The following is a 72,089-nucleotide window of genomic DNA, read 5'->3' on the forward strand; positions in this document are numbered from 1 at the left end:
TTGTTTTTATAACTCTTATACTGTGAGTTAAAACTCCAAGCATATTGAATATTCATGGAATATAGAATTAAAGTTAGCATTTAGAATATTCATATTGTTCCCTAGATGAAAACAACAAACACTGACCAACCAATAAAATGGTTATTTCAGCCAAGGGTACACACCACCTCAGCAACTCAACTATATTAGTCAGAAATCTATATTAATAATTCCCAATATGCTATTGTGTGTGTCTGTCTGTTAACTTGCATAAATACTATGCGTGTCCGCACTTTTTGGTCGATTTCATCCACACTCCACACGAGTATGATCGATCCATGCCTTCCGCCAAGTTGCTAAAAATATTTAGCCTTAAAAGCTCTGTCTGGTCCCAAACATCTGGCCTTCAGCATCCCCCTGCAGACTCTCCGATTGAAAATGAAGGAAATCGCGAACATCACCAGATTCACTACTAGTTACATCTAGTTACTAGTTACATATAGTTACTAGTTACATCTAGTTACTAGTTACATCTAGTTACTAGTTACATATAGTTACTAGTTACATCTAGTTACTAGTTACATCTAGTTACTAGTTACATCTAGTTACTAGTTACATATAGTTACTAGTTACATCTAGTTACTAGTTACATCTAGTTACTAGTTACATCTAGTTACTAGTTACATCTAGTTACTAGTTACATCTAGTTACTAGTTACATCTAGTTACTAGTTACATCTAGTTACTAGTTACATCTAGTTACTAGTTACATCTAGTTACTAGTTACATCTAGTTACTAGTTACATATAGTTGCTAGTTACATCTAGTTACTAGTTACATCTAGTTACCAGTTACACGTACTTTCAAGAGTATTATCTCATGAAAACATTCAATGCTCCTGTTCAACACAAGATTGTACCTTATTTGATTGGTTTTTTGAGTCTGGCATAATTGGTCAGATACTGAATTGACCGAAAGGAAAAATTCTGAAGTGTTGAAGAATATTCTACTAAACATTCCATGTGAAAATATCATGAATCCAATTTTATTAAATTCGTATGCAAATTTTTATCATAACAGCTGAGCAATGAGTAATAAATAATATGTCATACAATTATCATGTGAGAAAAAATGATAGGCTGTGTGGCTATAGCATTCATAAATACTAACTCAATAGATGTAGATGAGCCCGCAAGAAATGGCTATTTACTCCGTGTGACAAAGGCAGCAGGCATGAAAACTTGAAACTCTGTCAGCGGCAGGACTGAAATGACTCCAGACTAGGACTAGCCGCTTGACCACTGTAAAAGTCAGGGTCTTCAAGTTACGGTCACGTTTTATCCAGCATGTTGTTGTCGATACAGGAAGGTGGAATGAGACGGAGGGAGATGTCAGATGTCCCCATCGGTCCACGGCGTCTACGGTTGAGCTTGTGTTTTCCACGTGGCTCCAGTTCCTCCTGTGGGAGATTAGCAAAAACATGAGCGAATCGGTTGCCTAGTATTCAGCAATTACCCAATCAAAAAGTTATACTCATAGCACTAGTATTTATAACATTGTTGTCACCCACAAATGTATCATTCAATTTACACATAGCGCATTTGTAAGAGATAGTGTTTCCAAAAGATTTATTTATCAATAATCATATCTTGAAAACAAGTCTGCTAAAAGGATAAATAAATTGAGAAACTAATCTTGTGTTTTGAGATAATGAGATTTAGTCTACCTGAGGATCGTCTGTATCGATGGAGCCGGCTCGAGCACTGAGCATTCTCTATAATGACATGAAGTGCATTATTTCGTGTACATACATGTGTATTATGCATTATTGTGTATTATATTATGTACATACATGTACATAATGTTTTGTACATACATGTTCAATTGTTTTTATGTACATACATGTACATAAAACACAATATATCAATGAATGTGCTAAAAAACAAGCAAGCAAATGACAAATAAAAGCCGGTCAATCGCAAAAAAGGGTAAAATTGATTAATACTGCTGATGTATGGCCTACTTAATGGGACATGACAGCTTGAAGAATGTCACTGCCGGTGTCATGCTAAAAAAAACTTTTTTGCACTATCTTGTGGTGTGCGCTGGTTATCTGGCAAGTGTCAGAACAGGCATACCACTGGCGAGTCATTCCAGTTGAGTAGAGAACAGCGGTGCATACTGTAGCCTTTTAGGATAAGAAACACATATTTTTCAAAAATGCCATTAGTGATTGGAATCCTTATATTTCTGATTGTCAAAAAACCAGTAAAAGCAGTAATGCTTCATTATTGTGACAGCAAACAAGATAAGGCATGTCGACATGAAATACCTATATACCAAAAGTAGCTTTCTGGCATAATTGAAGAGTGGCCAGTACCATGTAGGCTTTTCTAAATTAGTGGTACAGCAGGGAGCTTGCTAGTTGGCACTCTCTGAGCATTTTATATAATTATGGGCAACAGTGTATTTCAGCACAAGTAAATTATAGTTGTTTTAAAGCAAGAAAAAAAAACTCTGATGCCCTCCCTGTAGCTCTGGCTGCGGTTAAACTTATCTTTACCAAACCTTGACCTTTTCATTTTGTGTCCAAGATAAAAAGAAATGCGGTGGAGTCATTAGAAGGATTTCACCTGTAGATTGGAGGAAAGCCTAGTTCTTGTAGAATTGTCCTGTTGGCTGCAGACATAACAAGCGTAGACTAGCGAGTCATCGGTGGATTGAGCAAGGGCTCCGCATCTTTCCAGACACGAGTCATGAAATAGGTGACCACACCTGCGACATGAAGCATTGAATGTGTGACAACACCTGCCTGACCATTGAATATGTGAGCAGACTTGCCATATGAAGCATTGAATATGATGCTTGCTTGTTTGTAACATAAGCAACGGATTACAGGGAGCACATCTGCAGAGTTAGTAGTGAAACTGTTGAGCATGTATGTATTTGTCTAGTGAGCTATTGACTTGTGAGCCTGTTTGAAAAAAACCTGAAGTGTCGCATGATGGATCGCAACTGCAATAATGGCTGAGCTCTTTATCAGAAAACCAGAGGTAGATACCATTAAAAAAACATGATATCGACAAATGGGGATGATTAGTAGCGTTACGCAAAATAAGTGCAATGATATTTAAGAAAATAGACAAACAGATCTAAATTGAATAGAGCCCTTGATATTGCAGACAATAAGACAGCTGTGACAGTCGTCATTGATGATATAAAATGGCAAATGTGACAGGCTCAGCAGATGGAATAAATGTAACTGGTACTCAAGGCTGGCCGTCTACTCAGTGTATCACATTTGTAAGTTACAGCAGTAGCAATTGACCTAAATCTCTCAGAACTAATCGCCCACCTGAAAACTCTGAGCTGCGAGGTGACACTGCTTGAGAGCACCTGCCTATTACAGTAAGAGCATCTGTCTCGACTGGGCACAAAAGCTTTACTTTGCATTGCTTTCTGCTCCCTCATTTGATTGAGCAAATCTCCGTGCATCATGTTACTGAGCGTGCTGCGCAATGTCTGTCAAGACACAAACACATGTGTAGAATATGATGCGTGAATATGTGATGTTAAGCTGGAAGTTACTAAGCTGGAAGTAACTATAAATGCAAAGGTACAAAATCTGTTTTGAAAAATCATAAAAAAGAACCTCTTTTTACTAATTGTCATATAATTTACTGAACAATAGTAATAATAGAAATGATAAACCAGGTCAGCAAAAAATTCAGCAAACTTGAAGCTACTAGTGTTCTCAAGTTGGAGTTTAACCACCATAAACATCGAAATAAAATTTATAGTGTAAAAGCATGACCAGCCAAAAAAGAACTGAGTATAGGTTTTGGTGCCTGGAGATGTTCATTTACAAATCGAACCTTCTCATAGTTGTAGGTGTGGATCATGCCTAGTACAAGATCTTTAACATCTCCAAACCTTCCTTCACCAAAAGTGAACTCTTTTACAATCTTCGACATGATGGCTGGCAGTTCTATATACTCCATCATACTGTTCAGCACTTGGCGGCTGGCATCCTTGAACAGGCTGAGGTGAGGGTTGTCCACAGGAAGCTTTTGGTGGGGCTCCATAACAGAGTCGAGAAGAGGAAACCAGAGAGCCTGATCAAAAGATATTTTCATTGCACAACAGTTTTCGGGTTCTCGCTGATGGCCTTAAGCGCAAATAAAAAAGCTTTCACAAGGGTTCGAGCTCAAAAAGTGGAAGATGAAAAACTTCAAATGAGTTTTTACGGGTGCGAGATAATAATTTGTTATTATTTAGATAAATTCCCTGCTTCAACTCCAAGTGAAAAAGCAGATTCAGCAATCAATGATTTCTAGCAGCTTTTTCAGCAATCAATGATTTCAGCGGATTCTAGCAATCAATGGAAGAAGTAATTGAGGGGCTTCCTGACACGAACTGTAGTTTGCGTGGTACTTGATAGGAACCGGCTGAGTGCATGAACCGAAGTCAGAACCGCAAGCCAGATGTCTAATGACTCACATATAGATAATTGCTAGTAAAGTTAGCTATTGAGACTCTTAATGACCAGTTGTCACAGTATTTGCTAACACCTGATGATAATAAAACTTGATCGCCCTGAAACTATTTAAATCTAGATTATTATTATTATTATTCATAACAACTGTAGAAGGACGAAAACTGCTTTCTCTTATCCATACAATATCCCCAAAATATGGAGCTGCCTTGCTCGCTGGTACCTACTCTGCCGTAACATAGAAACTCTAAGTTGAATGTCTGATGTAAACATAACAGGCGGTTAAGTCTATTTTATTGTCTTTCAACTGGTCAAAATTATAACCTTATTATTGTAGCCGGTGGTAAAGATATCATTAATCAACAACCGAACTTGATTATGAAGCCGAGTTCTCTAAATCAAAGTGAAACAAAATAATTTTTGCTTCGCATGGAATTTAAAATAATGTTCTTTTACTGCGGTGGAAGCTTTGCTGAATATAAAAACTTACTTAAGAAATACCCATTGCATAGTCATCAAAACTATGGTTAGTTTCTGCTAAAACTTGGCCTTTTGTTGAAAGTTAGAAAAATTTAGGAGACGATATTTATTTCAGATAATACTTTTCTGTGTCCAAACAGTCTAAAATATAAATCCATTATGTGCTGCAGTTTACGTTAAAGCAACATTTCTAAACAAAACATGTTTTGTTCACCAAATAGAGCAATTGTCATATTTGCTTCCATATAAGATAGGTTTATTTGCTGTTTGCTCTAGAAATTAGAAATTTTGGAATAAGAAAAAGTTCAAAGAGCATCTTTGAAAACTGCCAAGTTAATATAAATGTAAAAGACTCACCTTGCATTGTGTCTCCGTAAGTTTGCTGCCGTTTCTCTGACAAAGTCCAATCAGCTTAATGAGTAAACTTTCCAGCTGCTGGCTGAGTATCAGGGTATCTGTCAGTACACATAGCTCTATTGACTAGTAATAGAGGTAAACATATATCTATTGACTAGTAATAGAGGTACACATAGCTCTATTGACTAGTAATAGAGGTACACATAGCTCTATTGACTAGTAATAGAGGTACACATATATCTATTGACTAATAATAGAGGTACACATATCTCTATTGACTAGTAACAGAGGTATACATATCTCTCTTGACTAGTAATAAAGGTACACATATATCTATTGACTAGTAATAGAGATACACATATATTTATTGACTAATAATAGAGTTATGCATATATCAATTGACTAGTAATAGAGGTAGACATATATCTATTGACTAGTAATAGAGGTTATCTAGACACAGAGCACTTTTGATTCTAAATGCCTGAAGTTAATGTACTGGGAGTTCATACTGGAAGTTATAATCTTTACAATAATAAGAACCGTGCCTGTCTATCTGAAGCCACGGCTGGATGTGGGGAAAAGATTGCATCAGACAGGATTTGAACCTACAATATTCGACGTTTTCGCCCGGTGCACTACCACCTGCAGTACCAACCAGTAGGCTACCTGCGCTGCCACCTGCACTATCACCCGGTAGGCTACCACCTGCCCTACCACCCGGTATGCTACCACCCGGTACGCTACCACCCGGTACGCTACCACCTGGTATGCTACCACCCGGTACGCTACCGCCCGGTACGCTACCACCCGGTACGCTGCCACCTGCACTACCACCTAGTACGCTACCACCTGCACTACCACCTGGTACGCTACCACCTGCACTACCACCCGGTACGCTATCACCTGCACTACCAACCGTACGCTATCACCCAGTGCCCTACCACCTGCACTAATTGTTCACTTTCATCGATGTTAGAGTTATTGCGCACATACTGTACTTATTCACTGCGGTTCATTAGCACTCATGACAATCTCTTGCAGCACACTAGCCTGCCAGGGTACTGGTTATATAAAACAATACATATATAGAATAGACAAGTATTTATTGGCAGTAAACAACATATACCGGTAAATTCATCCGCTCATAAACATATACACCAGAGACATGGTAACTTACTATTTGTGTTCTTGGAAGCCCGTGGATCTGTTACTAGCTCTAAGAACAGCTCTATCTTCTCCTTGAATGTCTAATGAGTAAAAATGCAACATAGTGTGAACTTACAAAACAGCAGACTAAGTCAACTAGTCGTAGGGTCAAATGAGCTAAACTTACTTTCATCATCATATCGAAGGCCTCCTGTATTCGACCCATCTTCTCCAGCAGGTATGACATGGAGTCATATTGGTGATATTTCTGACAAATCTGTAGACAAAAACTGACTTGATGATATATCATGAGAAGTTGTAAGCCAAGAAAATCTGTTCACTAAACACATTAGTTAAACAGGTCATTTATTAGATATTCATAGACATAGATATTTGAGCGGATTTTCGATTCTCTAGCAAACATGACATTCCTTCAGTCTTTGATAATAATTACTTTTATCAAAATTTGAAATACGAGGGGAATTCCGAGGAAATTTTTGCCTTCAGATGCGAGACAAATTTGAGATAAGAGCATACGAGATGATTTCCGATGCAGCCGCTAGGTAGATGAGTATGTGAGAGGCTTACAAAAACAGCATCGCTTCATTTTTCTCATCGAATAGAAAAAGGATTTACAAAGGCTGGCTAAAAGTGAAGACGAAAGCAAGCCTAAAGATGAGGCAAGAGCCAAACCGGAAAAAATTAATAAAAATAAAAGCAAACTAGAATTAAGTTTAGTGTGAGATTAAAATTTATTTTAAAATGTGCGCATAATAAGCTAAATTCATTTAAGTTGAACGTAGATTTTATGTCATGTGACGTAGTGTCACAAAGGTGTCATGTATCAAACGTGTCTCTGTCAAGTGTCTCGCACACCGCTGTTAGCTGCTACCGTCTGTCTCAAAGATAAGAACATCATACATAACTGTACATAATAATGTCACCTTTTATTGCTGATCATAACCATTACATAGGTATTTGTTATTTTGTCAGCATAGATTTTCAAGTAAAACAATTAAAAACCTGTTTTTATTGTAATATCCTGTTTTTAGGGGTGTTTTTTCCAAAGTTGGGAATCGATCAATTTGTATTTAGTTATTTTATATAAAAAAGATGATTTGAGATACACATGAATTGACATACAGGCATATGGTCAAGTTGTATGTCAAGGTATTATTGTAATTATCTTACTTTAATGCAAAACCAATTCCTATGACCAAATGCCAACGATTGTTAAACTATGCAGTGCGAAAAAATTTGAAACGATTCAAAGAGACACCACATTGCTACTTGAAAGAGACTCTGTACTACAAACAAACATATACTCCTTAATTAAAATTCTTACTAGGCGAGCAAGAACATGCTGTACACACCTCGTACACAGACCCGGCAGTGTAGCCATCAGTTGTTTTAAGATAGAGCTCGACAGAGCCGCTGTCAAATTTACACATCCTCTCTATGTAGATATCATGCAAGTTAGCATCTAGTGAGGGCATCTCGCTGTCCCTAAATATCAGTCAACGCCGATTAGTGGCCATAGATTCAATCAATGCAAAACTTGAAACAAAAAATCACACAATCTATAGCTAAGCCTAAGATGTTTTTACAGGGAAAGATGACAGCCATTGAAAACGATCTGTACCTTTCAACCAAAAGTGCTTTAAGCAAAGAATATTGTGTCCTCTCTTCGCTATCTAGTGTACGTATGACTTTTAGCCAGTCAACTCTGACAATATTTGTGAGCAGTGAAACTGTCTGAGACGCGTCACATTCGACGAGAGCCTGCAAATGAGAAACTCAGTTGTTCAAGCGATTTTTGCTAGCCTTTCCATGACTAGGTGAAAAATCTAGAGAAATTATCTCGCTAACAATTTCATTAAGTTAGGCAAACAGAAGCCTGAGCCTTACAACCTCGTCATGCTATGACGAACCAGTTAATACTAGATTACCTAAAGGGTGCATAATATGTATGACAGTAATCACGCATATACAATACAATATAGAGGTTCCCTACCAGCGGTCACAAAACAGCCTCCTATTAGCCTTCTGTCCTAGCTTTTGGTGTTCATAATGACATGCAATGGCAATATATAATATAGCTATATGTCCTAAGTCTATGTCTAAGTATATATATATACACACCTAGACAGACTAAGGTATATATAACTAGACATATGTATTACTGTTGTTTCATGAGTTAGACATGGGTAGTATGCCCACTGCCATAAAACCTTCAGAAAAAAATGGAACAGCTAGAAGCTAGAGAGCGGGCTTCAGGAAAGACTAAAGACAGCAGTTTAAATGCCTGCTAGACATAACTGAATAGCCTGGGTGTGTGATGACAACTTTTAAACTCAAGTTGGGTTGCTTTTTATTTAGCGTTTAGAAAAAATTACCTTCAATCATTTGGATATTAAACTAACATCCAGCCTCTTCCTTAATTTCACCGGCCACGCCATTAAAATTACAAAAACAATATAACCAACTCGATAAAAAAAGAGCTCAAGATACGAGCCACAGAAAAAAAAACAAGTAAGAGCAACCTTGAGATGCGAGAGAGTCACTTGTGTGATCTTGTCATGTATATTAGCTGATTGTCTGTCATTCAAAGTAAGTTCTATGAAGGAGAAGGCCTGGTGACAGCGAGACGGGTCCTCCAAATATGTTAATAGAATTTTATCATGTAAATTATGCTTTTTGAAGATATACTCGCACACTCGAAACCTGCAACAATAAGATGACATAGTTTGCTCAACAGAAATAACCTTAACTGTCTTCTACCAGTGACAGTGACTTATCATACTTTCAAATAACAGTCTTGTAATTGTTATTCTTTTCTAAGCATCAGATGAGCTAACATGGGTTTTTAGCAAAAAAGGAATTTTGGTCTTATTTTCTCTTTGATGACATATGTCAATCCAGCCGCCAGTTCTCACACTCAGGTTATAGCAAATAAATAATACACTGTGTTTCTTGACTGGATGTAATGGAAGTTTGAACCTCCAGCCTCCTGCGTGATGAGTTATTACCCAATAATCCAGAGGTAAACTACATTAATTAGAGATAAATTTGATAAGCCTTTGTAAGTTAAAATACTTTTCCAAACCAAATGCTGAGGACAACATGAGATTGAGGAAGTGGCACATGGAGACATGGTTTAGAGAAATAAATTAAAATATTCCTATGCAAGTTGACAAAAAACATTTGGAATGAATGTATCAGTTAGATACAGTGTCCTGTAGTAATATACACAACATAATAAACATGACAGTAGTGCTGTGAAGGAATGAATTACAATGACAACTTAAAAAAAGACCCTCTACCAACTTGGATCAAAAGCAAAACTAAGATTGGCTTTGTGTTAAATAGTGAAACAGAATAATCATGAATATGATGCATAAGTACTTTAAGGCTAGGCTTGTTCAACAAGTGCTTACAGATTGGCATGCTCAACAAGTGCTTACAGATTGGCATGCTCAACAAGTGCTTACAGATTGGCATGCTCAACAAGTGCTTACAGATTGGCATGCTCAACAAGTGGTAAATGTTGACACGCTCATCAAATACCTGCAAGTAGGCAGGCTCAGCAGATACTTACAGATTGGCATGTTCAGCCATGAGTAGTATTTTATCTGCATCGATCTGAAGTTCCTTTTCAACTGTAAGCAACTCGAGGAGAGCTTCCTGCCGCTCCTCTTTATGAGAGTCGTCTCCTCGCTTGCATAGAAACTCTATTATCTGGTAACATCATGTTAGGTCACCGTTGTGTGACAGTAATAATACCGATATTGTCAAGTATTGGTTATTCACATTATTGCAATAGCTGCCCGTTAGATTTGTCAACCCTTATTAACAAGACTTGTTAACACTCACATACATGTGTAAAACAGTTTTACATATGCGCACACAGTGCAATGTTATTAATAATAAATAATGCCTCGCATTTCCATAGTAATTGTATTATTTGAATATTTAATAAAACAGAGATGCTTGAAATACTGCAAAAAAATTAATTTGTTATTTCAGACAGGCAGCCGATGGTGTCTGACACCTTTTCAGGATAAACTGTGGCCAACTAGTGGTCAGCTAGAGGTGCAAGGGCACTGACCTATTTCTGGTGCTAGGCCTGAAGAGGCCCCACACACTCACCTGATCAAACAGATTTCTACTAAGATGCAGAGTGGTACAGTGTCGAGCCAGCTGTCTGGCAAGAAATAAGAAGAGCATTCCATGTTGTGTGGGGGTGTAACCAGAGCCCTCGACCACAATCTGCAGCAAGATATCCACCACCCTCTGCCTTTGCCCTGCACTAAAACGTAATTTAAATGTTTACTCTTGAGAATCTACAGATGACAGTTACAGATGATGAGCAGCTGTTTTGTAAGGTACCTGTATGAGCATCAGGTTAACCCCCACTGCAACAAAGCATATCGGTAAAACTGCCTCCTCTTTCTTCTACTATAGGATGGTTCCTCGCTAAACACCCACAGATGATATGAATAGCACAATTCATAAAACGGCAGATTTACAACAGAAAAGATTGACATATAGATTATATATAGGGTAACACGAGTACGCTTTGCCTAGTCCTAATGTCCATACGAATAGAGATTATGTTCTACAACCTTTTACCAGTAGATATCATTTAATGCTCTGTTTAACAATAGTCCTCTAATTGCATCTAATTACGTGGACAGACAACAACATATATATTTAAGCTGTGGAGTAAGATATTCATAATACATAGATGAAAGACACCAACCTGTCAGCACCACCAAACTCTGGCTCCTCAAAAGCCAAAGCCATCACATTGAGAAACTCTCTTGTATCAAAGTCTAGAAATGTCCTCATGTGCGGGTAAGCCTTTTCACCTGCAACATGCATGAGTTAACTATAAATATTGTCAGCATAGTATGAACATGCTCTTCTACTAGTGGCTATAGGGTTGCCTATCAGCATGGAATTCCTTGCCAATTAGGCTTCCACCCTTCCACCCTCCTCCTCTACTGGTGGCCATACATGGGTTGCCTATCATAAGTCATCAGCATGGAACTCCTTGCCAATCTGGTTAAGGAAAATTGATAGTCATGATGGTTTTAGGGCTGCTTTGAAGCAGTACTTGCTGGACTCTCTGGAATAAATCTGTTCTGATTTCTTTTGCTTAAACAACCATGTTTCAAACCATGTCTTCATTAATAATCTCATCTGTTAATGCGGGCTCTGCGCCTCGAATAGCCATGCTACTGCGCATATGGGCCCTACTTGCGCCTTACTTTTTTATCATCTTGTTATATTATGATTTAATGTACGTAAAACAAACAAACAAACAAACAAACAAACAAACAAACAAACAAACATACTCGACTGACACTATGCCAGCTTTCTCATTGAAAACAGCAAATATGTTACAACTTTTTATAACCAACATAAAACACTACTTGCTAATGAGTCTTCAACTGTCAGTACATGTACCTGCACCTACCTAGTCGGCTCTGGGTTCAATAATGAACAGCGTAACACTGATGCTAGCCATCCTCAGGTGACATATACGTAACAAATGTTTTCAGAGTTGTCTTACCATAAACATACTACTTAGCCAGAAAGATTAGTCTTTTAGCTACCCTATGGTACCGATCTGTTTAGTTTACAAGTCATGTGACCTTGGACAATTTCTATTTAGTTCATTCTAAGTTTGAAGTAACTTATTATGAACTATAAAGCTAGAAAGATTATAATATAAGGTGTAACAATGTATTAGTGTAAACTAGTGTAATAATATAAAATTGCAAGTTTCGTTTTGATATTACAAAATATAGGTGTAAATTTATGTAAATTGAAGTGAAATATTGAATATCTTGATTTTACAGTAATGATAATGTGGGGGCTAACAGCAAATGCACACTCACCACTTGAAGGAGAATCTGTATGTAGACATGTGAGGGTCTTGAAAATGCTTTTTTTGACGTCCTTAGCGACAGCCTCGTCAAGAGATCCGAGAGGGTAGGCGAGTCCAGCTAGGGAGTTGCTAATGTAGACAAGCAGCTTGTTTCCGAGCTTCACATGAATGTCTAGAGTGTAGCAAGTAGTAAAATACACCGAGTAGTAAGGCATGCGCATAGAGGTCATATATTCAGAAGGAATGAGCAGTAAAACAATAATACTTCAGCATTAAACGAAAGTGAACTTAAAGATGTGCTAAAAATAATCAAATTTTACAAGTAAATTTCTATATTCTCCTGAAGTATTGTATTACAAAAAATGAATTTAAATAAGTGTAGAAGGATACAATAGTGAGTACAATATAACAATATTTACAAATGATATCAATTAGCAAATGTTCCTCTTCTCACTGGCAAATGACTCGTTTTGTAGTACAACTCTATGACACAAATGATATCGAAATAATTTTTGCTTCTTTTCAATCGAATCTTTCCCTTCAAGCCCTAAATCCACAAGCATGAATTACCATGTCTCTAATTTTTCCCACCCTAAATCCACAAACACAGGTCAGCATCCCTCCAACGCCATATAAAAATGACAATCTATAGAAGCTCCTCTAAACTAGCTTCAACTAAATGATTACTTTGCAATCTCATTTTAGTATCATTTTTGTAATACGAAAATCAAGGCTATTATCAGTCACATTCTCTTCTCTCTTTATCTAGCCAACTCATCAGCATGTGCTGACAACTCACAGAAAAAAGTCACAAGAGCTGTGCTTACCTGAGAGCTGTTTGCCAGAAGCAATGGCTTCTCTCAGCACGGCAATGAGCTCTAACAGAGGTGAGATGTAGTCCTGGAGCCCCTGGTTGTATATGTATATAATAGCATCATACATTCCATTCTCCCAGCAAAGCTTGACTGTCTGCAAATATATACGTCAATATGATGTCCTACACTTTAAGATCTCCTATTACTCAGACCTAGACAGAAGAACTAATATTGCCCCTAGTAAGATAAATAACTTCATGCTTACCCTGGCTGTCAATAAATGAACAGAGGTTTGAAAGAATTGACTTACTCGAGACATACTGTCAACACACTGTTGATAACAACCTATAATTAACCATCTATGCTGTTAGATGTCTTAGCATTAGTAGATCTCAGGCTATCTATGCTATACTGGTCTATTCATTTCGTAGGCCAAAATATCTCACATTTACTGTATTTCATGAATCCACAGAACTTGCAAAATTGAAAATTGCTAACAGATGTGCATTTTTAATAACTTTGCCTGGCATAATTTTTACAAACTCAAACAATAGAGATTTCAAGGTTCACAAAACATTTATTATAACTCAAGCTTTTGGCTACAGCCAGATCTTATTACGCAGCTAGCAATGCCTGACGAGAGTCTGTTTTGTGCTCGCATCATTTGTGTGGCTGCCGGCATCAAATTCACAAATAAAAACACTCGCACTCTCAAAATACTTGTAAGGATTATCTCTCATGGCTGATAGAACGCTAGGGCCTTCTGTTAATATCAAGATCTTTGTTCTATAGCTTGAGTACCTCATGTATATCAAGACTGATAATGTCGAGGTGTATGATGCACGCCTCGACCCTGCCCAACATGTCTTTTCCTTGAAAATGGCTCGTCAAGTCTTTCATGATCTGAGGAGAGATACGTTGCAGCTGGTCATCAAGAATGTATGGCTCAAGACACTCGAGGAACGCACCGTGGGCAATGACATCCTGGCTAAACCTCTCATAGAGCCGTCCAAACAGCACATCTCTACAGCAACATGTAATATCACAGCTCTACAATGACATGTAAAATCTCAGCACATCATGAACAGATAATTTAATGTTTCCACAATGACATGAACCCGTTCCTGCAGCTACAGGTAGTATTGAACTTTTACACATAAATGAAACATCGCTACTCTACCAATAAATGTAATCTCACATCTCCACAGTTAGATGACAAATAAAAACTCTACATTTATATATAATCTCTGACATATGTATGTCCTATGTCTGACATATGTATGTCCTATGTATGTCTCCATATAAAAGGCTAATAATTAAGTTAAGCAAGCAATCAAGTTGATAGCATCTTAAGCAATTGCCAACTATAAAAATAATCATGTTACATGTATTCCAAATGGAACATAATTACAAAAACAAATTATTAAAAAATTTAACTACTTGGTTGTTATAACAGATTTTTACACATTCACTAAGTTGGTAGCAGCTTTATAAATTCTAAAGGTGAACAGAGATGCAATAGCATTGGTAAGGCAGGTATTTTTAAAAAATGAAACAGGTAAGATAATACCAATTTACCGCGCATCATTTTATGTTAATAAGTTTAGTTATTTATATAAACACATATATATACATGTATATATTATATATAATATATATTATATATATTAATATATATATTGTATATATAATATATATTATATACATATATATAATACAATATATATATATATAATATGGTACTTACACCCTCTCCAGTCGTAAGCAGTATTCAACGCATATAGGGACCACATTCTACAATAAACAGCCATACAAACTCTACATACTCAGAGAATACACATAAAATGGTACAAAAATAATTTAGGTTGTACTTAATTTACACGAATGAAAATAACTTAAATGATTCATGAGAACATACCCTGACATCCTGGCACATGTACTAGTGAGAAGTGTGAATAGCGACAAGCATTTCAGATTACCATGACACTATTCATGTGTTCCAGTTCATAACATAACTCGTACCTATATACAATTCATATCATGTGTTTGCATGCTAAATCATGCAAATAAAACTATACACTATATTGTAACCAGTGTGAACCAAATTTTTCCAGTTGAGCAAGCACTAGTGGCTAAACTGGAAAGTTTAAAAAAAAATCAATTATCTTGATGATGTTCTGAGGCGGAGTAGAGAATGCAAGAGAGTTAAATAGAAGTTCAGTCAGACATATCTATAAGAATTAACAATAACACACTCAACATGGCAACATGTTACATTTCTATTAAATGTTTCAGCCAAACTCTTCCAACATTATAAAGTTCCTCATGACATGAGATTGTGCTCTGTCAAGGAGTCGACTGTTGAGAAGATGTATGACTCATATATGCTCCAGTTAAAAGTAGAAAATCACTAGTGATTTTCTACTTCACCGGCCAGTGTTTGCATGTGACCAGGTATCATACTGCTCAACATTGCCACAGATCAAAAAGAGTATGAAGAAGAGTTGTCTTACCTCGTAATGTTTGATGAGCTCATCTATATTGCCAAACTCGGGGCAGAGTTTAGTCATGGAGAGATCAATGTAGGTGTAGAGAATGTCCAGCATCTACATTGCAAAAAAGTAAAATCAATGCAGAAAAGTGCATGAAATACTAAAAGAACAACCAGCTCATTGGTAACATCTGTGAGGATTGTTATAAGTTAGGATAAACTATACATAGTTTTCCTCTATTGTAAAAAAAACACACAATTAAAGGCTTGAGCATTTTACTTGAAAAAATTGTTTTAAAAATCATGATACTCAAAATATGAGGGTGATAAATTTTATAGCATGAACTACTACAATAACTATAAAAGGCGATGGAGTCAAGAGGCTATTAACAATACGGTTCTTTTAGGAATAGATTCAACATCCTAAAATATAACAGCAAGTAATATATCCCAGTACTTGACCACACATGACAAATATTAAACATATGAGTCTATTCATTCTTCTATATCCAACACAAACTGCAGCAGAGAGACAATCAATGACTGGTAGTGCCACAGTAAGTGTTAAACCTAACAGTATTGCCTTCAAACAATCAAATTGGCCACTCACTTTGTTAGCCACAACCTTCTGTCGTTTTTCAGGATTGCTGGAAAGACCAATAACAGCCTTAGCAGTCCCATCGTAAAAAGTAAGAGCTAAGGCTATCGCATCCTGATGTCTATTCTCCCTTAGCAGCACATCCAGCCTCTGTAGGAACACAGTCTTTTGTTTACTGAGTAAGAGTAATGATTGGCCTAATGTATTGTGATATTCTTTTTTGTGATCTGCTGCCAGCTGATGACAAAAAAATGAATCCTTTTGACAGAAGTTATTAATGAATATCTGACCAACCGTTGCGAGATATGACAGTTTAGATGTGTAAGAATGTTTCACAACTACCTGTGACAAAGTGTCACTGTGCACTTTCAATGAGAGGATTTTAAGAAATAAAACTGCAGTCTATCTTATAGTTGAAACCAACCTCCTGCCATGTTCTTGTAGTCATCACATGTATTGACTTGCTGCCGAGCACAAATAGCTGTGACCTGAATGAAGCCAGGGAGTAGTAACAGGCGTGTCCTCCTGCGTGAGACTGCAATACAAACATCTGTGTCTCAGCCCCACAATATGCCACACTAGTACTCATATAAGATACTAGCTGTGCTACCCGGCGTTGCCCAGGTATTAAAAATCAGCTAATAAACAATGAGAGGCAATGAGAATTGCGTGTCACTTGCTATTAGCCTTGCACATTGCCAATTGATAAGTTGAGTAAACTTATTAATAAGAGCTACCCCTCTCTGTGACGTTAAGCCATTACTTTGCGTTGTGACCGAAAGTGGTTGCTTATTTGTTTCCATATAGCGACATATATTGCCTAACGAATCTATCAAGCTCGTCTGGTTTAGTTAGTAAGGTGTCAGACTGGCTAGCAGGAGGTTCCGAGATCAAATCTTCTGCTATACAGATTTTTTATTCAAAGATTTTAATAGCTATAGATGGACATATACACAAACTTTGAGAAATATATATATAGATTAGTATTCCGTAAGATACCTAACTATATGTCAGGCCTTGGAGAAGACTGCGAGAGTTGGTTAGAACTTACCAAGGCAGGGCTAACATTACAGCCCGTTGCCAGACCCTTGAAGAAGCTAGTGCCATAGACAAACCGCATGTCTGACATATCTATTACTTCGAGCTCTTCCCAGCTCGCCACATCCACAAGATGAATCTTCTCGAAGGTGTCCATGACAGCGAGAGTGAATGAATTGAGCCACTACACAAAACCAAGAACAGAGATCTGTTATCAACAGGGCTGGTCAGTCTATGTCTGAGTGAAGCTTTGATTGCAGAAATTTCACTTACTGCCAACTAAGGAACAGCCATAATCTATAGATGATACATGATGCCTTCACATCGGAAAACCAAACTTTGACTACAGTGGATGAGTGTTGCCAACAGTGTACATGTAATCACACTTGACCTGTTAGACAAAAACGCTGCCAATCAACTGCTTACCTATAAGATTTTCGAATAGCTAGCCAGAGGCTTATTAAAAAGCAGACGATGTGATCACATGATAAACCATAAACATAACTTAGCATGTTTGATATCTACTCAACTGTGAAGCAATTGGCAGGTCAAGAGAACATACAGAACTCTTAACTGTTGCTCTTCATCAAGGGATACTGGAGGAAGGTTACAGATATTTCAAATGAATTCCACTAAAGGTAGTAAAGGAATCAGCTCCAAATTTATATAACAGACAATCAGTGCAGCTGGTCTGCTAGTCTGCCCTCATCATGTCACTATTTAACCAATCTTGAACACACAGCAATAAACAAAGAGATAAAATATGAATAAAAAGTTAATAGATTCGTATGAACGTTTCTGTTTCATGTTGTGCAATCATATAAAGTTGAAGGGGTTGTCAAACTATCTTCCCAAGATCCTCAATGATGCTACTAATAAATAACATTTATATTCTGTAGAAAACTAGCTTGGTTTAAAGGTACTAAAAATATTTTAAACTTTGCAGTAAGCAAATAGCTAAACAAGTTGTTACACACAGAGATTTGACACAATTGCAGACCAATACTACTCATAGTTATAGTTGTAGATAGCTGAAACAGGTAAAAAGATAGCTGACGCAGGTAGAATATACTTCCCGTAGGTAGAAGATAGCTGACACAGGTAGAGCTACTTACACAAAATGCAATGATTTTATATGCGACTTCACTTGTCTGCAGTCTTCGAATCTCAATTTCTTGTGAGCCTTTTATAACTGCCTGGTAAAAGTAAAGAATGCTAAGGAAGCAGGGGCTAAGTGCAAAGGTCAGCAGCATTCAAGTATTACTCATAATAGCAATATAAATGTGAATGACATTCCCAGACAAATTTGCAAATAAAAGAATCACTACACAGAGCATATAAGCTCTCATAACCTTGTATGAGTCATTAATCAGCTCTAAACTCCCACATGCATGACGTTTCCTAGACAAGAATGATGGCATTAGCTAAACCACAATGTGGTTTTTAAACTGATGACATGTCATACTCAAATCAGCAAATCGACACACATATGCGGAGTAATGATGCTAGACCAATAATAACGCTACACACAGCATCGAAATCTGGGATAATAGTAATTTAGGATAATCCTAGAGATGTTTGAAAGCTTGGTAAACACGAAGTTATGGACCACACAAAGACTGATTACATCATATGAGTGACAACATCCCACGAGTGACGACATCACGCGAGTGACGACATCACACGAGTGACGACATCACACGAGTGACGACATCACACGAGTGACGACATCACACGATTGACAACATCGCACGAGTGACAACATCAGACAAGTGACAACATCCCACAAGTGACAACATCAGACGAGTGACAACATCAGACGAGTGACAACATCACACGAGTGACAACATCCCACGAGTGACAACATCACACAAATGTCAACATCAGACGAGTGACAACATCGCACAAGTGACAACATCACACAAGTGATAACATCGCACAAGTGACAACATCGGGCAAGTGACAACATCACTAAAAGCATTGACATTAAGATCATGGTGCATTTTGGATAATCTTATTTCATGGTTGGTAAATGTAAAGATCACGCAAACAGTAATGAAATTAGAGTAGTGACAACTGGGGATATTCCAAATATTAAACAAAACTAACAATTATCATAATGACTATCCATCCATTTTGTTGTAGCACATAAATTACTGTTACAGCTAGCATGTCATACGCTCTGCTGACACTACAAGCATGAGCCTAAGAAAAAAAACCATTATTCTTTTTTCTGTTTAATCTTGAGTTAAAATCTCAGAATCTTGATTAAATCTTAATCTTCCTGAATAATAATAATAATATTATTATTATTCAGGAAGTAGTGAGTTACGTGGATGAAAGGGGCAACAATAAAATGAAGCATATTGAAACAGGTACCTGGAAGAAATGGATAGTAGACTGTCGAGCAATGGCCAACACTGGCTCAAACACGGCATCAGATCCTGAAACCTTGACACCCGCACATCTCCAACACAAAAGAGGCAGGCAATCCTGTTGACCCGTCAGAATGAATGAGTATATAATGGACACCTTGGGCCTCAGGTTAATCACCAACAGCTGCATAAATAATGTAATTACGCAATATTAAAATTATTTACGTTCCATAAACTAGCTTTAATAATAAATTTGTGTCATAAAATAAATCCCTCCTGATGCAAACTCTAAAAAAAGCTCATCCGTGGCTAAAGGTTAAACCACAAATGTTGATGAAGCGGAAAGGTATGAAAATTTTTAAAATTCAAGGAATCATTGCCTTTTTTCAGAATTATTGGCAGAACATATATGCAGTCTTGTGTTTGCTATTGATATGCTGTCAAAATGTGTACGGTTCAAAATTAATAAAAAGTGTTTATGGATAAAGCCGAAGCTTTAATGTATGACTTTCAAATGTTTCATGAATTAGTAATAGACTAATAAATCTCTTTTTTAAACCATTTGCCGTTAATTACCTTGGTGAAGGTCACCATCGCTACAAGCATGGTATGTGCATTATGAGAGTTCTTGGCCTGTTTGGGTATATGTAAAGGCTCTATAGCGCACACCTCCCCTCGGCTTCCGGAGAATAAACAACGGGACACACAACCCCGCCCCGTAACAGTTCGCCTATAGAAAAATATGCTTGCTACAGCGATGTGACGGGATTATCTGTTTGATTGAGCTTTTTTGCTAGAACTTCACAGTATTCTATTCAGAGTTTGAATGAAGGAAATATACATTTTGAGCAGTTTGTAGGTAGACTCACGTGAACTCAAGGTCAAATACAGAGCCGTGACTATCAGCACAGACAGCAACTACGAAACTATCGGTAAATTTAATATGGATAACAGCTTGGCCAGCAGGATGTGCATCTGTAATCGTGCGCAACAGTTTGCCATTAGAAAGATCCCACATGGTAATCTGGCCCTTAGCATGACCAGCGAGCAAACGGCTGGAGTCGACATTGAAGGAAAGGCAAGAGACAGACCCATACTGCTCGCCAGTCTTAGCAGTTCCCAGACTCCATTTCATGGCTTGTGAAGGCTCTGCAGCAAAAAATGATATTCTTGGGTATCCAAAAACCCAAATAAGTGCACCAGCTCAGGCAACAAGAGCTGTCTCATTAATTAAGTCGCGCAGAAAGATGTTGCAGTACAAATGCAGACTACCATATAGTTTTATGCACAATAAGTTTTAATTAAAACAACATCGCGTCTAAACAAAATTTAGCATCTGAAAATTCATAATTCAAGGAAAGTTTACAACAAACCAAATACGTAGACGATTCCATGCGCTGTTCCGATTGCTATGAGAACATCAATAGCCATAGCTGTAGGAAAGCCAGCATTTATCCTCGTCTACAATGAAAATAAAAAAAGAACTCGGATACATGACTGTTAAAATTACAAACTCAAACTATTACTTTACTGAAATTAAAGGACTCTACTAACTCTGGCTAAATAAGTTTAACTTAAAACTTTGAGGCGCTGAATAGCTTCTCCACCAACCAATACCAACCAGAATCATTATTACAAAAAAGTGCAAAGATGCATTGAATGTTTTAGACACCTTGTTGAGACTTCAAAAGGCAACTAGGCAGATTGAATTGTCAAATCTTACTTTACACGCAAATATAAAGGTTATATATCGACAAGAAAATACATTGCTGATGCTATAGAAATTTACTCACTTGTGCTGCAACTATTTGAGTAGATATGCCCTTTAATATTGTGTGCCTCATCACTGACCCATGCCCTTCATAAATCTTCCTCTTTCTGCAATAATTTCCTTAATGAATATGGTGGTTTTTTGTATCTTTTAAATAAGGTCTTTAGTTAGATGTTTGCGCCATTAGCATCGCAAAACAAATCTTCATATTTCATGACACTTTTTTTAAAATTAATTAATCTACCTTTTTCTATCAAAGTCATCAAAGCTGAGTATGGAAGCAGTATCGAATGGTCCTAAAAGTCTTCCAAACTCGCTCTCTTCTGAACTTGACAGTGCATCATTTTCTTCTTCATCTCCGGACTAGATGAGCAAACAGTTAAAAAAAAATAAAGATAGTAAAAGTTAGCAAAAAAGCAAAACAAATTACAATTACTCTTGTCTTTTATGATTTTATTACAAAAAATTGAAAATGGTGGCCAAGAAATGTGGGGTTCATAGCAATACTTATTCTGTGAACCCCACATGATAAGTAAACTCAATTGCTCATCTATTTAACACCTAATAACTAAATAAACCAATTACTATAAAACGACATAACAATACCTCATTCAGGATGCTTTCAAGGGTAGGAGCAGCCACAGTTGGTAAGTCAAACTCCTCTGCATCCAACTGAAATTAACATTTCGTTAGAAAACAAGTGGGAGCTATTAGTGTTAAAACCATCTGTATAGAGCTACACTGAATCATATATGCCATTAATCAGCACTTCTTCAACCTTTAAAAGAAGACATTCATACCCTCTAGCTATGAGGTACCTCTGAATAAACGTAATACCACAATAGAATGTACATTTCTAAAACAAATAGCCACATCAGCACATGATACTCCAACTATAACTGCCAATTGTAGCATAGGCTGTTAAAATTATTATTATTTAGCACAATAGTCACTAGTACTAAACTTATGCCAAAATATATTAACTAGATTTCAGTTTGCAAACCTAAAGGATCTTTGTAAAAGAATGTGGGCAAGCACAAACAGTGACCATAAGATCTTTTAAAACTAAAATTTCTACAAATTAGACGATATGCCATGCCTGTTCAAGTTCACTTTCCAGTCCATTTAAAAGTAATTCGGCAGAGCTAACATTGTCAACCTCCCCTTTCTCATCCATACTAATGAACTAAATGGAGTCGAACTTTTACTTGCATATCCGTACGGCGGCGCCGAATACAGAGAACACAACTGCTAAAAGGTGTTTAGAAATTACGCACACAACTCCTTTTTGTTAAATTGGTGCCAATTTTTAATTGCAATTTCAAAATTCTTTCTTCCATTTTCAAAAAAACCTATATGACGAGCAAAACTTCATGTTTGTTTAATCTGAGTGCACATCAAACACTATAAAACTGAGAAGCTAAATGTATATTAATCAGCTACATAAAATCCATAGCAGGGCAAAAAATTATATATGTACATGTATACGGTACATATATCCAGTACATGTATATATAAACATGTATCTCTCCTTTTAATTTATAGCAATTATATATCGATGCTACTCTGCTTGCCGATCTTATCTATTCTGTAATAAGCATACCATGAAAGGAGCCATGCATCTTTTTAGTTAGCTTTTATGATGGACCCCATTGTCAGAAACCTCACATAAGATTAGGAAGCAACAATTGAAATCCAATGAGCCTGTGAATTACATTGCTTAGAACTGCAACTGTGGACCGTAGCCACAGCATGCCCTAGTGCAATTGTTAAGGAACAAGAGGCCTTAAAGGCTAGCATAATAAATGCTGTTTAACACTCTGCCCATTCAGTCTATTGAACTTCAATTCCATCATTAATGTGCCAATCCCTCGGCTCTTTCACATTCACCCAACTTCCTCTTTACTGGCGTGCTGCTAATTCAGCCATCGGGAGAACTTGTAGAGCCAATGGTAAGCCAAGTTTATCTAGATTACAATGCTGCTGACAAACAGGTCAGATTGAAATATATTTATTGTAGCAAAATGGCTAATTTCCTATGTGAAAAGTAAACTTTTCTATTAAATACTAGGGAAGCCAGCTAACAGAATGATTGGTTTGAAAGGACTGCAGATAAAGCTCAACTTTAGAGTTTATACGGTGTGATGGTTATATACAGTATATACATGTATATGGTAAACAAGTCATGCCAAATAGACAACAATTTTGTGATAGGCAAAAACAAATCCACAAATACGGGTGAGAATTATCAAGCTGAATTAATAAATTCACGAATATTAATCTACTTGAATAGTCCACAATTACAGTTGCAGATGCGCTATCACAGTTCCACTACTAGAATTGCAAGTGCTCTACCATAGCTGCAGAGGCACTACTATAGCTGCAGAGGCACTACTATAGCTGTAGAGGCACTACTATAGCTGTAGAGGCACTACTATAGCTGCAGGTGCACTAATATAGCTATAAGTGCCTTGCTACAGATGCACTACTGGAGATGCACTAATATAGTTACATGTACAAGTGCACTACTGAAGCTGCAGATGCACAATTTCTGTTATGAAACTTTACAGATCTTACCAAAACTGACCCACCATCTGATAAACAGTAAAACTCTGAATGATGGGGATGTTAATCCCAGATACATTTAATGAAGTCATCGATAAAGTAAGAAATGTTAACAACATTTAATGTCCACAAGCGATTGCCAGAACCAAATGAGGGCAGTTAAGGTCAGGTGTTCCTACATCACGTAGGCTCAACATCAAATGATAGAAAACTTGTGATAGGAGCAAACAAGGTGATCCAAATGTCAGCTATCTGAGAAGCCATCGTCAACTTCATCAGCCATCCCTCCATCCTAAAAGGAAACAGTAAACAACATTGTAAAAAACAGGGATTATTTAGCCCTCAAAGCCATAGACAGCATATGCAGTTAGTGCCATGTGACCCTGTCACTAGTAGCTACTCACAGGGTCAGTTGGCTCGAGGTCTTCTCCATATTGTATAGCGAGATCAATCTGTAAGAGAACATCACCGATAGACTCTTCACTAGACTGGTCTAGCGGGGCGAACTTCACCAGCCCATAGTCATCAATCTATAGGAAATTAGGCAGCATGAGCAAATCAACCATACATCGAGTTGAAATAACTAACAAAAGCAGATTAATAGAAAAATGATGAATTCAAGCAACATCAACACAATTTAACCTGCCATAAACCTATTCTGAGAAAGATCTTAATTGAGTGTAACAGCAAAAAGCCATGGCAGAAACAAGGTATATTGTATGCGCACAAAGTATTTCTATGCAAAAGACTCCAAACAGTCTCTAAAATGTACCACGAATCACTCAGACTGAGACCACACTGCCCTAAACCTGTTATGATAAAAATAAAACCAGAAGGTTGGATGCTGAAATCAGCTGAGAGCACTGGTAGCAAACCAGTTTTAGAAGCAAACCTTTCTAGGGCCTGCAGTTGACATTTGATGATGAGGAGTCAAGTTGCAATGCTTAGAGGATATTAATGAACCACGTCTGGAATTATTCTATGGGTCAAAACACCGATGAAATAGACTACTGAACCAACAGAGTGGCTGACTCACCAGTGATGCAATAGCATCGTTTAAACGGGCAAACTTAGCGCTGCCTCTTGACTGTCCATCAGCAAGAAGAGTCTGCAGATCTGGATCCAGATACCTGAAAAAGGGACAGTTTGTTGGTACAGTGGTATCTTGAGATACAATTTTATTTCAACCTATAACCACCATTGTATGTAAAAAATCTTATGTTTAATCAATATCTCCCATATGAAGACATGGAATATGAAATAATTAGTGCCGTCAGCTTTGACGAAAAGAAAAAAGTGTTAGTCTTTCTTTTAGAGGCTTGTGACCAAGTGGACTTTTTTCTTATGGGATGATAAACGTACGCCTGGACATTACTTCGAAAACTTTGTGTGGCAAGTATTCATCTTTACGAATGAGTTTTTCAAATTTCTTGATGAAGTTTATAGCCCCCTTGAGGACTTGACACCTCTTCATGACCAATAAAGGACAAAATACTACGTACTTTGTCTCATAAAACTCTGAAGCCACCTTGAGGCTTCAAACTCTGATGAGTGGTGAACTTTAAACTCATCACTCCTTGTCCTTTTCTTCCTACTCCATCTCTTACTACTGATACATGTACAGAGAGAATACTACTGATATATGTACAGAGAGAATGCTACTGATACATGTACAGAGAGAGTACTACTGATACATGTACAGAGAGAATACTACTGATACATGTAAAGAGAGAGTACTACTGATACATGTACAGAGAGCATGCTACTGATATATGTACAGAGAGAATACTACTGATATATGTACAGAAACATGCTACTGATACATGTACAGAGAGAATACTACTGATACATGTACAGAGAGAATACTACTGATATATGTACAGAGAGAATACTACTGATATATGTACAGAGAGAATACTACTGATACATGTACAGAGAGAATACTACTGATACATGTACAGAGACATGCTACTGATACATGTACAGAGAGCATGCTACTGATACATGTAAAGAGAGAGTACTACTGATACATGTACAGAGAGCATGCTACTGATACATGTACAGAGAGAATACTACTGATAAATGTACAGAGAGAATACTACTGATACATGTACAGAGAGCATGCTACTGATACATGTAAAGAGAGAGTACTACTGATACATGTACAGAGAGAATACTACTGATACATGTACAGAGACATGCTACTGATACATGTACAGAGAGCATGCTACTGATACATGTAAAGAGAGAGTACTACTGATACATGTACAGAGAGCATGCTACTGATACATGTACAGAGAGAATACTACTGATACATGTACAGAGACATGCTACTGATACATGTACAGAGAGCATGCTACTGATACATGTAAAGAGAGAGTACTACTGATACATGTACAGAGAGCATGCTACTGATACATGTACAGAGAGAATACTACTGATAAATGTACAGAGAGAGTACTACTGATACATGTACAGAGAGAATACTACTGATACATGTACAGAGACATGCTACTGATACATGTACAGAGAGCATGCTACTGATACATGTAAAGAGAGAATACTACTGATAAATGTACAGAGAGAGTACTACTGATACATGTACAGAGAGAGTACTACTGATACATGTACAGAGAGAATGCTACTAATACATGTACAGAGAGAATACTACTGATATATGTACAGAGAGAATACTGCTGATATATGTACAGAGAGAGAGAATACTACTGATATATGTACAGAGAGAGAGAATACTACTGATATATGCAGGTATGTTTCCGCACCGAGATTGGCTTACAGACTTTTTAACGAACTTCTGTATGATCTCTATTTAAGTATTTATATTAGTATATTTTGCTATTTTTCAATATTCAACGGTTGGATAAGTTAATTGTGAATAGCTGTATTTATTGGAAAATAATGAAGATTTCGGTTGTTTTCTGATCACTATCACACCCAGTCAAAACCATCGGAACGCCATGAAAAACCTCTAGGAAATCCTTTTCGTGAATGCTATTTGATTCACGAAAAGGATAAGTGAAGTGTATACCTTTGATAAGAAGTTTGAGTAATAAATTAAGATAGATAAGTAGACGTTAACCACATGCAGAAAACTGAAATCAAATATGGCGGGTACTACCACACTTGACCTACTGTTGCTTGGTCATAACATACATGGTTTACAAAGAAATACTTCTGGACATCCGCAAGAATAATATGATATTTTTTATTCAATAATATTCACTTATTTGACTTTCTACAACACTCATTTGAATCGAAACCCATCCATCTATCAAGTCCGTTAAAAAGTCTGTAAGCCATTTTCGGTGTGTAAAAATACCTCCTATATGTACATAGATAATGCTACTGATACATGTACAGAGACATGCTACTGAGGTATGTACAGAGAGAATGCTACTGATATACGTACAGAGAGAATACTACTGATATATGTACAGAGACATGCTACTGATGTATGTACAGAAAGAAGACGTACTCTTCAAGTCGTTTTTTGGCAGACCTGCTGAGCAGATCAAGTTTGGTCATCACATTGACATGAGCAATCTCAAGGTTGACCATTGCGGAGAGCGCAGCGAGAAGGCCTGACACATACTTGGACGAATCAACCATAAACTGCGAGTCTATAATGAACACCCCACATATTCGAAAGTCTCTTGCTTGCAGGTGGTCCACCAGCAACCTCATGACTGGTATGTGTGTGTAGAGCTCTATCTGGCCTGTAACACGTACCAAAGTCTCAAGTATCTATGATACAGATACCAATAGAACCTGGACAGTCACCTTAAGGTGATAGACAAGTTTGAGAACATCAATTTCTATAAAGATATTGGATCTCATATACATAGAACAGCCTACTATAGATGCTTGCCAACTTAAACTTAGCAATGAAAGTAATCAAAATCAAAGATACACATCCATTAAAATCATACAATCCTTACTATTATTAGAGCAGTGTTCATACATCCTAAGCCACATTTATAAGTTAGAAAAAATATAGCTTTCAAAAGGATTTGAACTTGTAACCTTCAGCTTGGTGGACCGGCACTCTACCATGTGCACCAATCAACCTCCTAACCACATTTGCGAATCAAACTTGGGCAGTTAGTAGTTATACACCTGATGATCTCTCACAGAGCATCAGACTGTCATGGCACTAGTATATGTAAAACCAAATCGATACAATCGAACACACTCCTAATAGTAGGTTGTGCAGATGACTCAACATTTGCAAATCTAAAAAAAAAGAAATCTTGCAATTTCGAATTATTAAATCACATTCAGAGAAAAAAATGGTTTACGTGTGCAGAGTGTGGATGTAAAGGTTCTCTGTCACCAACATGTAAAAAACCTAGTCAGTAAAAGACTTTAACGCCAGGTAAAAACAGAATAGCATCTGCTAGATGAAAGAGTCCATGTTTTATGGTGTGATGAGCAGGGCTTGAGATGTTATGATGTCGGTACGAATAAGCTTTAGAGATTTGACAGGGTGAAAATATCTACCTGGACAATCAAATATAAAGTAATCATCGTCTATGTCATCCAACTGTTCATCCAGCCAATCAAAGTTTTTGGCAAAATATCTGTAAATAAAGAATAAAAGTAAACAATTTTGCACTTCATTACAGTGATAATAGTCTTCTATGCATAGAATGTCGCATTTATACAAGAAAACTCTATCAGTCAATAATTAAACATACATAAATGCTCGCAAAATATGTCCAGCCTTCTTGACTGTCCATAGAAACAAACTGCATTATATAATTCTTACTCCATGCAGAATACAAGTCCTCCATTGGGCCCAAATCGCAGATCATCATCCTCCATCACATCTTCCACACACACCAGTTCTCTTATGTCTTCCATGTTTCACAAAACAAGTGAAAAATTTATCAGCCTGACTAGGAACTGACGACAAACAAGCACATGCAGTTAGTGATAATTGTATGATTAATAAAAACTAATATTCGATGCAGACATTTAGTAGTATCTCTGTTGGTAATAGTGAATAAAGCAAAGTTATTGCATATTACCAGAACTTTATCATTATCTGGTCGATTCTCCATTGTGTCCTAATTTGGTCTAACGATGCTTAGTAACAATCATTGATCCATTAAACAATAACTGTCACGTACAACTTTTATCGTATCTTTTAGGTAAATCAGACACACCGATTCCGATTTTGTACTCAAAATAAACATTGGTTCACTAACCTTCAAAGTCATGAAGGCTTTTTTAAAGCGTTTCAATATCCGTCTCGAAAACAACACAATCGACACAACAAACTCTGCCCATAAATATGTGACGCAGCCTAGCTTTTTAGAAACGGAAGTCAGGGATGTTTAGTTTGATTTAGAAAGACAGAGATGGGTGTCTTAAAACCCATTATTTTCTAAATTCAGTCTGTAAAATAATCTCCCTCTTTTATGAAAGGTAGACGAACTATTTAAAATTGCTCATAGCTTGTTACATGATGTTTAATAGGCTGAACGTCAAGAAAATTGAGCTCAAAAAAGCGCGATTTTATCACAAGCTAGCGTCGTTATCGTGCTTTTTTGAGCTCATTTATAAATATGCAATGTTAAATAGCTTATCTACCTTTCAGAAAAGACTGAGATTATTTTGAAAGCTGAATTTAAATAATAATGAGTTTTAAGACACCTACCTCTATCATTCTAAATCAGAATATACATCCCTAACTTCCATTCCTAAAATGTTTGGTTACGTCACACATTTATGGGCAGAGCTTGTTGTGCCGATCGTGTTGTTTACGAGACCGATATTAAAACGCTGTAAAAAAGCCTTTATTACTTTGAAAGTTAGTTGAACAATCTTTATTTTGAGCACAAAATCGGAATCCGCGTGTCTGATTTACCTAGTAAATACGATAAAAGTTGTACGTGACAGTTATGGGTGTAAACCTTTTAGTTCAGGAATCCCAATGTCCAAAAACCTGTATAAGTTCTGACTGGGTTTAGGAAAAGGGTTTGAAATGCTTAGCTGTCCAACCGTGATTGCAATAGCAGTTATAATGTCTATCTATAATTGGAGAGTCCTCATTTGTTCCAATTTAGAACAAACATTGGTGGTCAGAACAACAAACCATTTACCATTATAAGCCGATGTTCAAGGGTACAGCCAAACCTTATTAGCTATGTAGCATCGATCAAAAGATACAGAATAAAAAATTATAACACTTATGAGGCAATGTATCAAACTTGGCTAGTCTTATAATAAGACAAACTGAAATCACTTGGATAAAAAAGAAAGAAATGAACATAATAAAAAAAACGTTTTTCTGTTTTGGTTGACCTAAAACACTTCCTGTATGATGGGTAGGTCACTGCTAAGACTACCAAAGCAATGAAAATGAAAATATTTGGTTTTTTAAGAACTATTTGGTAATAAGAACATGTTCCAAGTTCACCACAATATAAGCGTCTACAGCAGTATGTGTCATAGAATAGTGTATGCAAGATAAAACATACACACGCATGGAAATCTATGGGTAAAAGGTCTTCAGTGATTGTTTCAGCCCTGAATAAGCCACAATGCATACATTAAAAACAATTCTGGTATATATTAAGGCATAGAGACTAAACATAGTTTGCTGGTGCAAACTATACATTTCAATAAAGATGCACTAAGTTACGTTGTGTACACTTTCAAGTTGATAATACAAAAATAAGTTTCGCGACAAGAGCATGAAGCCGCTTACCACCATATAAATCATAATCAAACTGTTCAGCAGCAGGATCCAAATTGAACACTTTGGCAGTTCTTTTACAAGCTTTACAGTGTCGCTGAATAGTGCTACAGTATGTTGACTGTAAGTAGAAAATATATGCTGAAACATGCTATAAATTCGTTAACATACTCTAAAATGGCCTGCTACAAATCTTTAAACGCAATTAGACTTGATTGCCAGTTTAATACCTAATTTTATCTTGATCCTAATTACGCCTTGATGTAGTATAAACGCAAACAATGTACTGTATATAAACCTATGCAAACAAGCACGCTTAAATGCTCTTTCGTCGGTGTGAAAACATGAAGCTAGAGAACATTGAAAAATACAGCATGCGTCAGTTTAAAAAATGAGAAGCTTACAAAAACAAATTTCGGTAGCACCTGGTCATTGAGCTAAGTAAACTGTCTTGCAAATTTCGACACAACCAGAAAACTATGCTAATGTTGGTAACCGACATTAACCAACCTTTCCACTTCCTGCAGGGCCCATTATAAGTTGAGCATACTTTGGCATTGTTAGACAAAAACATATATCAAAGTATCAGCGTGATCCCTTCGATCTGTTAGGTGCGACTATACCTCAATTCTGCTTGAGTGATTATCGAGACTAATGCACACTTATTTACAAACATATTTAATTGGGTAGTGATTCATAACCATAATTTTTATCAATGTATCGGACAATATCGAAGGCGCATCGAACAAAATCTCGTAAAAATTGCGCTATTTTATTACATCCGGCTTCCTGATTAGAAAAGTCACTTTTGATCACTTGCTTGAAACCCATAAAATATGCCTGTAAGTCTATGAGTATTATGAATTAACACACTTTTTTTCAAATTTAAGATTTTTAAAGTTCGCAAAAAATATTCTTTTTTAAAATAATTTGGTTCTAATTCAAATCCTGAAGAACAAACTCGACAAAAGTTTCGTATTGTGATGCTGAATTCATCCAAAGTTGGGAATTGATATTTTATTAAAAGGTATCTGGTAATGTTTGTGTAACTTGTGTGCGTTTATTAATTGACATATATTATAACCCCTTGCCCCTTTTTAAACTAAAAGGGCAAGTCAGCTTTACAGAAATAAGAGCAAATACAGGGATCGAGAGTTTAGCTAAACGGCGAAAAGATATTAGGTGTGCATTTTATTTAAAAGCAGTGGAAAGGAACTTTACGGTCCCTGATTTTAAAAATACTATCAAGCACCACAACACTCGACAGAAAGCAGGTCTGTTTGTGCCAACAATCCGGACAAATGCGTTTTTTAATTCTTTTTGGCCGAGAACAACTCGAGACCTGAGAGGTTTTTAGTAAAGAATTTTTGTAATAAAAGAGTTCCCACACCTTTCCTTCTTTCTAGAAGGGTGTAGTGGGAAAATTTTAGATTAGATTATAACTTGTTGTGCAATAAGCTTAATTCTAATTTGCTATTTTGTGCGCTGAAGAATTCAAATGTTTGTTTTTCGACCATAAGTTCTTTGTTGTAGGCTTACCATTCACAATACACCAATCCCCCACTCACCGTGGGTAATATGGCTATGAATCCCCTACGCACCCAATTTAATGGACCAGCTGCAAAGACTAGAGGTAAGTATCTTGTGGAGTGGAAGTTTTCCCATTTTATTCTGTTCTAGCATAGACATACATGTAGGCCTATATAGCATAGTAATGCTAGCTGCTAATAGCCATATTTCTAATGGTCTCTTTGGCACAATGTATTAGCTTGCATTTCAAAAACATTGTTTTTGTTTTGTAGATGAGAAACCAGATGCTATTGATGAAGCGCTCCACTTTTTTAAAGCTAATATATTCTTCAAAAACTATGAAATCAAGGTTGGTTTCAGTTCCAAATCTGGCTAACATCTTGGTTCTCTATAAGTGAATAGCATATATAGAGGTTATATTATCTGATGTGTGTTGTAGAGTGAGGCTGATCGTACCCTCATATATATTACACTCTACATCAGTGAGTGCTTGAAAAAACTCCAAAAAGTAAGTGCCTTATCAGTTGATAATGATCACTACTTTTTATTGGGGTTGTTGAAAGGTTGGTGTCATCTAATTGATTTTTATATGGTTTTGATACAATTGTGCAACTTTGGTGTCATAAATAGTTTATTATTATGCAAAGTAGTAAACTGATTTTTCTTGGAACTAGTTTAGCTACTCAATACTAACCATAGCTAGGGTTTTATTTTTTCATTATAGATTGAGGTTTTATTTACTAGTGTGTTGGGTTTTTTGCTACCTACTGCCTAGATTCTTTGAAAGTACATTAAACTTATTTACTCACAATTGTTGACATTCAAGTACTTCGAATTTCACATTAGGTGATTGGCGTGTTGTCAGGAAATTTTTAATAAAAGATGGCGCTCTATTTTTCAACCTTTCATCTATAGTGACGGTCAATTGAAGGCGGCGTTTAAATAGAGGCTGGCGGTCTATTTTTTAAATGGCCATTCAGAATTTTCAGAAGATAAATTTAGCCCTATATTTTGCTCTCTTTTTCCGGTGGAGCGATATTAAACATGTTGGATGCAATAAATCTGCTAACTTACCTCCAACTTGTCAAAGTTCTCTTAATAAATATGCATCGAGAAACCGAGAAATATCTCTACCAGTTGTTATCTATTGCTTGAAATTGACCTGTGATAATATTATAGCCTGTGTCCGTTGCAATTTGTTGGCACTTGCAATTTTTAATTCATTCAAAATTTGAAGAAATATTTTTACTTTATATCTATATTTGATATTGTTGAATAAAGACTCATTGCACTCACTGATATGGTTGCTACAGTTTACAGCCAAAACTAGCTTTTTATGTGTAGTAGAAGTGGAGTTAAGAGCATCGATCCACTGTGAGCCGTATTAAGATAGCCACAAGGATGCTATTACATAACATGCATAAATCCGCATATTTATAATTCTATTTATTATAAGTCTGCAAAATAATAATCTATGAAATGATACAAATATATATTCATGAACAAGTGACATAATCGAATCATACTTGTATTACATGCAGAAACAAAAATTAACGTTTTTAAAACAAAAAGATTTCCATCGTTTGGTCGGACAGCTGTGTTCTGATTGTGGCTTTCGATGGAACGAACATCTTCTAGTTGTTCAATATTTTCCACAATATCTTCTGGCCTCAACTCTTCTTCTGCACTGCTGGACTAGTCAATATTAGCGTCCAAACAATTTTTTGGGAGAGCAAAACGTTTACGCACTGCATTTAACTCAATATAAGTATACTCGGTAAATGTAACCTTTGGTCTAGAACTTGCGAACCAGATTTTACATGCATGGCCTTTGAAGTATTAGGACCACGTTAAACAAGGAACTACTATTAGCCTGAGACAGTTAGTAGTTATTTCTATGGCATTGCTTTCAAAGTTCCATCTACCATCGTAAATTCAAACCGTTTTTTATATATGTAGGCTACTTCAAAGTAGAAAGACCGCTGTAAACAGAGAACTACTACTTGCCTGAGACCGTTATTGATTATTTCTATGGTGTTGCTTTCAAAGTTTTAAAGAAAAAGCGAAAAGCTTTGGAATTAATTGGACAACGAGAGTATTAATTGTTATTGATATAAACGATTCATTACTGATACGATTTTGTGGACACTTTTCTACTGGTCAGTTGATATTATGGGCTCATAAAGATCAAGTAATGTCAGTGGTGGTCAAATGGAGAGTGACGATCTATTTTTTGAACCTTTTTCTCTGGGTGGCGGTCAATTGGAGGTGGCAGTCAATTGGAGGTGGCGGTCAATTAGAGGTTCTACGGTATGTTTATATGTAGTTTACTTGCTAAGGATGTCTTGTTTAACCCTAATTCACTCCATCACTTCAGTTCTGTTGGAAAATGCAGAACTTTGTTAAATAGATGGTTAAACTGAAAGGGTTAGTAACAGAATAATGAAATCAGAACGCCTTACATATGACTGCCACTGTGTAAATGACAGACTTAGGATAGTTATGGAGGACGTGGATAGTGTTTTTGTTTTAGCAGCTATTTTAAGAATACTTAATAGGTAATTATACGTATGTATGTATTTGGTAAAATATGTTAAAAAATATATAACGAAAGTTGTTGGAATTTAACACCAAATGTTGATTTCCTACAGACCCAGCTTCAAGCTATTACGTACTTTGAAGCTCGGTCTGTAGGCAGTCTACCCAAACAAGATGTTGCAAATACATGTAATATTGCCTCTATTTAATTTGCTTTTAATATTTAACCTAAGGATATACATACCTTAGCATGTCAACCTTGTCTCAATGCATGCTGCTGCAATGTACGCTGAATGCACGCTGTTGCAGTGCGCGAGCAAAAATCAAGGTCTCAAGGAGATGCACACTTTAGCAGTTCAGCAGTGGCCCCTTCCCGGTGAATCCGGTTTTCCACTGAATGCCATGTATGTGAAACCTAAGGATAAAAATGAGGAAGGTAAGAAGGTTAACATTGTAAAAGGCTGTAACTAAATATATGTTTCATTACTCATCTCAATGGGTGCTGGTTTTGGAAAAGGGAATTATTTTGTGAACTACATGTATACGGTAGTTTTTCTACCAAATCTCTGTGTCTTAGTGGAACTCAGATTAATTTGATAGACATCTAAAGCAGTGCTTTTCTTGATAAAATATTTGTAGTATCTATTCCCTTTTTGTTTTAATTAACAAACAGTTGAATTGATTCTGAGCTAGAGAGTGTATGAACGTGGTATCACAGTTTCTGATGTTCAGAAGGGTACTGTTTGCAGCAGTTTCTGATGTTCAGAAGGGTACTGTTTGCAGCAGTTTCTGATGTTCAGAAGGGTACTGTTTGCAGCAGTTTCTGGTGTTTAGAAGGGTACTGTTTGCAGCAGTTTCTGATGTTCAGAAGGGTACTGTTTGCAGTAGTTTCTGATGTTCAGAAGGGTACTGTTTGCAGCAGTTTCTGATGTTCAGAAGGGTACTGTTTGCAGCAGTTTCTGATGTTCAGAAGGGTACTGTTTGCAGTAGTTTCTGATGTTCAGAAGGGTACTGTTTGCAGCAGTGTCTGATGTTCAGAAGGGTACTGTTTGCAGTAGTTTCTGATGTTCAGAAGGGTACTGTTTGCAGCAGTTTCTGATGTTCAGAAGGGTACTGTTTGCAGTAGTTTCTGATGTTCAGAAGGGTACTGTTTGCAGCAGTTTCTGATGTTCAGAAGGGTACTGTTTGCAGCAGTTTCTGATGTTCAGAAGGGTACTGTTTGCAGTAGTTTCTGATGTTCAGAAGGGTACTGTTTGCAGTAGTTTCTGATGTTCAGAAGGGTACTGTTTGCAGCAGTTTCTGATGTTCAGAAGGGTACTGTTTGCAGTAGTTTCTGATGTTCAGAAGGGTACTGTTTGCAGTAGTTTCTGATGTTCAGAAGGGTACTGTTTGCAGCAGTTTCTGATGTTCAGAAGGGTACTGTTTGCAGCAGTTTCTGATGTTCAGAAGGGTACTGTTTGCAGTAGTTTCTGATGTTCAGAAGGGTACTGTTTGCAGCAGTTTCTGATGTTCAGAAGGGTACTGTTTGCAGTAGTTTCTGATGTTCAGAAGGGTACTGTTTGCAGCAGTTTCTGATGTTCAGAAGGGTACTGTTTGCAGCAGTTTCTGATGTTCAGAAGGGTACTGTTTGCAGCAGTTTTTGATGTTCAGAAGGGTACTGTTTGCAGCAGTTTCTGATGTTCAGAAGGGTACTGTTTGCAGCAGTTTCTGATGTTCAGAAGGGTACTGTTTGCAGCAGTTTCTGATGTTCAGAAGGGTACTGTTTGCAGCAGTTTCTGATGTTTGCAGAAACGATGAGAAAGTTTATGCTGCAGTTGAGGCAGGAGATTGGAATAAGGGTGTGTGAGAAAGTATTTGACAAGGAGACAGACAAGCCTAGCAAGGTACTCATTTAATTTACATGCTGATATTCTAGTTGGTTTCCAGCATTCTGGTTTTGATTGGTATTTGTCAGAGTATATTATGTATAGGTTATGTATGTATTATGTATAGGTTATGTATGTATTATGTATAGGCTGTGTATGTATTATGTATAGATTGTGTATGTATTATGTATAGGTTATGTATGTATTATGTATAGGCTATGTATGTATTATGTATAGGTTATGTATGTATTATGTATAGGTTATTCATGCATTATGTATAGGTTATGTATGTATTATGTATAGGTTATGTATGTATTATGTATAGGTTGTGTATGTATTATGTATAGGTTGTGTATGTATTATGTATAGGTTATGTATGTATTATGTATAGGTTATGTATGTATTATGAATAGGTTATGTATGTATTATGTATAGGTTATGTATGTATTATGTATAGGTTATGTATGTATTATGTATAGGTTATGTATGTATTATGTATAGGTTAAGTATGTATTATGTATAGGTTATGTATGTATTATGTATAGATTAAGTATGTATTATGTATAGGTTATGTATGTATTATGTATAGGTTATGTATGTATTATGTATAGGTTATGTATGTATTATGTATAGGTTATGAATGTATTATGTATAGGTTATGTATGTATTATGTATAGGTTATGTATGTATTATGTATAGGTTATGTATGTATTATGTATAGGTCATGTATGTATTATGTATAGGTTATGCGTGTATTATGTATAGGTTATGTATGTATTATGTATAGGTTATATATGTATTACGTATAGGTTATGTATGTATTATGTATAGGTTATGTATGTATTATGTATAAGTTATTTATGTATAATGCAACAGGTCAAAGGATAGGATACTATTCACAACAAACCTCAGCTGTATTTATGGTACAAAAGCCACCTGTGATTAGTCAGATTTTTGCATATTGTATCATTGTAGATGTATTGTATAGTTGTCTAGGTACTGGTATAGATGTATTATATAGTGAGCTAGCTACTGATATAGATGTATTATACAGTGAGCTAACCACTGATATAGATGTATTATACACTGAGCCAACTACTGATATATATGTATCATAAACTGAGCTAACTACTGATATATATGTATTATACACTGAGGTAACTACTGATATAGGTGTATTATACAGTGAGCTAACCACTGATATAGCTGTCTCATACACTGAGCTAACCACTGATATAGATGTCTCATACACTGAGCTAACCACTGATATATATGTATCATACACTGAGCTAACTACTGATATATATGTATTATACAGTGAGCTAGCTACTGGTATATATGTATCATACAGTGAACTAACTACTGATATATGTGTATTATACAGTGAGCTAACTACTGATATAGGTGTGTTATACAGTGAGCTAACCACTGATATAGGTGTCTCATACACTGAGCTAACTACTGATATAGATGTATCGTACACTGAGCTAACTACTGATATATATGTATCATACAGTGAGCTAAGTACTGATATAGATGTCTCATACAGCGAGCTAACCACTGACATAGATGTATTATACAGTAATACCACACAGTCATCTAGCTACTGATACACTCGTTTTGAGTCGAAGCAAGCTCATTCGTGTATTAGGATGCCTAAAGGCTGTGCTCGTTTAATATATCATATCATATAATTTACAGTGGTGGATGTGCTTTGTAACGAAGAAGTTCATAGACAAAAGTCTGTCACGACCCGGAATGTAAAGGCACTATCTAGCATCATCAGAGACCTTTTATAGTTGAAACTATCTGAATACGGCAGCGTCTTGATAAGCTTGAACTCTCACTCCTCTTTTCTCTCCTATGTTGTCCCATAGACATTTTAACTGTCTCGCTTATTCCGATTGATTTTATATTCTAATCCTATTGATTATGCATAGAAATATACAACTAGTAGAATATTTAGAGTGTCTCTTCATCAGCAAACCTTTCAAATGTCCTCTAGTCAAAACATGGCTAGCACAAACTACCTCCTTCCATTATATTCTTCAAATCTCAAAGCTTGCTTGAATAACGACAAACAAAAAATTTCAGCAATATTGTATGAACATTTAATATTATTTAGCTATGAATAAGCTTTATTCACTTTTCGCAAATAAAGTTTGATTCAAAGCTAATAAAGACAAACAACCTTTAAAGATAATAACTGGTTGTTTGTGGAGAATTAGCTTATAGTACCAGATAAACACCCAAATGTATAAATACTTATAAGGGAAACTGACATATTCGGTATGTATGATCAGGGTTCTGAGGCCAGGCTAATTGGATGTTAGAAGCGATGGCAGTTGCAAGTGGTCATGACAGCTGCAAGTGGTTATGGCAGTTGCAGAAAGTTAATTATATCGTTGTTTATTCATTTATTTGTAAATTGGTAATATATAAGCTAGGGAGGAAGGAGAGATAGTTCTTTTACAGATGACACTAGAAGCCAGTATATGTAATTATAATAGATGACTTAGTTGAAAAACTACAAAACCTCTTGTAATTGATAATGGAGGAGCACAGATACTAAGGAATTATAAAAATTATATTTTTTGGTAGCCTTTACACAGGTGAGGAGACATGAGATGAAGAAGCTGTGAGGTGTCGGTGTTGAGGAGGTGCCCATGTAGGAGAAGTTGTGGTGTAGGAGAGGTGTCAGTGTAAGAGAGGTGTCAGTGCGGGAGAGGTGGTGGTGAAAGAGAGGTGTCAATGTAGGAGAGGTGATGGTGTAGGAGAGGTGGTGGTGTAGGAGAGGTGGTGGTGTAAGAGAGGTGGTGGTGTAGGAAAGATGGTGGTGTAGGAGAGATGGCGGTGTATTAGAGGTGATGGTGTAGGAGAGGTGGCGATGTAAGAGAGGTGGTGGTGTAAGAGAGATGGCGGTGTATTAGAAGAGGTGGTGTAGGATAGATGGCGGTGTATTAGAAGTGGTGGTGTATGAAAGGTAGCGATATAAGAGAGGTGGTGGTGTAAGAGAGATGGCGGTGTATTAGAGATGGCGGTGTAGGAGAGATGGCGGTGTGTTAGAGGTGGTGGTGTAGGAGAGGTGGCGATGTAAGAGAGGTGGTGGTGTAAGAGAGATGGCGGTGTATTAGAAGAGGTGGTGTAGGATAGGTGGCGGTGTATTAGAGGTGGTGGTGTAGGAAAGGTAGCGATATAAGAGAGGTGGTGGTGTAAGAAAGATGGCGGTGTATTAGAGATGGTGGTGCAGGAGAGATGGCGGTGTATCAGAGGAGGTGGTGTAAGAGGTGTCAGTGTAGGAGAGGTGTCAGTGTAGGAGAGGTGTCAGTGTAGGAGAGGTGTCAGTGTAGGAGAGGTGTCAGTGTAGGAGAGGTGTCAGTGTAGGAGAGGTGTCAGTGTAGGAGAGGTGTCAGTGTAGGAGAGGTGTCAGTGTAGGAGAGGTGTCAGTGTAGGAGAGGTGTCAGTGTAGGAGAGGTGTCAGTGTAGGAGGTGTCAGTGTAGGAGAGGTGTCAGTGTAGGAGGTGTCAGTGTAGGGGAGGTGTCAGTGTAGGAGAGGTGTCAGTGTAGGAGAGGTGTCAGTGTAGGAGAGGTGACCGTGTAGGGGAGGTGTCAGTGTAAGAGAGGTGTCAATGCAGGTGCTGTGAAGAGTCAAGTGTGTCAAGTTTATCTATTTTTGGTGGTCGTAAAAAGAAGAAAATTAAAGTATAGAGAAAGGGAACGAGGTGAAGTTGAGACGAGTTGGTGTCATTATTAGCAATAGAGAAATGGTCCTCCAAAGCTTGTTTCTTTGTAGGTGTCGTAATAATGGTTCATGGGAAAGGTTCATAGGGGAGATAAATTTGCTTATCAAAAGTGCAGCTAATAAATGAGGTTATAAAGGTGTCAGTGGCAAATGAAGACGTATTATGTGAGATGGAGCCAAACTAGGGTCATTACTGAGGGCCATCAGACATAGTGGTAAAGAAGTGTTAAAAGCTTTAGGATTTAGTATTGATGAGGCACATGCTACTGATGAAGGCACTAAAGAGGTTTTATGAGAGTATTATTCTTGGAAAGAATTTTTTTTTAATGTTACATGAATTCCTTACGGCTAGAGATGGATCAAAAATGGAGATAATATAAGAGGTATATGTTCTTGTATGCTATATATATTATATAAAAGGTAAAATGAAGTAAATAGTTTTTTTGCTGCTGTTTGGCTATAGAAAATTTAATAAGCACCCTAACAATAAAGATTTTGAAAAACAGTGAAACTGTGGAGTAGTTTGGAAGTACATGTAGTAACAAGTTTGGCAGTCCTAGTGTGAAAGAGTGGCTTATTGAACAGGAGTGCTTGTTAATTTTTAGAAACAAGGTGTGCAGAAGTAAATTGATATTAGAAAGGTGTCATTCTAGACATCCAACAATTAGTAGGTGATGTAGGAGAGTTCAACACCATTTTCGGAGGCCAAGAGTAAGTTTATAAGGCATCACCATACATGTGTCATTCAGATGCAAGCTATCGGGCCAACTGGATCAATCATTGTACTTACTGATGGTTGATAACTATTCCAGATGGTGTTAATAGCTGGTCATCAATGTTCAAACATCTCAGAAAGAAAGGGCAGTAATGAAAATGTGCATGTTTTTTACTCCAAACATTGCACATTTAAATAGCTGTGTTATAGTAGGAAGGAATTTAGAGATTTTGCAAGTCTGAGTAGTTACTAAAGAAAGAAAACAAATATTTTTGTTTTGCTGTATTTTAGACATACACACTATTTTGAGTTTTTGCATCATTGACTTTGCTGTCTAAAATCAAAAAATCGATGTAAATTAACATTGAAAGTGCGGATTCCCCTTAAATCAAGAGTCTCTCTAACAGCAAAACATCATTATGTTCTTTAGTCAAACTATTATACATGTATGTCCTTTAGTCAAATCATGGCTACCAGCTACCACTGTCTTCCATTATGATGTTTGAAACTTAAATCTGGCGGCTAAAGAGCAACAAAGAATATCAACAACAAACCAGATTCATCAAGAAATTTTGCACGAAAATTATGTATTATTAAAACATGAAATAAACTCCATTCCCTTTATTTGTAAAAAGAGTTCTTTCGACTTTGCTGGTAAAATTCAGAAAGAATCTATATCCATTGTTTATATGTAGTCAGCCTGGAACCCGTAGTGTTCCATCTGATGCAGGGAAACTTGTTCAAAATTGATCTGCATATAACCAATGATATACAGCCTCCCAAGGATAGCCGACGGCTCTCATATGGGCGAGGTTTAATTATGGAGCTCTGCTGGGATGAACCCGAACACGGCACCCAAACAAACAAATATGCTGAATAAAGCCCCTTGTAAATTTACAAATATTATGAACTATAGTGGTTATTTTACTTATCTGTTGAATTCATTTTGTTGTCAAATAAATATAGTATCCCAATATTGTCACCATTACGATCAGTCAGTCGCCATTCGCAAGCATTCGTGATATTAATAGTCACAATTGTAAAATAGCCCAAATTCGGTTTTGTATTTAGATTTTGAGTATAAAAACTATACTGCACAGCTTTGCCTGCTGTCCCATCTTATTGGCCAGGTAAGACAATGTGACAGCGATGAAAGACTTGATCATTTTATATTAGGGGTGGCAAAATACTAATCAAAAACTAGGAAAAAAAGGCCATTGTTCGGGTAATTTCGCGTAAATTATATTCAACTATAAGCATATACTACGACCTTTACCAATTTTAAAATTACTAAAAGTAGGTAATTTGAAATGTTTTGTTTTGCATAGATCTATTATTTTGGTTAGGTATCACTCCTACATTGTAAAAATTCAAGGTTTGCTATTGTGAACCACGGGGTCTACTGACTGAATGAGCTAATGAAACGGTAACAGCGAGTCGTGTTTTCCAAAACCTAACAAGGCAACGCAACCGCCCCGCGAGAGTCGTGTTTGCTTCGAAACCCAGGCTAGCACAATCCTAACAGGGCTCTATTTTTAAACCCCTCTCTTATGATAGCCGTCGGCTATCCTTGGGGGGCTGTATATCATTGATATAACAGAAGTATTTTAATTTTTCTTCGATTGATTCTTTAGGTACAAGTGTATACATTTTTGGCAGACTCATTCGTTGTCTGTGAACAGATTAGCAGATGGCTTGTGTGTAACATGATTACCCTTATGCTTCAACATTTAGAAGTTAAACTAAATTATGCTCCATGTCCAAATACATATGCAACTGTAGCTAATATTAATACTATGATGAAAGGGGTCTAAATAATGGGAATAGAGTGGATGGCTTTTAGTAAATATCGTATACTAGCCGCATACCTGGCGTTGCACAAGAAATAAAAAACTTTCCTAATGAATTTGAGTAACTTACCTCATAAACTAGTAAAGTTCGTTAAACAATTTCTGTGTTTGCAGACAGCTTAATAATCTCACCGTTACCCACCTGTAAATCATGCTAGATGATGACCCCAAATGCTTTAAGCGGAGTACATGTATTTTAGTTGATGTAATGAATGTCTTAAAGCCTTAATGAATGGCTTGGGTACCGTAGTCTATTGGTTGAGCTAGCTCCCTGTAGACCTGGAGGTTTCAAGAACAAATCTAGGGCCAAGCAGATTTTTGATTGCGAGATATTAATCAGCTATAATAGCCGACACTGGTTTGTTCACCAAAAACACAAAACCTGAGTTATCTGACTAATATAGATAATGTAAGTACAAATAGTAGACAACTTCTCAAGTAAAGAGGCTGCTTGTATTGGTTCTAAGCTAAGTGTTAATAATTCTTTTTGTTCTCAGTCTTCCCATCTAGCGACAACTTGAAGCAAATAATGTTGACTTATGTAATTCACTTTTTCTACCGTATAATCATTGGCAAGATCAAAACCTTCAAATTTTCTTAAAAAAGAGAAAATTACTCCCTGGTTGTTTCTAGCGAACTATAGGATGAATAGCACAAGGTCAGTAGTTCCATTAAGCAGGCACTTGCTTATGGATCCTTCAAATGATTGTTTTATGTTTGCGCTAGTTGGTCTTCTTGACTGTATTAGAGCGGTATATCTATTTTCCCTTATGTTCATTTTAAATCAAGTTCTTTTTTTAATATTTTAACTTCTTTGTGTTGTATAGTTATACTTAACTAATTGTAACTTTATTTGCACATAGAAAACTGATGCACCTGTCTCACATGCTTATACACTGTGAAAATAGTCATCCCTACGATGTCAGCAACCGCTCGTAGTTAGAGTGACCTCTGATTTCAGTGTCACCCATCCTCCATAAGCCTGAGCATACAATATGCCTGTTTTTTGGATAGTACAATATTTACCCTGTATCTTTGTGTACTGCATACAACTGTATAATTTTTTCCATCTTGCCTGTCTATGTTAGGGTCCTCTTCATGAGCTGCTTTTCTGGCTTGTCAAACTTGCACCGCTGTGAAAGTGACCTTCTTTTTCAGTACTACGGCTATGACTACTTGGACCACTGTCACAGACACTCAACCAGCCATCACCAAGCTCAAAGTCACAAGTACTCTCACTAGTGCCACTATGACTACTTTGAATTGAGCCCCCTTGCCCTTTCTTTTGCTCGATTTCTCACTAGCTATACTGTTTTGGCTTTGGGGAGGATATCTGCTAACTGCATGTTCTGGTCTGACAGATCACTGACAGAACAGTACCTTACAGTCTTTCTGTTAATGATTGGTTTCACTGCATCTTGTGGAAGCACTAATAGTACAATTTACCGTTAAACATCACTTCTAGCTTTGTAAACTATACACTACAACTTACAGTGCACCCTCAGTATACGATGTTGATCCATTCCAACACTGGCATCGTATAGTGAAAAAATTGTATGTAGGCATATAGAAACCATTGTAATTATGCAATGCAAACATCCTTTGGTAAAAATCGTCAAAATTTTATAAAAATTTTGTACATATTAAAAATTAGTAACAAAATAGTATGTGAACTTTAGCAACTGTATTTACCTACAGTAACTGTATTGTATTTAGCGTATTTAGTAGTTATGATAATAACCACTAAATACCATAACCACTAACTTATATTGTGTGTACCAAACGCAGTACGTACAGTAAGTGGTTCTTACCGTTCTCACCGTTCTTATATGTACATATGTATAACATAAACTTTGAATTCACTTCAAATGAATTTAACTTAATAAACAGGCACTTAAAGCTAAGTTTTAGTATGCATTTTCAACTATTTGAATTGATTTCAAATTTTAATCCTTTATCAGTCTCTGTTTTTGCTTTCAGTATAAATTTTAGCGTGTCTGGTTAAAACCTTTCTCAACTTAATTCTGCAAGAAAGGTCGAGCGATGCAGTTCTCAAAAGCGGCCTCTTGTACATTTGACCATTTAATGGCCATCGGAAAAAAGTCATTTTATTTACTATACAGTACGTACACACCTATGGAGTAACGTGACATGAGCTGGTATATGTAGTGAGGGAAGCAAGGAGGAAGCAAAAGTGTAGCATTGCTAATTATGTTACTGTACACTTAAAAATAAACTGAGTACATATTCAAACAGAAGTTTTTTAGCAGACTGAAAACAGTTGTTTAGTCCTGTCGAAGGAATCAAGACTCTAATTTTCCTGCTGGTTTAAAAAAAAGACTTTTGGCTCCTGCAAAGCAGAAATGACCAAAAAACACAGCTTTCCTGCTAGTACAGAGAGTGCTCAAAGAAAACAAGCTAACTTGGTGCAATGTAAAAGATTTCCTACTTGATCACTTATTGAGGATGATGCTTGCTGGTGCACTGTAAATGCTGGGCAATGCAGACAATTGCTACCTAGCTAACAGTTATAAAAAGATCCAGAAAAGGTTGTAGTTTGTCTAGTATGAAATTTGTACAAGAATTAATGTAACCATACATACAGAAGCTTGTACATATTTATACCCTAGAGGACAGGGCTTTATCAAGTTCTAGAAGGTAATGTGGATATGTCAAGTATCTTGAGTGGCTAGTTATATATGATTTACATACATACGATGATTTGTATAATTGTAGTAGAAAATAGACCCACCTGCAAAAAATTTATTAAACATGAAATAAAATAAACATAAAATGAAGTACCTAAAACATGAAAAACATGAAACGTAAAAAAAAATGATATACATGTACATTATACATGCATAACATTACACAGTATTGTTTTATGTACCAGTCCACATCAGTCAATTAAAAACTTAAAATTGAAAAGTCTTTTTAAAAAACTTAATCTAATAACACTTCTTTATGTTCGCCTTCATCTCAAGCTTTTTATTAGATTCACTCTTATCATCTGTGCAATTCGACACTTTTCTTAGAAAAAAAATCTATGAAATGAAATCTGTTTCTGATGACTCCTCAAAATTTCTCTAAAATAGCTCGTGCATCTTTCATTAACATTGTTCATAAAAAGGCTGGGAGAATCTTTTGTAGATGTTTATTTTCAATAAACCGGATAAAGTTTTCATACCCACTTGTAGCTTCCTTGGTTTCTGCCTATGGAGGTTTTCAATAATATTTGCAATTGTTGATTGGTTGCAACCATATTCCATGGCAATATTAACAATACAGGTGCCTTCTTTGTATTTATTCATGATCTCCAACTTTGTTGTCATGGGAATCATTTTTTTCCTTCTTCTTGAAATGTTTGTATCGGTCTCAGATTCCATAGCTAACGAATTAAATGTAAATACTTGTAGTTATATATGTAAGCTGATTAAAAGTTTATAGTAAATATGAGTATAACGCTAAAAATGAATATTTGCTCACGCTTATGTACTTTTCACAAAATTTTCACGTAGAATGCTGACCTGAGCGCAATCAGTCATCATATCTCTTCACAACGTTGCGAAAATGTTTTCGGCGAAAAAAATTCTGGCCTCTTTGTTATTTTGACGTACATAGCGTGCACACCAGCTGCTAAATTCAAACTCGGGCAAAAATTTTCTTGAATTCGTATGGTGAAATAAAATTTGTATGGTGAAGTGACAAAATCATCATGTTCAACTTCGTAAGGTGAAAAAAATCATTTATCAGGGTAATTGTATCCTGAGGGTTCACTGTACTTCCCATTTCTTACAGCACAGGTTTCTTAGCCTCACTTATGCTACAGCTTGTAGTCTATCACCACTACTTTTAATACTATCTTGTTGTTGGCTACCATCTCTTTTGTTACATCACTTTCTCTATCTACCACTCTTTCTCATCACCATTCCTCTTCTCTTTCTCCCCACCACTACTGACTCTCTTTACCCTTAATCTGCCTGGCACGTTTCAGTGTTTGTCATTTTGAAATTATCTGTTGCATAAAAATTTTGTTCGTAATCTCATACATGTACTCAACAACTTTCACTAGCAACTATTACTAATAACAGCTTTGTTTTTACTGAGTCTTTTGAATAACTGGTTTGAGGAGCTTTGACCTTCAAAGATGTTTTGTCATTGAACCAATCCGAAGTTTGGTTATCTTGACTATACTCAGTTGAGTCACCAACTGGTATGTCCCTTTGATCATGGCTGTTGGTAATTCCTCTGCTGTCATACTAATACTCAGTTGTTTCACTGCCTTTCTTCTCAAATAACTTGTCATGCAATGAACAAGTGTCATTAAACACTTAATTGCAATAGAAATTTCTACAATGTAAATAATCCGTTCTAAGAACATTATCTTTACAGGGATTTTACGTTATGCAAATGGTACAACACCTGTAACTTGCCTAATCCATTCCGAGATCTTTCCAAATTCTCACTCCTTTGGCACTTCAAATAGCAAAACAACTGGATTCAATTTTTTAATTTAAAAACTCTGCAGTAACTGTGGTATTATTGGTTTGTATCAACAACTTTTCCTTTTATTATCACTTTCACTTGGTTTAGGGACTGAAGTCTTGGTAATTTTAGGTTAATCAGTTAAGGGTAGTACACAATTTCAATGTTAATTTAAATCATTTTTTCATTTTTTTCTAGACAGCAGGGTCTATGCTGCAAAAAACTCAAAATGTTGTCCATGTCTAAAATATAGCAAAACAAAAATATTTTTTTACTGTAACGCAATGCTGCTTGTCTGTCAGGATGCCCGTCTGCCGCTAAGGTTCAAGGTTTGGATAAAACATCTCTTTCAACAAGACTCCAACTTATCACATTCAGCTTGGTAGACCAATGCTCTATTACCTGCATCAATTGATCACTTTTGGGTATTTCTGAATAATTGTGCAGCTGCTTATTATCTGTGTTTTACGAGCACACCTGATGATCTCTCTCCAGAGGGCAGCAAAAAAGAAACTCTTATTTTAAAAGCTAACTATGAGTGTGTCATTATTGAAATTTAATTTGGAAACTTGCACCTACTTGACACTTTACATTATATGAAGTTTATTAGCTAAAAGAAAGCAAAAACATTATATAAGTTATTTACGATAACTGGAATTTACATTATAGGAGCGTCTACGTTACAGGAACCTTTACCAAATTATCAAACCACTCAGAGAACAGGTAGAGATATTACACGCAGCGCTTGGTAGAGGTATAGGTACACTCAGCATACTCATAGCTACCAGCGTAAGTGTTAGTATTGTTAGTCTGTGAAAACCCAGGCTTTCTGCTTTTCTTGAAAGCATTCCAACCAACTCTTATGCAAAACTGTCCGCCACAATGATCGTCCTAACATTGTTCTTTCTAACCCAGTGTTGGTAAGCGCCTTCATGTAAACAGCCTGTCCTGGCTTTTTTGACAGCTTACAATTAATGTTCCAACCACTTTTCAACTTGAAAGTTGTTTTTTTTTTACCTAAAACCTCCTCATAATTTAATACACCCCTACTGCTTACACCTAAATTTGACTAAACCACTCTGCCAAACATTCACCTGTAGACAGAGGGATTGTTCTATAAACTAATGATACCATGTCTTTGTCTCCTTTTTTAAACCAACTTTTCAATGTTCTAAATGTACATTTTGCCAGCCCAATACTCTGGAGGTTTTGTGGACTGCTAGTTACTACTCAGACTTTCAAAATCTTTAAATTGTTTTCCATTATAACACAGTCAGCTATTTAAATGTGTAATGTTTGGAGTAAAAAACATGAGCTTTTTCACTACTACCATAACCTCCTGAAATGTTTGATGGTCTGAATGTGGTCTGAAATGCTTTCTTCTTATTGAAGGAAAAACTTTCTATATTTCTAATGCAGGAATCTACAGTATGACATGATGATGCCAATGCTGTCACGTTGCACGTATCCGTGCACCACATGCTGGAAGCACTATATTTTTGTACACAGACAGATTTTACACATCTGCGGCTCTTTGTGAACATTTGCTGCTTAAATTTAGTACTCTCATGACCGAAACTGCAAGGACAAACAGAAAGAACTTTCCTAAGCAGCTTGTAGTGACGCATTGTCTTGTGTGACAAAAAACTGACTTACTTTATAACATCAAAAGAAGTTTTCTAACCATTTGAACACGTTTTGAGGTACGAAGCCAGAACTCACAGAAGGAGGAAGTGGATTGCCCAGAAGCTGTAAGGATTCACAACTAGTACATGAGTGTGACTGATAAAAATGATCAGCTCACCAAATTACAGCGCTGTTGCAGTCATTACTGGTGGCCAAGAAGGTTGATTGTAAAGCTCTTTGTGTGAGCTGTCTATAACTCATATGCAATCTATAGAGAACTATTTTTCCAAGTTCAGACTGCCAAGAGGCTAACTTTTGATCAGTATATAAAGAATTTGGGCACGGAGCTTGTAGGGCTTATAAACAAGATGCCCTTCTGTTTCCTGGTCGTCAAGTTAAGACAGAAAGACGTCTTCAGAATGTTCAGATGGAGCCAATGCACTTAATAGAAAAAGCCAAAAATACTTGAACAAACTACAGATGTGTTGTTTGCTCTAAAAAGACATTTCGGAGCAAAGAAGCAGAATGCAGATACTGCATATAGAAATTTACCAAAGCTGCGAAAGACGGTATACAAATGCTCGTCATGCAACATTTTTCTCTGTGTCAGTTTTAGAGAGGCTAACTGTTTCAAGGCTATAACACCAAAAATAGACTATGGACATAAATTTAGAGACTGAAGCTTTGTTCTACTTGTTATATTAGTCATCAGAAAAGAAAACCATTGACTACAGGTTATCCAAACTTTTTTCATCATTTTGTGCAAATTTTGCAAAAACTATATATCTTGTTCCAGCTCTAGCAGCCAACAGACTAGCAAGATGGGCACTGGTACTAAATCAGTATGACTACACCATAGAATACAGATCTACCCAGCATCATCAAAATGCAGATGTCCTCTCAAGACTGCCAGTTGGACCTGATAAAGAGTTTGATGCAAGAGAAGATGAGGATGATGTTGATACAGTATGCACTATTCACACTATTGGACAACAGCTCAACTCTACAGACTACAATGTTCTAGCAAAGGAGACAAAGAAAGACCCAACACTAGCCACAGTAATGCGCTACACAGCAGAAGGATGGCCTGGTAACAAAGAGATGAAGGAGACTCAGCTGTCACTCTTCCACAAGATCTCAGATTCACTTTCTATCACTGAAGGTTGTCTTCTATATGGCAACAGAGTAGTCATTCCTGTCAAGTTACAACAGGAAGTATTAAAGATCCTTCACCTTGGACACTTTGGAAGGGAAAGAATGAAGAAGCTAGCTCGAACGGCTGTTTATTGGCCTCGCATTGACTCTGATATAGAGGAGACAAGCCGACAGTGCACTGCCTGTGCTGAACACCAGAAGCTTCCACAGAAGTATCCTATACATCCCTGGATGCTACCTGAGAAGCCATGGAGTCGTCTTCACTTAGATCATGCAGTGAACTTCATGGGCGGCCAATGGCTAGTGATGATAGATGCCTACTCAAAGTATCCATGCATACACAGGACGTCATCTACTTCTACCAGAGCTACCACAGACATCTTAGAGGAGATATTCGCACACTTTGGATACCCTCACACCATAGTCACTGACAATGCTACCAGCTTCACCTCAGGAGAGTTTCAGCAGTGGTGTCAAGAGAGAAGCATTGTTCACCTCACTGGAGCACCCTACCATCCAGCTACAAATGGCGCAGCTGAAAGACTAGTACAATCCTTCAAACAAGCCATGAAGAAATCGTCACTCTCACCTAAATCTGCACTACAACAGTTCCTGATGCACTATAGAAGGACACCACTTCCTACAGGATACTCTCCCAGTCAGCTGCTGAATGGAAGACAGATGAGATGCAAGATTGACACCCTATTGCCATCACCCGCACACATAGCACAGTTTCATCAATCCAGAGAAGTCAACCGATCGGCAGAAAAGACAGTTAGCAAGATACACAGCTACAATCTTGGAGCACCATGCTATGCCTTGTATCATGGACCTAGACACAACAGACAACCTAGATGGGTTCCAGCCATTGTTACTAAGATATATGGAACTCGTAGTCTCAATGTCAAAGTGGTACCAATGGGACCTACTTGGAGAAGACATGTTGAACAACTCAGACCAAGATACTCAACAGAAGAAGATCAAGACCCTGGAGATAAACCTGATATAACAGAGGAGACAAAACTGCAACTACCAGCCCCTACAACTGTAACAGAGCAACCTCCGTCTAGAAGAAGACCACGCAACCCTCGTCTACCTGATGGAGATGAGTATAGCAGAGACAAACCCCGAAGGTCTAAGTTTATCTCTAGTTCAAAGTTCTTGAGACATCCTAGCTCGTCTTTGAATATTTCTGGAAATTCTTTGCACATCTCCTTACACTTGATTTGTAACCTCCCATCTGGCTGGTTCTCTGTGATTGTTGATACAAGGTTCTGTTGTAGCTTGTCATCAATAGAGATGCCTAGTTGCTGTATAGCAGTTCTTCCTAGTAGGTTGAGATCTTGTACAGCACTAATCACAAATGGTAGTCTGACTTCTTTCTGTGCATCCAATTGGGCAGTTAGCTCACATCTGCCAAGCGTCTCTATGAGATGCCCTGAGGCTGATTTGTAGTTAACTGTAGTAGGTTTTAGGTTTGGCTTTCCTAGCTTCTCCCATATTGATTTACAGATGAAGTTGTCACATGCTCCAGTGTCCAGTTCAAGTGTGAAGTTGTCTCCCTCCAGTTTAATGTTTTCAGCAAGTTTCACCATCTTGGTTGATGTGCATTCTATCATCTTTACTGGTTTTTCTGCTGCAGATGATTTCTTTTTCTTGCATGCTCTTTCTATGTGACCTTGTTTAGAACAAAAGTTGCAGGTGGCTGCTTTGAATCTGCAGTCATCCGCTGTATGGTTAGTTCGGTCACATCTGTAGCATAGCTTTCCTTCCTTCTGCTTGTCAGGTGTAGAGTTGTTTTTCTGGATTGGTTTGTATCTTGATTTCTGTTGAGCAACCTTGTTGACTTTAGACGAGTTTCCATAAACTGTCTCTTTGGCAACTTTAGCTGCTTCTTCTGTTTCCTGTGCTACCTGTATAGCTTTGTTGAAGTTGAGTTCATTGTCCTTGACCTTGAAGAGAGATTTGAGAACTGCTTCATTGTTTACAGAGCAGATAAATCTTGTTCTGAGAGCCTCATCTAATGGATCTGTAATGTCTATGAAGGCACATGTAGTTGCATCTTGACGAATTCTGGCAGCTAACTCTTGAATAGTTTCTCCAGGTTTCCTCTGCATGTCACTCCAATACTTGTAACGCTCTCTAACAATGAAGCGCTTAGGGTCATACTGGTCTTTGAGAAATTCCAGTATTTCATCCATGTTGAGGTCGTTGATCTGCTTGGGTGTTGAAAGCTGAGCTGCCATATTACTAAGCTGCTTGTAGAGTGTAGGCTGTTGGTTGGTGAGAAAAGTGCCAGCAATCTTGTCTTGATGAATAGAATTTGCTGCGATGAATGTGTTGAATCTGTCTATGTAATCTGTTAGTAGCTCTGCTGTTGGGTCAAAACCTGGGAAGGCTGGAACAGCGGTTGCAGCTGTTTCTTGTTTCCGTTGTAGGTTTTGTAGTAGTAGCTCCATCAGTTTCTTATTCTCCTCCATTCTTTCATCTTGCTGACGTCTGTATTCCTTTTGTTGCTGCTTGAACTCCTCATGCTGCTGTTGTCTATGCTCTTCTTGCTGCTTTCTCTGCTCCTCTTGCTGCTGTCTCTGGTCCTCCTGCTGCTTCTGCATTAGCTTGATCAGGTCTGCTACTTCTGCCATTGTAGTGGTGCAATTTTGAACAGTTACTCTTGTAATAAACTAGAACTCTTTGTATCGATTTTATCAATGATAAAATCTGAACAAAACTCTTTGTAACTGTTCAAAAGAGAAATCCTTGTTGCCAATTTGCTTCTGTGCAGAAACATAACAGTTTTAGTCCCAAAATGGAAGTTTTTTAAAATCTTAATAACGTTTACAAGTGGTTTGTGAACTTGTTTTCTATTGTTTCATCAAATATCAATTGATTATGAACAGATTTAGATCTATTAAATAAAAGTTTTAAAAATTTCCTACTTTTTGACAAATTGAGCAGGGATACTGAATAGAGATGCCCCGATTCTAATTTCACCAGCCGATTCAGATACTGATTCGATATACCGATTCTTATTGAAAAATAATCCGATTCAGATCTTTTGTGTTGCATAGATAATTGTTAATTTTATTATGCAAATATGAATATAATTCAAAGAAAATATAAATATTGATGTATTCATTTGTTTGTATTTATGGAAAAAGATGTACATGTATATATATTCACATACTGCCATACAGTGCATTTAGTAACAAAACAGTCCATGTTTCTTGAAATCTGTTACCTATTAATAATGGTAATTACTGTTAGTGGTACAACTTTCTCTGTGATAATGAAGTCTCTCTTCTACTGCTGAACGAACTGCTGCGCCTGTACAAGTTTAGTTCAAATAAATGTTTCTTTCAATTACCTCAGTGAGACGCCTTTATCTTCTATCACTATCGATGTAGCCAGTCGTACTGAAGAAGGACCCACTAGCCACAGATGATGGAAGACAGGCTAAATACCGATAAGCCAATGAGATTATTTTATGCGATACATATGATGCATCATATCGTCAGGATCAAGAGAGAGATGAATAACTTTATGCATCGACTACTCAAATTACTTTCGTAATGCTAGCCAATAGAAACATTACACCGCAATCTTGTTGCTCATCAATATTCTCGATTGGCTGCAATAAATCATATCGCTGTAATTGGGAAACACCGCACTTTGTGATTACGTCCTGACTAAAGCCAAAAGATTCCTTAGCTGTGTAGATGTTTATTAGGCTGTAGACATGAAATAGCTTGTGTGACAGGCCCGGAATTCATTAGATAAAAGTAAGGAACTTGTAGCTAATAATTTTTTATTAGTGTGGCAGGCTAAAATACGATTTTCTGCTAAACAGTTGATCTGTAAAAAAGTATCTAAACTATCCGATTTTTAAGAAAAGATCGGCCGATACCGATTCAGATACTTAACACCCATATCGGCACCAATACCGATTCCGATATTAATATCGGGGCAACTCTAATACTGAAACGCATTGATGAGGAGGGCCAGGGTTTGGTGAGTTAAGCAGCCTTTGCCTTACTTAGTCTGTTCAACACTAATCTGCACAGTTAATGCACGGTAATCTAAAAGTTAACCTTCACAGACCCATTAGAAGTTAACCTGCACAGACCCATTAAAATAAAATCTTTAGTTTATTAGCCAAAATATAAATTTAGATAAATCACAATGTGCAGAGCAAATGTATATTTTGATATTTAATGAATACACACTGAATGTTTCCATCTTTTGAAACCAAATTGTTGTACCCGTCATTCATAAAATTCAAATCTGTGTGAGTAGGCGACAAAACTCTCTAATATAAATGTTTATGGAAAAAGTTAGATTGTCTTAAAAATGCTAGCACTTCAGTTACTGCATTAGTTTAGCTATTAATAGAGTTTAGATAAAGCTAGTGCTGTCTTCACAAGTACTAATTGTTTGATTAAATAAAGTGATAACAGACATCCTCAGAACTCATGCAGATCTAGAAACTGGTGATCTTAACACTCTTTGAAGTAAATGTTGACAAGTTTAGATGCTGGCAGAAAAGAGTACCAGGTTGTAGAGGTACAGGTAGTCCTCCTGTAAATAGAGAGGTTCACACTTGCATACATCATACACATCTGTTTGAAAGTTTTTTGAAAGATTGTTGTAAAAATCTAAGAGAAAAGCATAATTGTTATAATGCTACAGCTCTGTCCTTAAGAGTGCCTATACTATATGTTACGATTCAGATAACAGTGAGTGTACATTAAGGATTGATAGATAATTAGCTTTACAATAAAATGCAGACTTTATATATAATTTACTAAACTTTTAATAATAAACTCAAACAGCAAAGTTTAGCATCTTACAATAACTCTAAGAATAACTGCTACAATATCATCTTTGCGCATTGAGTTAGATGGAGCTACTCAAACTCAGATGTCATGCTGTTGCAGTACCACAATATATACATATATTTTGTGTAAGTCTCCTTTAAGCAGATTGTTTAGGTGATTATCAATACTGTATAACTTTCCACGAGGTTGTAGGTCTAAAAATATTACCTTCAAAAAATCAATCAGCATTATCTGGTCATCTACCAATGATCAGATACCCACCATAGTAAAGACAGAGCTGGAGTCTCTGCTTCGCACATCCAGAACTGAACCATAAACATCTACCAACTGATCAGTGTTTAATTTTTCCATGGCATTGTAGGCTGCTACAAAAACGACTGCTTTTCTCCCATTTTCTCTACAATTAGAGAAAGCACTGATCTAGCTGAAGCTGTGACAGTAGTAGTTTGGTACAATACTTTTTATTGTGAATTTAGAAACGATACAGTTGAGCAGCTGTATCATCATTCTGAAATGTGCCAGTTTCACATTTGCTCACTTTATGTAAATTTAAGACTGATATAAGCTGAGCATTGTCAAGGTTTGTATTTAGTTGTGTAAATGATGGTTGCTTAAATCATATCAGTTTTATTTTGTCAGTCAGTTATTACTTACGAGTCCATCACGCATATCTTGCCTTCTGTGTCATATTGAACTTGTCTCTCAACAGCACTTAGGTAGTATAGCAAAGAGCTGTAGTCCGGTTGACCCTTCGCTTCTCCATCAGCCCAAACGTTGATCTTCATGAGGACAGCTGGTTGACTCTGCAATTTCAGTTCAACTTTTAGGTTACTCTAGATGACGCTGACTAAGTTTTTTCTGTTTAAACAACCTTATACTTTATACAGCTATTCTTACATTTGTTCCGAATTACTTGATGTGTGGTCAGAATATCTTAGCACAGCAGCTGCTTATTTTTAACATAAGTGCACTATCGTTTGCAGAGATTTTTTAATACTTTTGAGTTAACAAATTCTGGACAACCTTTGGCGTGGCTACACTGACAACATGAGTTATTTGAAAAACCTAAGTTTAACCGATAATCACACCATGCTGGGTGTTCCAACCTATGCTAAGTCTCCACCAGCAGATCGGTACCTGATTCACCTCATTGGTGAACGGATTATTAAAAGACTTGTAATTACATTTATATATTTTAGTTCAATTTTTTTATTTGTTCCATCGCAACAGATTTTCTATCAATTATTGTGTTTATCTTTTACAGAAACTTCTTCTGTAAGACTAACCACAATTTATAGTCAAGTCAGCATTGTATTTTAAAAATGGTTATAATGAAACATTTGATTCAATGACATACATAACTTAAAATTTAGTACAAAAATACTCACATCTACTGTTAGATGGATTACGTCTATCAGCTGATTGCACTTTGAGTTCACTCTGTTAATGAGTATTTTCCCAAAGCATACAGAGTCTTCATCCGAATTAGGGAAGAATCCATCTATCTGCTGCTGAAGATTGATTTAAAAATTAAAAAAGTATTTCCAAACCAAATTAAATTAAGTTTATATTCAATTAAACAACAAAAAGACAGCTAGGAATACAAACATATATACAGGTATCAAAATACAGCTTTGAGACCATTTTTAGTTGATAGCATAGTTTCTCTATATTCAAGCATAGTTGAACTGTAATACTAACTTTACTAGTTATGAGCACTATAGAACCTTAGCCAAGCAATGTCAGCTATTACCTGTGAGTCCAGCATAACAATAGTTTGAATACTCTTAGACAATGCCATTTCCCAGAATTTCTCAGACTGACGACCCTCTATGACTGGCCCCACAATAAACTGGTCTTTCTTTTTGTAGCTCTATATAATGAAAATAGGCTCGAGATTATTATTTGAAAAATTTTAGAAGTTGCGAATTCCATTCATGTAGTTTATTTGTAGGTTCTGCACCAGCCATTCATATTGCAGACACTTCTGGAAGTAGATCGACTATTCTTTTCAGATAGATCCTCTAATTAAGCTCTCTATTATTTGAAGTTTGAATAATTCATACTTTAGCATGACAGTTACCTAATTCTTCCTTCTCAAATAGTTCCTGGTTGCAAGAGTAACTTTATCTATGAACTTAGCTAAATTGTTTTTAAAAAACTGGTATTTGTACCTTAAAACTTTAGAGCTATGGAGAAATATATTTTTGTCTAGTTGTATTGTCACAACCGATATGAGTGAAAATGTATTTATGAACTAAGACTACATCGCTGAGATATATATTTTGTTTAATTGAATGTCCGGCGTTGGCTTTGATCCTTTATGTATATGACAGGCACTCAAATATAGACATTAAAAAATACTTGCTAACTATGGGAGTGCCACGTAATTAATTCACAGATTGAAGATTCCTTCAAAAGTTTTCTTTTTTAATTGCATGTCATTGTAAAGTCATATCAACATAATATATCAGAACACTCACATCAAGGAAGTAGAATCCATCGAGCATTGCTGCAGAGTCAGTCACACTATCTAAAACAGTAATAATAAACTTAAAAATGGATAAATAAGAAGCAGCGGTATTGGTATGTTTGTAATAAAGGAAACACTTAATGAACCAATTATCGTAATTAGTGAGGAAAGACTGACTAGTCACAATAAAGGTAAACCAGACTATGGTGTTACATTATGACTTTGACTAAAGTCACAATGTAGAAAAAGCAGGCTATGGTGTTTCAAGCAATCACTTTACTTGTAACATCAGCTATAGATTATTATCAGTTCTTAGACTCTGCTCCTCACACTAAAGAGCAACATTTGTGGAAAATTCTAAAGAAAACCTGAGAATATTTGTGCCAGTCATTAAAAAGGAAAAAAACAACACTCTTACCTTCCATATGCTGATTGATCTGGTCAGCTGACCTACTTCTCAGTAGCTTCTCTATTCTCTGCATCAAAATACAGATTGAAAGGAAAAATACTACATCAATCACAGTATAGTATAATATAGTATATTTATAACTATCATAGTAACCCAGTAGCTCTTGAATGATACTAACTCAACTATAAGTGTTAAAAAAGTTTTTAAAGTGTATTCAACTTATAAACGACAACTCAACCTGATACTCTTTAAGAATTGAACTTTTTTCTCTTTCTAGTTTCTTCTTGAGAGCCTGTTTCTTACAGACGTAAGCTTCAGATTCGACGGCTTCCGTCAAAGCCTCATAAAGGAGAATATATTCTGTCTAGAAAATATTGAACAATTTATTTAAGCAATGCGTTAAATGTAAAGAAGCTAGTGCTAAATGTTTCTGAAAGTTAAGAAAAAAATCAGCTCTTATGAATGTGAACTGCTCACTTTATATGAAAGCTTGTAATTAGCTGGTGTGAATGTGAACTGCTCATTTTATATGAATTTTAATTTATGTAAAATTTTAAACACGTTGAACTGGATGAACGATTTTCAACTAACGGAATGTTTTGAATTTTCTTTGAAGATTTTAGTCATAGTATTAACTAAAAAAATTTGCAGTTGAAAACTTATCTTAATAGATAAAAGACTTTAACACTAGATAACATAGTTACATTATATTCTGCTAAAAATATCATGCAACGAGAGTAAGTTCTAAATCAATGGTTAAGACGGCTTCAACTAGGTTTATACTCTTTTGGACATATTAAATACAGCAGTAGGAAAAAAGATGGTAAACTTTACTATTTAGATGTACATTCGTGAATATAATAATCATTCACTATGTTTTATAGTTAACTTGATAGGTATATCAGCAAATGATTACAATGCTCTATAGATAAGTGCTAAGATAATGATTGAGGTTATCAGTCTGGGTATTTCAACCTACCGATTTATCTACAAACAGAACAAATGGTGAGTAGATTCTCTAGACGCGCTTACATGGCTATTAAATACATAATTGGTAAATAATTATGCTGCTACATTGTATGGAGAGTAAATTATTATTGATTATAAACATGACAAAGTATTCCAAGGCCGATGAAGCAGTATAAGCATCTAACATTATATAACTTGGGCGGACGCCTTGATATACAACCACTACTGATTTGCAGTTGGCAGCTACAAAAATGTTTTTTAGACAGTTTTTTACAAGGCGTATGCATTACTGTTCACACCTATGGCTAGATATTTTATTTATTAGTAACTTACTAAGAAGTCTTGATAGTAATTCTGTAAGCTAATAACATTTTGAGTATTTGCTATATGTGATCATTGAAGGTCAAAACTAAATGTTAAAATACATATTACGATGTTTTATTTTAACTAGATTTTGGTTACCTCTGTTTTTATCAGTTGTGGTCTCCTTTTTCTCATTCTTTTGGTGCACTCCATAACATTTACATTACCAGTTGTTTCAGCTTCCTCGAGCAGAATACTGAGCCCGATGAAAACTCCAGACATCTCTTCTCCACCGCTAAAGATGTCAGTAATAACATTGTTCTGAACATACATATATTTTGTTAATCATTTGAAAGGTGAATTAGCTGAGGTTTTTTAACCAAAATTCTAAAGGAATAAGCAACATTGCAGGCAAATACTAGTATTCATGATATTAGTATTCATATGAACTCTTAGAAACGTCAAACATGTGACGGTGTGAGATAGTTTTGAGTGTTGTAATTTAGACCATCTATATCAATCAGTTAGTCTAAAACAGTAAACTGTGTGTGGATGCTTTGTAACTTGTCTGATAGTAGTAGAATGGCTTCATGTGTTAGAAGCAAGCTACAGTACTTTAAAAAGCAATATGATTCACTAAAAACAATATGGATGGCTGATTTGTGGTGCGCCATAACGAAACCATAGTACCATGAAGTCAATGAAACTTGCATTCCATTGTGTCAATTTTATTTTACGGTTACCTGCTGTGGACAAGGATTGGACCATCATGTCCGCTATATAAACTCCTCACTTTTCTAACAAACTCTACAAAAGAGCTCATCTCTACTGCAGAGCTTAGTTCACCCCAAGCCTGAAATTCAAACTGTCGCACAGTAAGAGTTTCCTTCTCCTACAACATTAAACACAACACTTAAGTATTATAGAATATGAGCATTGGTTTTCTAAGAGAGCTTCTTAGGCTTGTTTATTTGTTATTAACAATAAAGAGGCCATATAATGCCACCAATTATTATGCTACTCATAACCTGGTTAGTAACTCTGAGGCTAAGTGTCAACTTGCGATGGCTATAAAAATTGTGACAATCAATTGTGTATTATTATTATTAATCAAAATGTGATAATAATTTTAGTAGAGTGAAAAGAATCTATTCTCCCAAAAGTTGGTGCTACATCTGCGTCTAGATAATGATGTCATCAAGTGTAAAAGTAGTTTGTCTTACAAAAGCAGTACAACTGAATAATCTTGTTTGCCAGTAAATAAATTGCGTAAATACCTTGTAAATCTTCAGTGTCCTCGCAACATATCTGCACTTCTGCTCTATAGCGAGTAAAACGACCTTCACAGTTTGAAAGGTTGCTGATGAGTCTAGTGTCTTAGGGCAGTAAGACAAAGATGAAGTCTGTAATGACAAAACAGTATTTCTACACTAAATTTAACCTGCTAATCATACAAAGACTTATATTATACATCTTATAAAAATTACCAAAGAACTGGCGCAATCATTATCTTTACTTGACTACAGTTACTAGATCACCTGTGTGTAAATTACTATTCACCTCATGATCTAAATATAACTTTTGACTGGGTGCAGACTACCGAAACAGAATATATAGTACTGATTGCTGGCAATGATTGGCTCTTATGCATAATCAACTTCTAGTAACTTATATAAACACAATCAAGTACAGAACCATTCAATAGCCATTATGAACAATGTATACTCACATAAAATAAAACATATGGATGGTACATGGAGACCTACAAACTGTTTTGTTCACTTGTAAGCATGCATTTAATAATTCAACAATATGAGTAAACTACGCGTTGTTATAAAAAGGTATTTTTATTTGCTGCAGATAATTGCAGTACTCTCTTTTTATGGGACACATTCTTTTTTATGACCAGTATTAGGTGAAAGGTTTTGACTTGCTACAGCATTTTTGTATTAAAACCAGTTTTGTTCCCCACTATCGCTTCATGAATATAATTACCTTTTTGGCATCATTGGTATTATGAACAACTATGACAGCACTAGGTTTCTCTTGCCAGACCATCCTCAAAAAGTCATTACTTGTGGCTGGAGTTGGACCTGTAGATAGAAACAGCACTACATCAGATACATAGAATAGTGATTTTGTCTTCTAACAATATCAGGATAAACTTTCTAAGAATAAGCTCTTGACTGTAATAAAGTCTGCTCTCTAATGAAATTCTGTCAAAACTAACAGTTTCTAGGAATCAACTGAAACATTTGGTTCAACACAAGTTTGAGAAAGTTGCATGTTTAGTTAAGGCACTAAAATGATATATAATTTTTTCAAACATATGTAAGTATGTATAAACAATCAGCAGTTTCACTGTTATATTATTTTGCAATGGTATAAAATACGCAGTTTTGTGATGTATAATTATGTTGCTCATAATGATTCTTAAAGCTAAAGTATTGTATTGCATGGTGTGTGGTATAGAGGAGAACGAGTTCAGAGTTGCAATTGGTATAGTTTTATCCAGAGTTCTATTTGAGTGATAGCAACATACCATAATTTCAAATTATTATTAAATTAAATTAAATTTTAAGAACCAATAACGACATAAATTTAGGACTCTCTTAGTGTGACGAGATAATAAAGTACTAACTATAATCTATTACAAGCTGGTAAGTAGCTGAATATTGAACCAAGAGCCTTTTCAGCATTGATATATTACAAAAATACACTAATAAATGTCTTTTCATGTCTCCATCTTTCCTTTAATACACATGTACATGCAAGTATAGAGTTCATTTTGGCGACATCGCACGTCAAGATGTATCTTATTTGTGCTAATTGAACACTATTTGTTTAGTCTAAAAAGATGCTGGAAGATAGCTGGTCTAACCAAAGTGCTGTTAATATTGCAAATAGATTATCCTTGATGTATTCATTGCTCTAAGGCTAACCAGCCATATTACTTCTGTCTCAAATAGCCTTAGGTTAACTGTCAAAGGAAGCATGATATAGATTAGTGAATGATTTTTATTATAATACTTACGTGTAGACCGATGTCATTATGTTGATCACAAATTGCTACAGGTTTAACATGCATATTAAATTTTAAATTCAACATAACTATTCTTTTATGAATGAATACTATTATAATACTTGAATTCATAAGATTAGCTTTAGAAAACTATAACAAATTTTTATATTCCTTCATTTTATTTTGAATAAGAACTAATCATAATAAACAGTTACATGCACACTTATTGCAGGAGTTACTATCTCATGTGTCTCGATCTTACCTCGAGATGCGATATAAGTGTTGTCTTTGTTCAATCCCTACAAAGTTATAATTTACTTGGTAAGACAAAATTCATCAAACGAGTAAATAATGAAACAAGCTTATTTTACATTTAAAGCATTTCAAAAGTCTTCAAGGTGGTTCTTTCTGGCACCAAAGTCATTCACGGGCAATTTAAATGTTTTCTGTGCATGCTATGCTAATACTCAAAGAAATCCAATAATATGTTATTAACTATTTGATTACTTTAGAAAGAATACGCACTCTGAGTCTGGTTGCATCCGCGTAGTGGGCATAACTCTCATTTTTCCTCTCTCCGTCTGGTTCATCTTTTAATCTCAACAGTGTGACAACATTCTTCTCTAAACTTTGCAATTCCTTTAAATAACATAAAGTACAGGAGTTTGGATCATAACGGCTAGTTTTTTCAGAATATAGAAGTACTAGCTGAATGCCCTGCATTGCACAGGTAATAAAACAGCTTATTACATTACCTATATACTTTACCTACTGCATTACCTTTACACCAAATTACCTGCAACTGTTTATAAATTGTTTTTATTACAGTTGCAATGCCAGGTGGATATTCAGCAATGAGGCCAGCTGGTCATCATTACATTTGACACAACGTCATGCGTATTTTAACCGATGTAATGAATATCTTTACTGTTATTAATAGCTATGCTCAGCTGAACACGTAGTCTATTGGGAAAGCTGGACCCAAGAAATTACTGTTCCGAGATCAAATCTTCTGTGAAGTGAAGTTTTCATTCCTAAAACTTTATTGCTATAACTGGACACAGCCACAACAAATAAACCAAAGACCAACAAAAATACATTAAAATTTATACATATAGATAAGCAGTATCAATATGTCCTTGAATCAAGAATGCACTATGTTGAATGCAAACATTAGGTACACATAAATCTATAAATGGTAGAAGATTACAACTAACTTTAAACTGTTGAGAGATGGTCATTTGGTTGTTCTCCAAAAACTGATAAAGATTGGTAGCAGATACAGTGCCTGCATCAATTTCTGTATATACTTCTGCAATATCCTCATCACTGTCCTTAATCTCTTCATATATGTGAAAGTCTACATAACCTTCAGGCAACTGGCTTACATGGCTGCCATCTTTATGGTAAATACTCATGATATTCGGCATCTTGATTTTTTCCGTGCTGCCTGTGGGTAAAAGTGCATATTTTTACACTTATTTAGCAATTAAATTATAATGTTGATTGAAAACAATAAGCGAAATTGCTAAATTAATAAATATGGCTCATATATAAAGTCAACCGATATGCAAGGTTAAAAATCAGCCTTTTGTTATAAAAAATAACGAATATACATACATAAAAACACATGACCAGAAATATCAACAACCACTTGACAGCAGTTTAGCTAAAAACCTAGTAAATAAAAAGGCTACATGCACTGGCCTCTTTAGTGTATGCCCTATATATCTCATTTCGCTTAAGTTTAAGCAGAAAGTTAAGCAGAAAGTTTCATTAAGTTCAGAAGTTTCACTAAGTTTCAGAAAGTTCATTAAGTTTCAGAAAGTCCATTAAGCGGAACGTTTATTAGGTACTGGCCAGTTTTTCAAAATCTATATTTACAAATCTCAATATTTGTTGTCTGTCTGTTTGTCCTCTGTTCAGATATCTGCCTGTCCAGTTACAGCTATTGAAATCTTGGATTGAAAAGGTTGTTTATTGCTGGATTTGAACTCATGGATGCTGCAACCAAAAGTTACAAACGACGCATTGAAACACTGAGCTATACAATCCTTAGCATTCTATTACTCTACCATATACCGTGCACTGTATGCACATGCTAAAAGTGCACTTTTTATTATTAACTAATATTACTTTTTGCATATTTCTTTGAGATTGTTTAAAAACTAATTTTTTGCTACCATTACCTAGTTTTTAATTTGCATATATTTGTGAAGGGCCGAAATTCCAGACAGCTAACCAAGCGGTTAGTAGAAATGATAGAGAATAATTCAAAAGAGTTGAAAGTTTGAGTAGAAAAGCTGAAGGTGCACATTATGGTGGTAGAATAATAATCTGCTTTGTTGTGGCGGGTAATGGTTTGAGAAATAGGTATATTAGTAAAAAGTTGATGATAAAAAATTAATTTAGCATAGCATCTGCTAGCTGAGGTATTGAGCACCTTTGAGATGGAAATTAATTTAGGTAAAATTTTGAGAGCAGAAGATAATGGAGATAGATCAAATAGAAAGATTAAAAAGACAGTCGTTAGAGAGGTAGAGAAAAGTAGTTTTGCGCAGTAGTAAAAAAATTAGTAGATGGTATGACGCTATAGGTTTAATAGTTTAGCTGTAGTTTAGTTGAGGTGAGTAGAGATGTAATAAAAGCAGCTTCACTAAGCAAAACTGACTATTTTAGTTGAGACGACCAATGACAAAAAGCTGAATAGAAATCGTTGCGAGAAAAAAAGTGCTAAGGTCAAAAGACAGAAAAAGGATATATCGACGAGTATAAGGCAGCTGTCACAAAATTGGAGAATACCAAGGTATTCAGGGTAGCTGTAGAATTGTTAGCTGAGGTTCAGAAAAGACTCACTAGAAGTAGACCTGCACCCTATCACAGGTATGCTGAAATAAGTGGATCTAGGCTTACTGCAATATCTAATTCTGTGGCACTACTCCCTGCGCAGTTTGACACGTTCCAGGAGATGTTTTTCTTGACAAAACTTGTTGCACCCACTTCTTGCAATGAGTGCAAGGTAAAAACACAAGAGACAATAGCAGTGATTTAGGAGTCATCATTGACCCTAACGTTCAAGGCCTTAGTTAAACTAAAAGCAGCAACCAGTTTTAAAGTATACAAGGAGACTCATCACATCTTACAGGGGTCATGAGTTCAAATAAAACTATTTATGTTAATACGACTTGTGTCCATTTGCTTGCCTGTCCAAGTTTTAAAGCAGAAACAAACTGTAAGCAACAATCAGCTCTAAAGTATAACAGGAGACTCATTACATCGTAACACGGGTGATGAGTTCAAATAAAACTCTTTACTATAATAAGAGCTGTGTGCCTTTGCCCGCCTGTCTTAAAAGCTAGAAAAAAAAACTGCACCAGACAGGATTCAAACTCACGACTCTTAGCTTCAAGAACCAATGTTCTAACAGCTGCACAAATCAACCACCAGATACCTTCACAGAATAATTGTGCGGATATTGATTTAGTGCACTTTAGCAGCACACATCATGATCCCTCACAACACCCTGAAATGCCAGGGTAGATACACTACAGATAGTAGAAACGCAGCCATGAACGTATGCTTTATGTTAACATACATTACAATACTCCACAACCTTTGAATGCATTAGGAATATAGTCTTACCCGCTGTTGTGTCTTTAGACCTACTCGGTCTCATATCTATTGCCTGCTTATCATTGTAGGATACTTGGAAATTCTTTGCTCGCTGAAAAAAGTGAAAGTGCAATAGTCTTTTGTATCATGGCTAATATGAAACATAAAATTTTAAGTTTTATCTCAAAGTAATCGTATAAACTTAGGAAATCTGTATGTTAGACACAGAAGCAGTCTGTTTGCGTTAACTAACAACTGCTTCATATGCTGTTGCAATATCTTAAACTCTGTTTTTTACCTCATCTTGTAAGTAGCTGTCTCTGGAGGCTCCTGAAGGCTGACATATATCATATTTATGAGTGTCACCTCCTGTATTTAACATCTTAGTATAATCTTCCATGCTTGGAGCTACAACCACACGGATTTAAATTTGTGTATCCATTATATAATAACTGTTTAAAAAAAAATCACTTTGTTGGTATAACCTACATTTAAACAAGATTGAAAATTCATCTACATGTCTAAAATGGAGTTAGCAATAACTTTCTGAAAAGATGAAGAAGGTTGATTAAAAGTCTATCAAGTAAACAACAAAAAGGTCAGTCAGAGCATCTTATATAAAGTAGAGGTAAAAATTTGTAAAGAGGCTGACACAAGAGGGAAATAACTAGCCAAATCATTTGTTAGGAGAGCGGTTTAGATCTTAGCTAAACACTTGACAACAAAGTACTCAATAAATGAATGGTGGAAAACATACAACCAGATCTTAAGTGATGCTTTACAAAAGCCATTCACCACTGTTTTATCACTAATAATGACCATTAGCTTGATTCATAAAAAGGGAGTAGTTGTGTTTGTGAATCAAATCAAGAGATTCATCTTCCACCCTAATAAGTAACGCCAGCTAACTCTTTCATGTAATGATTTTGCTTAGATTAGTTGTCACGTTTGGTTGCTGACTTGTATTGTTTGTATGTGAAGATTATTAGATTTATTGCTAGATTCCTTCAAAAGCTGAAATGGCTACTTGTTTTTGATTGATCTAGCTATTCAGGATTTAGGCAAAAAAGACCACATTTTCCAAATATATATGCGCTGAGATCATAAATAAATCGGGTAAGTTTTAGTACAGACTAACTAAAATATAAATGATCAACTGTATATTCAATCGAGAAAAAACTATTTGATTCGAATAATGCTGGCTGCCTGTTGAATACGCCAAAAACAACATTATAATCTGTCAATTACTCAATTGTGTTGATAACTAAAAATTTCCAAATACAAATGCATACACATTTTTATAGCTCACGTACCTATATCAGGGTCACTGAATAAAATTCAACATGGGGTAGAAACACGGAGTACAGTTGACAGAGAATATAACAGTTGCACAGAGTAGAAGAGATCGATGAAAGTTAAGGAAGTATGAAGAGGGTAAAGGATAAGTGTAAGAGAGGGTATAGATCACATGAGAAATCAGACAGTAGCATTACTTTGTGAAGTTGTACATGTAACGAGAAGGTAATGATTAACAGATATAAAACATCACTGAACTGAACATGAGCAAAATCATAAGCTCTCTACGTATTTACACTTCTTCAACAACCAGAGTCAGTTCTAAGTTTAAGATGAAAAGCAACATAGGATATCCTGGTTACACGTTACACTTATAGCATGGTCGCAGGGGTCAAGAAATGCTTCATGCTATTATACAATCATATAATAATGTGTATAGCAACAGTCATAGTAAATCAAACAAATAAACTTACTTGCTGTAGTTTCCTCCAATAAATTATTATTTATTACTCTGGTTGTTTTTTTCTTGTTTTTTTCTGTAATCTTTGGATTACCTGTTAACTGGGAAAATATAAAAATTCATTGACATTTTTACAAGTACATGGTACCTAGTTAAATATGTTGTTTAGCTTTGTAAAAAGAGAGTGAGCCACAGCTCTCTAAAATACATTCTCGAAGTGATACTAAACTTCATTTTTCTATCATTTTTGGTGTTTAAATACAAGTATAGTTTCTAACAATAAAACATAAAGTAGGTTAAGTTCTTAGCTATTAAAGCGCATCTTAATCTACAACTTACCAGCGGTTCATTATTGAGAGGGTGTTGAGAGTCTGCTCCAAGGTCTTGGTGATGAGGTACAGGAATTTCATAGAGACTTGAGTTCGAAGCTTCTGAATCACCATTGGCATAAAGGGCGTTTTTGACTTGAAAAGGAACAAGTGGCTCTCCTGCATTATCCTGTACATCTGCATGAAGAGACCAGTTATAAATGTGTCCAGACAACATCAGATTAAAATGGTACACCTGGTATGGTAAGTCTAATCAAATGTGCATTCTACTGTATAATTGGTCAGTGAGCTGCTTACAATAACATATTCTTGTTCTGAAGCTCTGAAATTTATTTAACCATTACTTTAAGAAATGAAACTTTTCTTAAAATATAGAAAAATATTTAAATGACCAGGTTACACAAGCCTTCATATGCCCATGCTGGAGTTTTCAGTTTTTTATCTTTTTTAAATCTAACTTTTGGGCACATTTTATTTTACAAGATAGATTTTTAACTATAAAACAAGATTCCAAGTTTAATTGAAAATAAAAATTTTTTCAATGTGATATAAGTCATAAATATACACCTGCTTATATTGTGAATATTATTTTCAAAGACTCTAAGTTGCAAAGTTGGCAGCCTAAACATTTACAGCATGGAGCTTTTTAGATTTTGTTTTGTTTTAAAAAACTCATATAACAAAAATATCGCCAAGGTCTTAGAGACCTTGGCAATATTCTGATTAATTAGCGTACTATAGACAGTCAGTGATGCGAACCAGTCTGATGACCTCTCTTTATGTACTTTGCATGAGCGAGGTTTATGGGCATGAAAGTGTAAGACTGTTTTAATTTTACTTCCAGTCTTTATGATGACCCCCCTACTCATTTGATATTTTGTGAAAACACATTATTTATGCTCAGTTTTTGTAAAAATATTTTTGCAGAGTACATGAGTTATAAAAATTGGGCATAAACTTTAGCACAATTTGTACCGCTCACTAGCAAGACAAGACCAATGGATTCAGTAGTGTAAAATTGAAAGTTGTGAGAGTTGCACAGAAACACGAGATAACATCTTATAGTGGACTACGTTTGGTGAAAGGTTCTGCCATTTTTATGTCAAACTTGCTTCATTGACAGTGAATATATATATATATATATATATATATATATATATATATATATATATATATATATATATATATATATATATATATATATATATATATATGCTTGTCAATGAATCAGAAACCCTGGCTTAATATCTTGATTAATAGTCAATATTTTAAGAAAGGGTAGTTAAAACTTGTCTCATGTTCCTATGATCTTAACAAAATGTTTTTATAAGAAAGGTTTGCTGGTCAATCATTAATCTATGGAGTTATAACCATATTTATCACGTGTTGCCGAGAGTGGCGCATAAAGAGTGATAACTCCAGGTTTGTTAATACTTGTATGCCTTGAATAGACAATAGACCTTTTTAGATATTTTACTACACAGACCCTTCTAATATGCCATGAGAATTCACCTTTTAAACTAAAAGCTTTCCCTGTATTACATGTTAAGGCATTAATAATTACAATGTCTTTGACTCATTCTACATGGAGCCCACAAAGGAAACTAAGTACTTACATGCGGTAGAGCTCGTTGCCATGTCAGCTTGCCAAACATTCACTGCACTTTCATTTTTCTTTCTATTTAAAACAGAAAAATGTTATCAACCTGTGAAGTGGTCTGATTACATGAATCAATTAAAAATAACAAAGCTTTCACCGTTGTGTTAAAGATAACTTTGACATTTTCATTGGTGGGGTACCCAAATACAAAATCTACTTATTGTTTTTAATTTTCAGGCTAAACAAATGAGTTTACCAAAGATGTGTACATCTTATAAGCAATAAAACGGCATGTTAGAAATCATATGATAAATGTGTGTCTTGAAGGTTCTAGGAAATTATTTCAATAAATGCTAGCTAAAAAAAGCAATTTTTTTAGCTATGCGCAGTGGCGGTTACAATGCTTCTAACTCCAATATATTCATATTATTCATATTAGCCTGTGCACCATTAAGAATCTTAAAATACTACAAAATACAAGTTTGAGTGCAACCACTAAAAATGTTCATATAATTTCCCATCAAAGCTTGTGGCCTACCTCAAGCGTCTCCGACGGAGTAAAAGGGCCAGAGTAATGCCAATAATTAAAAGAGCAGCAATGCCACCAGCTGTTCCTCCAAAAAGAACCCCATTTCTAGTTGGCGTCATACTTTGAGCCTCTGAGTAACAACAATAGATAATTTAAAGGAAACAGTTCTGATGCAGAATGAATCATAATAAATTAAAAAAATTATTATATGGCGAATGTCATGCTGGCAGGAGTTCCTAATGCAATAACAATAACAACCGCAATCACAGTATTTTCAATTACTATTAATACATTCTGTGGTAAATTTTTAGCCCACCTATTTCTACCTGCCAGTTGGGAGATGAAGTAAAATCAAACACTTCTTCAGTAACTGGTTTCAATCCAATATAGAATGTATAGTTGTCCGTGTGTAGAGGTATGTTCACGTATCCACCATACGCATTATTGTCTCCAACTGTGAATTTATCAGAGAGTCTACTAATGGGAAGCTCAGCTGTAATGTATGAGTCATTACTGATCTGTATGTCAGTGCTGCTTAGCTCCCTGTTGACCGTGGAGTTTGTTTGAACAGCTATTAACAAGCTTTCATATCCTTCCGGTAAATGGAGGTTGAGAGGTGTTGGTAGGGTTAGAGTTACTAGTGTGTTATTAACTACTGGCTCTTTTTCAGAGAAGCTCCACTCAATTGCTAAAATTATAAATGATTTTCATCCCTGACTAAGTATGAATGAGTTTCATATAAACAAATTAATAATGATTATGAATGAGTATAAGTACTATGTAACCATTACATTTAAAGCATGTCAATGAACATATGATCTAAATTAGGCCTGCAAATAAAATTATTTATGTTCCTCTTCTGAAAAATCTTTATCATTGGTAGTAAATGTGATATACCGGTGATTTATTGATATTATAAAATAATAAAATAAATAAATAAATTTTGCATTGTTTAAAATGCTACTAAAGCTGGTTTGATTACATAACATCAACATTTTCACCGGAAGGAAATCGAATTCAGTGACTTTTACGCCTTGAAGAACAAGTCTACTGTTTAAGGCACTGCATAAAATGCAACGATCTTTATGGAGTTAAAGAATGATTGCTTTATGATTCTCAAGATTAGATGAGCATTAATTATGACAAACCAGTATTAAAGCTTGTTGCACCTAAACTTTAGATTATGAACCTAAGCCAAACTAGATAACACAAAAAATGCCTCCGCAAGAAATACATTGTAATAAAAATAGTAAAATGCATATTACGCATAACAAAATGTAAGCTGTTCCATAGTATATGTAAAAGGTGAATGTAGGTATTTAAAATGCTTTGTTGTTAGGAATTGTAGAAAAACCAACTTGTGTAAAATGCTGTAATATTTATTTAAATAGGAAATAGATAGTCATTCTTACCTGTTGGTTTAGTCCAAAAATATTCGTAATCCGACCACTGGCCATATCCATTTGACAAATGTGCTCTCACTTTGCAGCGATACTGAACTTGGACAAACAGTGATGTGACATTTGCAGACAAGTTATCCTCCATTAAACTGAAACTTGAAATGTTAGCAGTAGGATTGTATGTTTTGTCCCTGATAGAACAATAGATCTGTCAATCATATAAACAACAAAACAATAGCATTTGCAAGCTGGCACCTCATCTTAATGCTGTAATAATTAATAAGGCTTAGAAGAAGTTGCTTTAGGTTTAGTAAAATGCACTCAGAAAGTGTAAAGCTTAAAAAAAATTGTCAGGTTGCTAGTCACGAATTTAAACTACTAACAAAGTAAGCATTCCTACTATAACATTTTAGTGATGGTTGATTTTAATACCGTTTTTCACAACTGGCCAAAAGACGTTATAGTAGTTAGCCTACAGTAAAAGACCTTCGTCTTATTTCTTCTACTGTTTGGGACAATCAAAAAAGTGGATTATGAAAACCATTGTTTATAAAACTGAAAAAAGAGAACCAGCTATGTTCAGATAATCGTCGAAAAGAACTTTTTCAAACTTAATA

The 72,089-nt window shown here is 35.9% G+C and overlaps 3 protein-coding genes across 3 annotated transcripts; 1 reads left to right on the forward strand and 2 right to left on the reverse strand.

The window, feature by feature from the left end:
* Nucleotides 1-993: 993 nt before the first annotated feature.
* On the reverse strand, nucleotides 994-22,617 carry LOC137387587 (vacuolar protein sorting-associated protein 8 homolog). The gene is made up of 31 exons (XM_068074092.1): nucleotides 22,540-22,617; nucleotides 22,047-22,112; nucleotides 21,685-21,803; nucleotides 21,463-21,547; nucleotides 21,043-21,130; nucleotides 20,539-20,818; nucleotides 20,246-20,399; nucleotides 19,674-19,853; nucleotides 18,410-18,490; nucleotides 17,308-17,478; nucleotides 16,681-16,791; nucleotides 16,269-16,406; nucleotides 15,681-15,773; nucleotides 14,915-14,961; nucleotides 13,969-14,191; nucleotides 13,180-13,321; nucleotides 12,363-12,524; nucleotides 11,219-11,327; nucleotides 10,606-10,765; nucleotides 10,055-10,194; nucleotides 9,000-9,180; nucleotides 8,099-8,238; nucleotides 7,830-7,962; nucleotides 6,644-6,733; nucleotides 6,488-6,557; nucleotides 5,311-5,408; nucleotides 3,854-4,093; nucleotides 3,334-3,500; nucleotides 2,612-2,753; nucleotides 1,705-1,752; nucleotides 994-1,437 (listed from the first exon to the last, which is right to left on the reverse strand). Exons 1-31 carry the CDS (start codon nucleotides 22,615-22,617, stop codon nucleotides 1,309-1,311), a joined length of 4,065 nt encoding a protein of 1,354 aa, XP_067930193.1. The 3' UTR covers nucleotides 994-1,308.
* Nucleotides 22,618-23,435: 818 nt separating this feature from the next.
* Nucleotides 23,436-31,377, reverse strand: LOC137394666 (GPN-loop GTPase 3-like). Its single transcript, XM_068081426.1, has 8 exons — nucleotides 31,240-31,377; nucleotides 30,742-30,850; nucleotides 28,795-28,882; nucleotides 28,527-28,606; nucleotides 27,502-27,742; nucleotides 25,042-25,135; nucleotides 24,410-24,535; nucleotides 23,436-24,297 (listed from the first exon to the last, which is right to left on the reverse strand). The coding sequence occupies exons 1-8, from the start codon at nucleotides 31,285-31,287 to the stop codon at nucleotides 24,250-24,252; spliced, it is 834 nt and encodes a 277-aa protein (XP_067937527.1). The 5' UTR covers nucleotides 31,288-31,377; the 3' UTR covers nucleotides 23,436-24,249.
* Nucleotides 31,378-31,499: 122 nt separating this feature from the next.
* Nucleotides 31,500-38,623, forward strand: LOC137393403 (actin-related protein 2/3 complex subunit 3-A-like). Its single transcript, XM_068079951.1, has 7 exons — nucleotides 31,500-31,571; nucleotides 32,263-32,362; nucleotides 32,532-32,608; nucleotides 32,699-32,767; nucleotides 35,107-35,233; nucleotides 36,586-36,680; nucleotides 38,364-38,623. The coding sequence occupies exons 1-7, from the start codon at nucleotides 31,566-31,568 to the stop codon at nucleotides 38,424-38,426; spliced, it is 537 nt and encodes a 178-aa protein (XP_067936052.1). The 5' UTR covers nucleotides 31,500-31,565; the 3' UTR covers nucleotides 38,427-38,623.
* Nucleotides 38,624-72,089: the final 33,466 nt, after the last annotated feature.

This window comes from Watersipora subatra, chromosome 1 (assembly GCF_963576615.1).
Source record: "Watersipora subatra chromosome 1, tzWatSuba1.1, whole genome shotgun sequence".
Classification (NCBI taxonomy): Eukaryota; Metazoa; Bryozoa; class Gymnolaemata; order Cheilostomatida; family Watersiporidae; genus Watersipora; species Watersipora subatra.

Coding starts and splice junctions, on each gene's coding strand:
- LOC137387587 (XM_068074092.1), bottom strand. CDS start 22,617: ATGGATGAGAAAGGGGAGGTTGACAATGTTAGCTCTGCCGAATTACTT. Junction 20,400..20,538: donor GTATTTGACCTTGAGTTCAC/GTGAGTCTACCT, acceptor ATTTTTCTATAG/GCGAACTGTTACGGGGCGGG. Junction 3,501..3,853: donor ACACCTACAACTATGAGAAG/GTTCGATTTGTA, acceptor GTGTCTTGACAG/ACATTGCGCAGCACGCTCAG.
- LOC137394666 (XM_068081426.1), bottom strand. CDS start 31,287: ATGCCAAAGTATGCTCAACTTATAATGGGCCCTGCAGGAAGTGGAAAG. Junction 28,607..28,794: donor GGACTTGTATTCTGCATGGA/GTAAGAATTATA, acceptor CTTTATTTACAG/ATATTTTGCCAAAAACTTTG. Junction 24,536..25,041: donor ACGATGCTATTGCATCACTG/GTGAGTCAGCCA, acceptor AATTTCCTATAG/ATTGATGACTATGGGCTGGT.
- LOC137393403 (XM_068079951.1), top strand. Junction 32,609..32,698: donor TCAAAAACTATGAAATCAAG/GTTGGTTTCAGT, acceptor TGTGTGTTGTAG/AGTGAGGCTGATCGTACCCT. Junction 32,768..35,106: donor GCTTGAAAAAACTCCAAAAA/GTAAGTGCCTTA, acceptor ACGCTGTTGCAG/TGCGCGAGCAAAAATCAAGG.